The sequence below is a fragment of the Salvia hispanica genome, chromosome 1 (genome assembly GCF_029641045.1).
Source record: "Salvia hispanica isolate PSC_SH4W2 chromosome 1, Shi_PSC_v1, whole genome shotgun sequence".
Lineage (NCBI taxonomy): Eukaryota > Viridiplantae > Streptophyta > Magnoliopsida > Lamiales > Lamiaceae > Salvia > Salvia hispanica.
Window position 1 is genome coordinate 15,168,266 of NC_142692.1, and position 72,089 is coordinate 15,240,354.

Consider the following 72,089-nt stretch of genomic DNA (forward strand, 5'->3'; position numbering starts at 1 on the left):
TTGGGGACGGAGGGAGTATCTTTCGGCACATAATATTATGTCTACCTTCACAGATAGGTCAACGCACTTGGAACTAGCATGTCAAACTCATGAGCTTTATTAATTGCAATATATGACTATCACTCCAACACACTCCAAAAGGTCAAGTGCAACAATTGTAACTTATGGTGAACAGAGGAAACTTTAATATTCAGAACTTGAAAATGAAACATTTTCATAGTACAAAATATAGACCTCACCACTTGAATTAGCTGAAATAATCCCATCCCTAAGCTTACCAGAACTATACCAAATGAATACATAATCTCTGCAATAATTTGAATATAGTTTTGGCTTAGTCTTCTCAAGTATACACTACTTTTTTCTTTTCCCTTGAGTTGAGGATGGCAAACAGTGTATGAATGTCAATTATTCTAACACAAAATGTTTGAGTTATAGAATAGAATACACCTTCTATGAAGCTTGAATCCTTCAGACAAGTTATGTTTCAATTAATATAAAACAAAATCCAGAAAAAGAACTGGTGCAGAGGACACTAAGTAATGCAGCAAAAGAAACAGATCTACAGTTTTGTCCGCTTTTTTCATCATAAACTTCTTCCACCAGTTTTCTTCTCTTTATCCGCTTCTCTGACCAACTTTTTTATTATACGGAGTTTTATTTTTAAACAGTATCAAAGATTGAGACTACATCATTTATTGAGTAGTCAGCCAATCTTGTCTTCACACAAGCAACACATGTTAATATTTCGTGATCTATAATTCTATTAAATCCATCAAAACAGCATATGAGCAGATAATTTACCAAACACTGAAATGGAGATCTAGCTACCTAAATAGTATGATAAACCATATAAGTCACTTGAGTACTTATTATACAAACATTTCCTGAGACAATATGATCAAACCCGTATGTTGTTGTATTTGTTAAACTAAAATTTTCTTGCAGCATAATCTTATTCCTCGGGACAGAGCAATTAATGAAAACTAGCTAAACTTGAAGACGATTGAAACTGACGATGATAATTACCTTCTAACATGGTTAATTCAGTATCACAATTTCTTAAATTAAACCCCTATCAAATAATTTGAAACAGCGAGGGCTTATTACGGTTTTTCTCAAACAAATTAACGGGATATTTGCAAGCCAAAGCAGAACCATACCTGATTAACTTCTTTACTCAATTACACAATAGAACTACGAGCAATGAAGTTCCTGACTTTCAAAATACAAATTGTCAAAAGTTGTTCCAAAAGAAACAAACCTCAAGATCAACGCTCATGGTCTCTGCAACATGCCTCATGATTGAGTGCACGAGCTTACTCTTGTTGAACCTCTCCTCGCAGCCCTGGATGTCCTCCTCGGAGACGCGGCGCTTGCTGAGATCAATATAGCCCTTCTCCTTATCGACACGGAGCACCATGACAGGCTCGATGCGGCCAACCTTGATGAGGCTGCTGATACTCCGAATGCGGCGGCGGGAGAGCTCGGAGAAGAGAATCATTCCCTCGATGTTGTTGTACTCGAGGAGTGAAACGTAGGCGCCGCTGTCAGCCATGCTCTTGACCTGAATCATCACGGCCTGGTCCACCTCCGGGTATTTGGCCTCGTACATCCGGCACTCCAGATTCGGCCCGTTTGTCGCCATCGAAACGGGTCGGATCTTATCGCGGCCGAGATTGGAGAATTAGGGTTTCGTAGAAATGGGGGTTTTGTTACAGAGAGGAAAGTCGAGCAAGAGGAAAGGGAGATTCCAGAATTAAAGACAGTATATTTTTATAGCGCGATAAGATGGGGTTTAGCGAGAGAACTCAGTGACTCTCGAATCTTTCATTTCTATTAACGAAAATTAATTCTACCGCTGAAGTATGTTTTTTAAGGAGTGAACCTAATTAGACCTGCCTAAGGTTTACCGAACCAGCGGTTAAAATCGAAACCGTAATTGCTAGTTATGGTTCTGAATCGAAACCGTGAGAATTTACCTGAACTGAAACCGTCGATTTTTGAACCGTGGTTCGGTTCAAGTTCAAAAATTTTCAAACCGAAACCGTGCCAGAACCGCAAAAAACTGCCAGAAAACCGTGAAATCAAGCTTGAACCGCAAAAATCTGCAAAAAAAGCTAGTGGTTCGAAACCGTGAAAAACTGTAAAAAAAAACCGCCGGAAAACCCCCGACAGAACCGAAACCGAAACCGGCGGTTTTGGAATCGGAACCGTAACCGCGAAACACCCTCACGGTTCGGTTCCGATTCAACAATTTCCAAAACCGGAACCGGCGGTTCCGAACCGTAACCGCCGATTCCTGAACCGTGGGCACCTCTAAACCTAATCTTTAACTTTCGCACGTAAATGTACCTGATCTTTATTTTATATCATTTTCTTTTACCTATAAATCACATTTTTAGTAGCTAATGCGATTTCACCCAAAATGTCCTCTAAACGAATATATTTTCCCATTTATGCCATAGAAGATATTTTGGGCTTACACAAAACTAGTACCAAAAGTGATATTATAATATCTTATCTCATTCTTCTCACTCTTTATACTATTATTATTAATCAATATTAATATTATTATTTTGATGGTATAAATTTAATTTATTTTTTTAATATCATTCAAATATAATTAATTATAATACTCCCTCCGTTTTTAAAAAATAAAAACATTTGAAACGGCACGGGTTATAATGCACAATTGGTAAAGTAAGTGAGAAAAATTGGTAAAGTAAGAATGAGAAAAAGAAAAATGGGTAAAGTAAGAGAGAGAGGAAGAGAAAAAATAGTGAAAGTAGAGTTAGTGGATTGTAGGGTCCATGTCCTAAAATAGAAATATTGTTATTTTTAAAAAACAGCTCAAAATGGAAATAATTGCTATTTTTAAAAAACGGATGGAGTACTAAAAACTAGTAATAGTAAATAATTATATTATAATTATTTAAATTATGAATGATATAATATTATACAATAATAACTAATCAATATAGACTAAATAAAAATTTAAAATCGTGAATTGATTCATAATGATATAAAGAGTTGAATATTTTTAGTTAGGTGTTTCAACCCTAAAATGAGTATAAAAGAATTTAATAAAAATTATTCAATTGATTTAATTACTTTAAATAATTAGTTTAGTTAGGTGTTTTGTTCTTGATTTATATTATGAATGCAATTAGATGTTTGTATAAAACACTTAAAAGAAAGATCAAAAAGAGGAAACATAAACTAAGGAGAAAAAAGAAAGAAGAAAGGAAGATAAAGTATACTAAAAAGAAAGAAGAAAATAAAGAAAAAAGAAAGAAGGAGAAACTAAAAAAGAAAAAAAGACATAAGAAGGGAATATAAAAAAAATCACATGTTTTGTACTCCCTCCGTTTCGCCATAGTTGAGGCGAAACTTTTCGACACTGAGTTTTAGAAAAGAATATTGGGTGTGTTAAATAAATAGATAAAAAAGTAAGAGAGAGGAAAAAGTAGAGAGAATAAAGTAAGAGAGAGTAAAGTAAGAGAGAGAAAAAGGTTACCAAATATAGAAATGACTCAACTATGAAGAAACTTCCTGAAATTGAAAAATGACTCAACTATGAAGAAACGGAGGGAGTACTATTTAATTAAAATTTCCAAAAATTTCCTTCATAGCCAAAAAATCACATGTTTGGTACATAGGGTTATTTTTGTCACGGGGTACCAAAAATTATAGTATAAAATAAAGATCTGGTACTTAAGTGCGAAAGTGAAAGATCTGGTAGACTGGTACCATTTATGCAGTTCACTCTTTTTTAAAACGAGTGAACTAAAAAATTGGTATTTATGTTTGCTAACTCGTACGCAATATGTATTTACGTTAAAAAATATTTTTAAAAAGATCTATGTATGAATATAATAGTACTGTCTCCGTCTACGAAAAATAGACAAGTTTTGTCATTTTGGTCCGTCCGCAAAAAATAGGCTAACTACAAAAATGAAAGTTTTCAACCAATACTACTCCTACACGTCATTCTAAACGTGGACCACACAATCCACTAACACCCATTTAACTATCTTTTCCCTCTGTCTCTTACTTTCCTATCTCAGTCTTACTTTACTAATTATACATTAAAACTCGTGTCATTTACAATCTTGTCTATTTTTCGTCGACAGGGGAATATTTTTTTAGGTGATTTTTCACAATATAGAATTTTTTATGCTATTTTTTCCGTTTTTTAGGTGTCATTTAACTGGGCCTTATATGATGTTTTCATATGTTTGGTTTGAAAATAATCATTTCTAGTTGGCTCGTGTTTTTGCTCTAGGCCCGCAGAATTAATGCTGCTATCGGTAGTTACTCAATCTTCCCAAAATACAAAGATGTCTCTCTTTAATTTCTTTTGAATTTACATTATTAACCTTGCTTTTACATGTGGAAATTTCTTTCGCTTCAATTCGCAGAATACTCTTTTGAGTCTTTTCTTCTCTTCTTCCTCTTGTAATTCCACTGCTTCAGAGCTCCCCCGGTGCTTCAAGAAGAAGGGCTGGCTAAATTGGGCAAGGTCAGCCATACCCGACGACGAGGTCAAGTTTTCGACGGAGCTGCTCACAGCTTCGCATTTTGCCCTCTTTTGATGTATTTCCTCAAGAATTTGAGAGGTACTTCCATTCTTCCATAATTGACACCATATAAAACAAAAAAGGGAATTCATGCCATATGTTAATATGAATTTACACTATTGGCATTAATTGTATGGATCCGTTCGTTTCCAACTCCTTTATGTGTGAATGTGTTGATTTCCAATTTTTGTTGGTTTAATAGTTTATGCGGCCGGGTTGTATCATTCTTTGCATATTTAGTGTATGTTCATGTTGTATTTCATTTTTTTTTATCAAACACAGTGACAATATTTTCTATCATTTTCTTTCAATTTTTGTGGTGCATATGATGCAGGTGGACTCATAATATTGCTTGGGTTCATTGTGACAAAGTTGGAGGACAGATAGACCCCCTTGAATAACTTAAGGACTCGTTTGATAAAAAAAGATGGGATATGAGAAGATATGTAAAACAAGATAAGAAATACGGGCTCCATGTCAAGATATGCAAAGATGTGATTATTTTCCGTTGTTGTTTGATAGAAAAGAAATTATCTAAATTTGTATTGTATATTAAATAACATGACTTAACTTGATAAATTGGCGAGATACATAAACAAGGTTAATGTTATAATTTTGGTAAGATTAATATTGGGCTTTGAGTTAAACTTAACTATGATAACAAACAATTAGAAATGTCCATATATAATTCTCTATCTTAGTATTACTTGTTAGAAGTCGTTGGGAAAAAACTGTTGTTCTTATTCAATAATTATGAATACAAAGACTACACCATTATATAGGCTAGAGAGACTCTAAGTATGGTAAACCTAATTTACAATTATTGCTATGCTATATATGGTACAATATATTTTGCATATAATCCTCCAGATCTTATGCAATATTCTTCTGACACTCCCCCTCAAGCTAGGTAGTGGGGTTCCCGATACTTAGCTTGCATAGTACCTCTTGAAACGACTTCGAGTTCACTGCCTTTGTCAAAATATCCGCCAACTGATCTTCAGATTTGACATAAGGCATTTCTACTACCTTAGCTTCAATATTCTCCTTGATAAAGTGTCTGTCCACCTCTACATGTTTGGTTCTATCGTGTTGCACCGGGTTTTCGGAGATACTAATAGCCGCCTTGTTGTCACAAAAGAGTCTACAAGGAAGGGCCGGTCGGAGGTCCAATTCCGTCATCAGTTTTCGCAACCACAGTATCTCTGTCAGTCCACTTTTGATTCCTCTGAACTCTGCTTCTGCGCTGGAAAGCGCCACTACTTTCTGTTTCTTGCTTCTCCACGTCACAAGGTTCCCTCCTACAAAGGTGAAATACCCGGCAGTTGATTTCCTGTCATTTGGGTTCCCCGCCCAGTCAGCATCGGTGAAGCCATGTATTTCCATGTGTCCATGTTTTTCAAACATAAGTCCGTGTTCCGCCGTTCCCTTCAAGTAGCGGACAATCCTCAAGACTGCTTCCCAATGTTCTTCTTGAGGTGCATGCATGAATTGGCTCACTACTCCTACTGCGTATGCAATATCTGGTCTTGTGTGAGATAGATAAATAAGCTTTCCGACCAATCTCTGGTATCTCCCCCTGTCTGTCGGTCTTGCCCCTTCCTTTATCTGTAGTCCGTGATTTTGCACCATCGGGGTGTCCACGGGTTTGCAGTCGATCATCCCAACTTCTGCTAATAGATCAAGAACATACTTCTTCTGATTTATGAAAATCCCCTTTTTTGACCTTAGCACTTCAATTCCCAAGAAATATTTGAGAAGACCGAGATCCTTCATCTCAAATTCATGAAACAGATTCTTCCTTAATTCGGCTATCTCCGCCTCATCATCTCCGGTAATGATCATGTCATCCACGTATATAATTAAACACGTGATCTTGCCGCCCTTTTTTTTTTATGAATAAAGTGTGATCTGAGTTACTCTGCTTGTACTCGTACTTCTTCATCACTTCCGTGAACCTTCCAAACCATGCCCTTGGGGATTGTTTTAATCCATACAACGTCTTCTTGAGTTGGCATACTTCCCCATCTAAGAAATCTCCAGAGAATCCCGGTGGAGGTTCCATGTACACTGGCTTTGGCAACTCTCCATGTAGGAATGCATTGGTCACATCAAACTGATGAAGTGGCCACTCCTTATTGGCGGCAATTGAGAACAGCACTCTGACAGTGTTAATTTTCGCCACTGGTGAGAAAGTCTCGTCATAATCTACACCATAAGTCTGGGTGTATCATTTCGCCACGAGACGAGCCTTGTATCTCTCTATCGTACCATCAGGTCTCCTTTTTATTGTGAACACCCATCTGCAGCCAACTGTCTTCACCCCTTCGGGTAACTTGCCTCGTACCCACGTGTTGTTTTTCATCAATGCCTTCATCTCAACAAACATTGCTTCCCTCCATTTCTTATGCTTCATTGCTTCTTCGGCTGACTGTGGGATCTCCTCTTCTTCATACAACGCAGCTTCAAAAGCTCGAGCCACTTTTGTCAGGTTTCCTTGAACAAAGTTCGCCACCCCATATCGACTCTTCTTCCCAATCTTCTCGGGAGAGTATCTATTTGGCGGAATTCCCCTCGTACTCCGAAAAGGAAGTGCATATCTCCCTGTGTCTCCATCTATTGTATTGTCTTCCACAAGAGGTTCTGTTTCAATAGTGTCAGTGGTAACTGGAATCTCAACTGTACTTGGTTTAGAGATTACCTCGGATATCATTGGAGAATGATTACAAGGACTTGGGTGAGATGGCTCTTGTGGTGAGACCTGCCCGGCAGAAGTGACAACTGGATCTGTTGTTTCCTCAATCGAGGAGCTTGGAACTGGCACAACCCAACTTAGATAGTCCGTAGAACTACCTGGATCACTCTCCCCCTGACTACTAAGGTGGGTGTGATAGAAAAATTCGGTTTCCAAAAAATTACAGTTCATAGTGGTGGTGATTTTTTTGGTGTTGGGATCAAAGCATCTGTACCCTTTTTGGTTTACCCCATACCCCACAAAAACACATTTTGTTGCACACGGTGAGAGTTTTGTTCTTTCATGTTTAGGTATATGAGTGTAAACAGTACAACCGAAGACTTTCGGAGGAAGGTTAAGGTATTCGGGAATTTTGGTTTGTTTGGATAAAATATCGAGGGGAGTTTTCATGTTAAGGATTTTGGTTGGGAGGCGATTGATGAGAAAGATGGATGTAGCAACAGCTTCGGGCCAAAAATGTTTGGGAACTTTGGATTCAATCATAAGGGCTCGGGTCATTTCTAAAATAACTCTATTCTTTCTTTCAGCTACCCCATTTTGTTCAGGTGTATAGGTACAAGAAGTTTGATGAATCACTCCACTATTTTGACAAAACTGGGTCATAGCACTGTTAACGAATTCTCTCCCATTATCGGACCTAAGGGTTTGGATAGTGGTATGAAATTGTGTCTGGATTAGTTTAAAAAAGGATACAAATCTATCAAAGACTTCCGACTTGTGTTTCAAAAAATAAATCCATGTCATCCTAGTACAATCATCAACAAATATCACAAAATATCGAAAGCCATTTCCACCAATAAAAGGCGCAGGGCCCCAAACATCATAGTGTACTAAAGAAAACATAGATTGCATACGAGTATTTGTGGGTTTAAAAGTTTGTCTGTGGCTCTTGGCCAAAACACAAGTCTCACAAGAAAAATCAGAGGAAATAGAAAGGTTCGGATAAAGTAATTTAAAGTAACCAGGAGAGGGGTGTCCTAGTCTTCGGTGCCAGAGCCAAGTTTCCTGTTTTGTGGATCCGTGAGCCAGCATCGCACTTCCATGTTGGGCTATCTCATCCACGTAGTAGAGCCCTTGCTTCTCAATGCCACGCCCAAGAATCCTCCTCGTCTGAATATCCTGCAGAATACAAAAGTCGGGATGCATTAGAAGTGTGCAATTTAACTCCTTTGTCACATGACTTATGGACATCAATCTTTGAGACAATGTAGGCACATATAGACAGTTCATAAGCCGGAGTGTAGGTGAAATCTCAATAGTGCCAGACCCCACAACAGTAATCAATTCCCCATTTGCAGTTCGAATATAAGATCTAGTAACTTCACTAAAATCAAGAAAGTCATTTTTATCTGGAGTCATGGTATCAGTTGCCCCACAGTCAAATATCCAGCCCTTCGAATTTTTATCAGTAACATCATATACATGAAATGCAGCGGAAAAATTTTCTAGGGGTGCAAATTTATTTTCTGACTCAAAATTGGGGTAATTTTTGGATTTTTGGAGAGATAGGGGTCTTTTTCGGATTTCAGGTAAGTCTGGGGGGTCAGATATAAGGAGATGGGGTCATTTTTTATATTTCACATACTTCTGGGGGGGAAAATAAAACTCTTTGTAAGATAAATTAGGGTTTGGATTTAATCCAAACCCTTTACCTCCTTTAGACGCGCCGCCTCTTATCTCCTTCCATTCTGCCAAATTTCCGACGCCCCTCACGTTGCCGCCGGCCGGTGGAGGCTCCTGACGCGCCCCCGTTCCAACTCCGGTCGATTCCCCATGGTTTCCGGCTTCGATTCGCCGGGGAACCCCTTCTCCGTTTACACCGACCGCCATTTTCGCTTGGGCTTGAGAAGCTCTCGCCTTCTGCCGTTCTTCCCACCAATCGGGATATCCGACCCGTTTGAAGCAGGTCTCCCAAGTGTGTTTCTGTTTCCCACAATGGGAGCACCACAATTTCGACGTGTCGGGCTTGTTTCCCGGTCGGCTGGTGGCCGCGGGGCGCGGTGGTGGTGGTCCGTTCCGATTCAGAGGCCGTTGGGTCTGAGCGGCGAGGCCTTGTCCGATTTCTCCACCAAATGATGAGTCGGCACTGCCGTTGGCTTCGTCGGTGGGTGAGGACGACGCCGGTGGCATGATTCGACGTCGAGCCGCCTCCGTCTTCACCCATCCATACGCAGCCTCCACTGATGGTGTTGGATCTTCTTTCAGAATTTCCCATCGGATTGAGTCGTATTCCTGATTTAATCCGGTCAGGAACTTGATGAGCCTTTTGGAGTTTGAGAACGTCCGGAATTGATCGATTCCTTTGTCACAGCAGCTAATTGGTTGTTTCTGACTCCGATCTATATTGATCCATAGTCCATGAATCTTTCTGTAGTATGTTTCCAGATCCATATTGCCTTGTTTGATGTTAATTGCCTTCTCTTCCAGGTCATAGATGAGGTACTTGTCGGCTTTACTCTTGAATGTCACCGCGAGATTGTCCCAGAGCGCCTTCGACGTCTGATGATGGGCAAAGTCTGCAATGATCTCGTTATCGATGTTGTCGACAATCCATGAGAACACCACTAGGTCATTCTCCTCCCATTCGTCATATCCCTTGCTCCCCGGTTCTGGGGGATCATTTTTTATGTACGAGTAGGCGCCCCTGCCTCCGATCTTCACCTTGATTAATCTTGCCCACAAAGGGCAGTTCTTTCCATTCAACTTGAATGGTACCGTGATGCTTTTGCTGTTTCTCAGACTCGCCGTCTGCTCCATATGTTTCGTATCTTCTGTATCTGTATCTGACATATTCTGGGTGTAGGTTGATTTCTGGGTTGGTTTTTGGCTGGAAAAAAGGTCGAGAAATTGGTATTATTGGCTGTGATGAAATTTTTCTGAGCCAAGATCTTCCTGCTCTGAGGCCATGTTAGAAGTCGTTGGGAAAAAACTGTTGTTCTTATTCAATAATTATGAATACAAAGACTACACCATTATATAGGCTAGAGAGCTGAGGCCATGTTAGAAGTCGTTGGAAAAAACTGTTGTTCTTATTCAATAATTATGAATACAAAGACTACACCATTATATAGGCTAGAGAGACTCTAAGTATGGTAAACCTAATTTACCATTATTGCTATGCTATATATGGTACAATATATTTTGCATATAATCCTCCAGATCTTATGCAATATTCTTCTGACATTACTAACTTATCAAACGTGAGTACGGGGAGAATTTTGGTTACTTGAATGTACCAAACCAACCCAACCAAACAAATGAAATAAATTCTATTGTAACTAAAACACATAAACCAAACAACAGTTCCAAATATCTTAACTCAAGAAACAAGCTTTGTAAAACTATCTTCTCCCTTTTCTGTAACCTTTTACTCAGCATTGTTATGAAGTCTTCTAAGGTCAAAAATTGCAATTCATGCGCCGGAAAAGTGAGAGGACAGATAGACCCCCAAGATCGCCAAGCATGACAAGAAGAAGAAGCCAAATGCTCACGCTCGCAAGTGAATGCAATACAATGGCTAGTAACTCATTTTTCCTCGTACCTTTATGAAAAAATATTGTTGTTTTTAGTTTGAAAATGTCCGTCGAATGCTTTGCTAAATTTGCTTCAATTTCATCTTCTAATTTATTTAAGACTTTGGATTATAGATAGTTTTTTCGAGTTTGTAATCCTCTCTCGATGGATTTTTTGAGAAATGAAATCAATTTCTTTTAGTCTAGATTCCAAGGTGTATGGTGCTGAATCAAATTCTGCCTTTATAAATTGAGTTGTTGATGTCTTAGTAATAAGAGCAATTATGCTTAATGTCGTTATATTTTATTTTTTCAGTTGTTGGCTTTAGAATGAAGAAGGGGCATAATTCATCAGAGAAGTAATTTAGCAATTTCAGTTGTTTTTTAATTTATATTTTAGTATTGCTAGCTATGTATTGTTTTTAATACTATAGGATATCTTGAGCAGAATTATAGGAGTACAATTATAGGCTAGTGTAATTTGCAAGCTTTTAGTTTTAGCTTTAAACTAATCTTCAAATTCACTCTTCTATTCTAATTAATGGGTCTTTGAAATACTAACAATTCAGAGCCAATAAAAATATGGAGTTTCTGCATCTTACCAAAATGTTCAAAATTAAAGAATGTAATAGATCAATCACAAAAACAATGTCCATCTCCATCTTTATCTCTCACGGGGTTGCAATAATGACACAAATTAAATACAAAAACTAAAATGGCCCTTCAGTGACATTTTTGTTAAAAGAGATGAAAAAAAAGGACATAAAAGACTTGAAATAGTATAAAAAGGGTCTGAACTGATCTTGTGCTCGAATATTTTGTCAGGATATTTTAAACATTGTTATCTGTGGAATTCGAATGGACAAATATAGGTATCAATTTTTTAATTCATTCCTTTTAAATTTATAAAATGAATTTTTTCTACTTTTTAATAGTTACTAGTATTTTTTAAATTAGCTTTTTATGAATTATTTTTTAAATTATAAATAGATTTAATCATATTACTCACAACGAAGAAATGGTTTTATAAATAGTTATTAATTAATTATTAAATTTTAATTTAAAATATTTATTTTGATTTCTTATTAAGTGATTCACGTTGTTTCTTTTTAAGACTTTGGATTATAGATAGTTTTTTCGAGTTTGTAAACCTCAATCGATGGGTTTTTTTAGAACTGAAGTCAATTTCTTTTATGCCATGTTTGGTTGTCAGGATTCTGTCTGAAAAAGTAATATGATTCCTTAAATTTTAAATTGTAGTGTTTGTTTTGGTTTTTAGTCGTACAACTTTCTATGATTCTAAATCCTAACTATTCTTAGGTATTCTTTTTCCCAGTTTTAGTATTCTTACATATTTAATGCAATATAGTCTAGTTTTATTATTATTATTATTATTATTATTATTTATAAATTATGATGTTTTAAAAATAATTTAAACTTAGTACTTAATTTCAGTATAATAAATAAATACGTTTAAAATTATCATAATTATAACTATATTTTATAATATTCATAAAAGTAATTAATAATTTATTAAATAATTAACATATAATTATATAATATAAATTGTATAATAAATAAATATTATTATATTTTATAAATTAATAATTTATTAATAAATTTGTTTTGACAATTTAAATTTTAAAAATTTATTCAAGAATAAAAATAATAATAATAATAATAATAATAATAATAACAACAACAATAACAATAATATTATTATAATATATGAGTATAATATTCTACGTGACTATAATTACAATTATATTATTATAATTACAATTATTATATTATAATTACAATTATATTATTATATATTATGATGGGCAATCTATATTTAAACTATCCATCATAATAATAAATATAATAATATAATTATTTTATTCGTAATTAATAATTTATTAAAAATTTTATTTTATTATTTTTTTTATAAATTAAAAAGTAATAAGTATATTTTTAGTTTGGTGTTTAAATTAAAATTAAAATTTAAAATCTTGATATTTTCCAAACACGGGAAAGTAAAGTTACTAGGAATCATACTCCTGAGATTCATTTTCCCAGAAATCATTTTTCTTGTCAACTTTACTTACCCGTCAACCAAACATGGCCTTAGGGTTTATTCATTTTGTTTGATGTGGGAAGATAGAATTAAAACATGGATGAGAGGCCCACATAATTAAAATTCAAAACTTTTATTCACTTTGTTTGATTTGAGAAGATAGAATTAAACCAGGGGTGAGGGGCCCACATAATTAAAATTCAAAACTTTTACTTTGTTTCATGTGGGAAGATAGAATTAATCCAGGGGTGAGGGGCCCATATAATTAAAATTCAAAACTAATGTTGGGTTTGATTTCTGAAAAAATTAATGATTTTTATCTCCTTTATGAATAGACCACTAACAAAAATAATCGCCAATTAGTGATGGATATTTCCGTCACTAATAAGTGAAATTTCTTCACTTAACAGATTAGTGACAGATCAATTTTTTAAGAACTGAAGTCAATTTCTTTTAGGGATTATTCATTTTGTTTGATGTGGGAAGATAGAATTAAAACATGGGTGAGGGGCCCACATAATTAAAATTCAAAACTTTTATTCACTTTGTTTGATGTGGGAAGATAGAACTAAACCAGGGGTGAGGGGCCCACATAATTAAAATTCAAAACTTTTATTCACTTTGTTTTACATGGGAAGATAGAATTAAACCAGGGGTGAGGGGCCCACATAATTAAAATTCAAAACTTTCGCTTTGTTTGATGTGGGAAGATAGAATTAAACCAGGGGTGAGGGGCCCACATAATTAAAATTCAAAACTAATGTTGGGTTTTGACTTCTGAAAAAATTAATGATTTTTGTCTCCTTTATGGGTAGACCACTAAAAAATTTGCAAATTAGTGATTAATATTTCCGTCACTAATCAGTGAATTTCTTCACTTAACAGATTAGTGACAGATCAAGTTTCGGCAGATCCGTCATTAATATACTTGTTAGTAAGAAGTTTTAGTGACGGATTTTTCGTCACTAAAGTTACTACAACGAAACCGTAGGCGACTGCTTCGCATTAGTGACAGATCAATAATTCCGTCACTAGCCTATTGAACTACAATTGTCATTTGAAAGGAAGGCTTATTTCCTCCTCCTCCACCCAGGAACTCCTACGTCACCTTAACGCATTTAGAGCTTCAGCGAGTCGTAGGAAGAGGCCATCCCAGCACCGCCGAGGTTCCTCAATTGGTACATGCGGATGACAGTTTTTCATGTACGAGATGGGGCACTGTTTTTCAACGAGGAACTCTTATTCTTCTTGAAGCGATGGCGAAAGAGGGACGTTCGACTTTAGTGCGAAATATTATTGCGCAGAGTTTCGATTTGCCCTTCTCCTAGAGATCCAATCTTTATCTCCATTATCATCACCATAGTATATTTGTGGTTGAAATCGATTAAATTTTCAATTTAGGTATTTTTTAAAGTTGAATTTCGCTACTGAAAGGGACACAGAGAGAATGGGCTCTTTAAAAAAGAATTTTGGTGATTGAGGTTATTCACGACCGGTTCATGGATGACAATAATGGAGACCAGAGGCTTTCTCATAAAATTCACATGAATTTGTCCTTTAAACAATTGCGGAACTAGGAGCGTTGTACTTATACGGAGACTTATTGCTAACAAATATGAAACTGACCTAGAACTGAAGAAAAGTCATTAAGATCGTAGATTTCATATGGATTTTTATGAAGTTTTTCCCTAAAAGCAGTCAAATTACATGAGCGACGATCATTATATTGTGCGTGATCGTGATATAGCTTGAATGGTTATTCTTTCGGTTAAAATTATAATTCCATGTTAGCTTCCAAACACAAGAATTATAGTAATTTTCATGGTTTATATTCTTAGTAATCATATTCCCGGAAATCATAAATCCTAACAAACATGACTCTATATAAGAGGTGGAGCAGCAAATAGAAAATGAGTAGAGGAGCGCCAAATTGGGGTTTTACTTCGCCATAGACAAAATTCAAAAGTCCCTCTTTCTCTTTCCCTGAAAATGTACACTCGTCCAAACCCTAGATTCTCCATTCAGTGGGCTGATCTTCCACCGGAGCTTCTCGACATCATCGCCAAACGTCTCGAAGCCGCAATCGACGTCCGCCGCTTCCGCGGCGTCTGCCGTTCCTGGCGCTCCTCCACAACGCCCCACAAATTCCCCATCATCAAGCTCCCTTTCTTCAACAAGTACCAACGCTCCGGCCGCCAACACAGCGGCGGCCACTTCATTCTAACCCAAAGGATCGTCTACCGCATCCGATTGCCCAACAGCACAAACCCTGACTTCTGGCTGGTCAAGCTCGAGCACTCCGATGACGGCAAAGTCAGGATCATAAATCCGGTAACGCACCGGAAAATTAAGACTGAGGCGGTCGAGATGCCGAAGGTGCTGAATACTCTGGATTTCGACATTTCCGAGGTGAGCAAGGGTTACGCGCTCAGGTACGTCAATCCTTCAAATCGGAGTGACGATTATTACGATTTTAGGTATGTTAAGAAAGTAGCCGCTTCTGTCAACGCCGAGACTGGCGAGTATGTTGTGTTGATAATCGACCTGCGTAATAGATTGTTGCGTATAACTTCGGATCGGAAGAAGTGGACTCTGTTTCATGGCGGTGATGGTGGCTATAATTTCGCGGCTGCCAAATTTTATGATGTTGCAATGGTTAAGGGGAAGCTGTGTGCAACTGATGCCTCTGGAGATATTTGGTCGTTCGATTCCAAATTTGGGAGGACGATAGGTAGATACGAAGGCGATCGCTCTTTGAAAAGGCGGATGGTGGAGTTTAGCGATGGGGAGTTGGTTTTGGTTGAGGAAATGGGGAAAGTTGATGGACCTATTGATCAAATTTTCCATGTTAAGCAGCCGTTTGTAGACGTCTCCGTTTACGCTCTGTCCAAGCTGTTGAAGAAATGGACTGACATCAAAGAGACACACGGTTGCATTGTTGTTGTAGGCGACGATTGCTCCTATTCTATTCCGATGAAAGAATTCAATGCGGCTAGGGTTTTCTACACTGATCGCTACTCGTTTCTTCAAAGTGAGATTGTTGCTGGCGCTGAAGAATATACCTGTTTCGAGTGTGATTGCAGGGAGGGTGTCTGTAATTGCCTTCACGTGTTAGAAACTGTAGTAGCTGCTGATGAGGTTGCAAACGATAACGTTAAACGCGTGTTTGCAGGATTTTATGGTCAATATATTGGTGTTTATGAATCTGGGACTAGGGAAACGGGGACAGCACTGATGTTCCCTGAATATGCAAGCATATTTTGGCCTCCTCCTGCATGGCTCAGCCACCGGCCCACCGTTGGTGCTTCTGCTTGATGTTGGTAAGCCTTGGAACTTTTGATATCCATTGTCTATCTTAGTTCTTAAAAATCTTGATTCTAATTGTGGTGACAAGTGTGTATCTTGATTTATAGTTGTCAATATGTTTAACAAAAAATGGACATTTACTTTTGAGATTAGGCATAGGTGGATAAAAATATTATGGGCTAATCTGTTGTGTACTAAGATTGGAACTTTGGAATATCCTCAAACCCTTCAATAAATTCTACTACAATTGAAGACATGGGCTGAAATAGGTTTATTTCAACTCATTTGGTGTTGTTCAGTGACCCATTTTCAATTCTACCCAGACCTAGAAATATAAATTGGCCTGCACTGTTGACACTAGTATTGTGCTTAAAAGAAATCGTACGATTTTGGTGGTTTTTATATCTGACTCATTTTCCGCGTCAAGATATAGAGAATTAATTCCCCACTCTACCCTTGTGAAATTAGTTTCCCCCAACTACAACGCCCCCAAAAAGGGCAATTTGGTCAGTGCGTACGTCCCAGTTTATGACGTAGGTCACGTAGCATTGAAATCTTGTTTTATTTCTTTGTAACTGAACACCATGACTTTGTCACATATACATATGAGTTACACAGTACCAATTCTAATCAAGTTTTATTTCTAGAGTTTCCCATAACAAACTACCTGAATGCTTGAGTTTGCCTGGCATGATGAACTAATTTAAGCTTGTGATAAAGCATAAATTTTGTATTGGAGTTGAGTCATTGTGCTTTCATCTTTTATCTTAATGTTATTTCTGATTGATTGTAACTCGCATTTCAATTTTATTTCAGGTTTGAACTGGTGTATAATACCTGGATCTAGGGAGGGAAAAGTAGAATAAAGACATGTGAGGCTTTCATGGGTGGATATAGGCTCAGTTTTCCAGTGTTTCAGTTGATGGGGCTGAGAGTGTAACAAGACACTCTTGGGGTTAAGTTTATTAAATAAGGGTTTATGGTTTTGAAAATTATGAATTTTCTCCATAACATTGTTTTATGAATTTTTATTTGTTAAATTAATAGTAATATGAATTTTTCCTATACTTTCTTTTTTCATAATCGATGGCAAAACAGGTGGTTCACTGTGATGGATTTGCACCAACAAATGGGTGACATTGATGCTGTCACCATATTTGCTTACTTAATTTTGCATATACCATCGTCTACCACCATCATTTTTTGAGCAGCAAACGAAATTTTCCAATTTCATTTCCCTCTGAATTGCTCGTGAAAGTTGAAGCTTGATAGTATTGAATCATAAGTCAGCATAAGTGGGTTGTTTGCATTAGGATTTTGCGAGTGATTTTGTATTTTGTTAAAATGCAACGAAAGGAAATAGTAATTATGAGCTATTCTTGTTGTGTAAATTGTTGATTGCACGTCAAATTTGGGGACGGATTCAAGAGTTGGGTGAGTAGATTAGTCTTGGAAGTTCCATTTCTGAATCTACACATGCAAAATTTAAAAGAAACCGACAGCCGTTTAAGGAATTTAAAAATGAACCCAAGAAAATTGGAAAGGTTGTATCAGATTTGTGTAGGAGTTAGACAATAGTACGTCGAGCGCGATAGGAATGAACATTACCACATGTGGGCAAAGAATCGGCGGACGGTTTGAGCAGCAACGACGGATTCCTATATCAGTGCTGACGACGGGCGAGAACGTAGAAAGATGAAAATGATTTCTTTTTTTTGAGGGGATTTGAGTGTGAGTCCATTCACAGGGCAAAGAAGTCATTTTGCAAGCAATTCTGGGTGAGCTATGTGAACACAAAATTAAAAACCACGTTGGAGAAGAGAATTAAAACAGATCCATTTTCGAGGCCCTCCACACCGAACAACCATTAATGCCAAGTTTGAGGCTATTTCTACCCTTTTAAGTCACATGCATGTAAAACACTACCATCGCATTTACGTAAATGGAGTATAAGATTTTACTGGCATTACTTTACTAAATCTTTAAGAATTCACATTTTAGTTGAATTTTTGTTTTACAAGAAAATTGCACCAAACTTAAACTTATCAAAACAAAGAACAAAGATCAATTTGACAGAAATTCTCCAATAAATTAGCTCGCCTCGTTTACGATTCTCTACATGGAAGTTGCGTAGGACAGAGCAAAAATTTACAGCCAGCAGAGCAGGGAAGGAATTCAAAACTGAACATTAACATTTGGAAGATCTCAGACCTCAAATCATCAGCATGTTAGTAACTGGGACAACAACAACGACAACTGCATCTGTCTTATTCTGAGTTCTGAGCTTCACAGAAACTGTACCTATCACAAAAACTGGTACTACCAAAGCTGTGATGCCAACAACTGTTAAGAGCTGCTCCTCTATAACTCGTCTTTCTGAGTTCCATTCGTATTAGCTGGAAAAAACCAACTGAGTATTTGCCAGAGCTTGTTTGTTGGTGTCGTTGGCAATGATTCCGCACTACAAAGATCGTTGTAGTTATGCTTCAAGTGAGGAGCAGCTATTTTTTCCTGAGGAGATCAAAACATGTGCAGCAATTTAACAAACATTCTTTCTATTAAATACGAATGAACAAAAGGCAATCTATACCTTGAACACCTCGAAAGGGCAAAAGTCTGAATCTCCACACCCCTGTACGTGAAATGTAATTAACATAACTTGAGACAAGAAATAAAAGATCCTAACAATTTTTCAATAGAAGTTCTCAGATTCCACGGCATTCTCATAGTAAAGATGAAAATCTGATGGATTTTGAAGTTGAAGAGTAAAACTATGATACACTTACTGCCATTCGTGTAGGATGTTCGTTGTGCAATACTTGCACAAAGTACTTGCTTGTATTGTTGTTGGCTGGGCAGCTATATAGGACCAGCATGTTATTTCCAGCGAATGGGGCAACTGTGCTACCACGCCATATTCTCGATTGGGGGGGTTTAGGAGGTAGTTGCAAAGGTTCTTCTCGTAGTATTTTATCAAAGTCTGAAAACCCAAAACAGAATAAAGGTCAAACCTAAGCTACAAGCCACCAAAAGCTGATAGAAGGGATAAACAGTTATCATCTCACCACGTCCATCAAGAAATAGCCCGATCAAACAGGAAAATGGGAGCAGCGTTTCTGCATGAGCGAATCTTAGTTTGGCCATTTCATAGCTCCCAGGAACTAGTCCGTCTATAGATCACAAAAAAGGAAAAAAGATTATATAGAGCAGAGACAAAGAACTTTGAGGAGAGGAGGGGGTAGGCACCAATCCACACTAGTGTATTTTTCAGCTCTCCTTTATCCATTATGTTTCAGATTTCGAGTATTTACTATTTAGAAGAGAGGTAATAAGTCCGTATAGCATACTTTAAAGGAAATGAATAGAAGTTAAACTTAGTAGCATATTCAATGGATCTTTTTGCTAGAGTATATACTGAAAAAATGTTTCATGTTGCTTTGTTGTAATCTTTGTTTTCCCAAAACAATGAGAAAAATGAGAAGAAATATTTATGTGACATGATTTTTTCACATAAGAGATACTCCCTCCGTCCCATTCAAGATGTGCACCTTTCCTTTTTAGTTTGTCCCACTCAAGATGTCCACTTTCTATTTTTGGTAGTAAATTCATCTCTCCTCTCTCATAAAATATTCAATCTCCTTTTTCACTCTACTTTATCACATTCAACTACTCTGCCTAAAATCCAATGTTATTAAATATCTGCAATGGCACCGCCGTGGCGCCCTAAACCCTAAAGTAAAATCCCGTGCCATTCAAGAATGTGGACATCTTGAATTGGACAGAGGGAGTAATACGTATTGCTAGTATTCTTATTAATTAAATCAGAACAAATATATAATTGAACAAACAAGTCATTCTTCTACATTTTAAACTCATAACCTGGTCATGAAATATTTCAGTCAGTATCTTGTAGAAGTAAGATAAAATATTCTCAATCCAGATAGATGTGGACAATCTATCGTGAACGGAGGTAATAGTTACTTAGTTAGCTAAGAAATAATTAATGAATTGAGGAAAATGAAAGAAGAGAAGAAAATACCTTCCTTAGCCTTGATAGCTTGCTCCATTGACTGGATAACATCTCCAAGTAAGGGAACTCCCATCCTGTAGTTCAATGAATTACCGTAGCCTTTTACGATAAAAACCTCCAGATCGTCTGTCCATTCTAGTAAACCAACCTACCAAAATTAAGAGGGGCAACATGAGTGAGAGAAAAGGTCAATAGAATGTATGATGACAAAAATGGAATTCCTCACGCATTAAGGTAATCTAAATATGAAATACATATGGCACTTTTAGATCATACAAACACTCCATTTGGAAATAGACAATCATAGTAAAACCAAATTATTACTCATAACAGACTGGGAGACAAGGAAGAGTAAATACCTCAGATGGACTGAACAGTGAACATGCTTGATCAGTATTGTTTAATAAAGCAGCTTCCTGCGAGAAAATGCAGCAAACTACATATTTCAATGTTTAGAGATAGTGAGATGCTGGATAGAAAATGAGGAATAAATTACCTGTTTGCATAGAAACCACAGAGATGATACATCCTCTCTTGTGAAACTCAGACCCCAGCGTTTCACTAATTCTTTGGTTATTTCATCCAGTATGGGTTCCTTGAGTTTATCAACAGATGGTTCCTGACTTTTCCTGAAAGCCTTGTTCATGTATAAAAGAAAGTTGCCACTTTCAATAATTGCATTGAATGATCAATAACAAAGTTATTACAGGAAAATCAAAATTCATAACTACTTACCATATCATGATAATTTACCGGACTTATTGCTTAGTTTAACTTTTAATCATCAAATCAACCAGGAAAAGCTCATGATGCAAAACATGCTCTGAGATAAAGAACCATCCAGTACAGGCCACAGTGATATGTTGGACAAGATACAAAGTTCACTTCTAACATTAACATTTATATTATACTAGTTGACAACCACACAACTTGAGCCACCATAATATGCAAAATTGGGCGACATAATTATAAATAGCATTGGTCGCAGTAATGTAGGGTCTCCAGAAGATGACATCTTACCTTGTAGTTTTGACAGCAATCATGGAATCTCAACATTATATCACTTGCACGACTTTCACTAATAACTGCAAAAGCTCGATGGTGCCCAGGTCCCAGATTTCCTCGATCACTAAAGAGTCCCATGCCAAATGCCACTGCACTTGCTGAGGCTCGTGAAACCTGATATTAATCCATTGAAAAATATTTAGATATGGATAGTCTACCAGTTGTAATAGTCATCACTAATAATGTCTGCGCACAAATACACATCCCAAAAGTGAACAACAAAAAATAAAAATCTGCAAATGATATCATGAAGTTAGTTGCCAATATGACTTGATATGAATCTCACCAATCACAAGAGGTTAACATGTCCCTAAGAAAATGAAATTAATGCGCCATAAGATCTACAAGCAATTCTCATCTCATGCAAGAGGCAGACTAAAAGAAATGAAACGAATAGTAAACTGAAGTATGCCAAGCTTCTTTGAAGCATAAGTATATCATAATTGTCGAACATGATACCTGAGTGGCTCTAATAGGATATATGTCAGGATGATAATCCTCATGAAACAATTGCGGAAATTTTTCTCTGACTCTGATACCGAGCTCATACAGTTCACTTTCTCCTAAGCTAATCAACTCTCCACCTTTATGCTTTCCAGTCCAAGGAGATTTCCATCCCCGTAACCATGCAGGTAGTGCACCTGACTTATTTTCTTTAACATTTTCTAAAAGGACTTCCAAGCGAGTGCCCAATGCACCTAGTAGCTTCATTTTTTTCTTAGTAGGAGCCCGAGTCCCATGTCTTGCCTGCCACACAATAATTAAGCAAAGCTATATCAACTCTTAAGAAACCACGAGCACCAACAACTGTAGAGTGGAAATGAGCCATATTTGCATTATGGATATCTGAAACTAGTAAAACAGGCAACATGATAAAAATTGAAATCATTCAAACTAATTATAGTTATAATTATCTTGATCTTTATATTGCTCAGAATTTGCATCATATCTATTTCAATTTGTGCATTCTCCATTTTTAACAGCCCACATCTGATATCCAAGTTTTAGCACTTACAAAGTCTCACATCCTCCCTCCGCCCAGAGCATGATAAAGAAATTATATGCTCACATGTAGTATAAAACAAAACTTTCCCGTTCATCCGCACTCCAATTAGGCTAAAGTACCTCACATTGAATCACCAATTTAAGCACGACCACCGATCAGCTTATAAACTTAAACCAAAAGAAAAACATCTTGAATATCACAGTGACAGAAAAATCTTTCTAAAGCATGAGATCTGAGTACCACAAATAATGGAAACAGAAAATGAAATACGACGAAGCAGCTGTTACAAAATGTGAGTATTACCACAAGATTTAAGTGAATAGGTTTACACTGATCAGGAATAGTTGAAGGAACATATGAATTGTCAGATATTTCCTTGGCTACATGATATCTGCACAGAAGAGACGCCCGTCATTACCTAAGAAGAATGACCTAATAAGCTCCTAAATCGTAATACATAACAAGTTCCCTCTTCCCATGATCAATTCGATATCGGAAAACTTCACACGAACTCGATCAGTAAGCAAATTCAAAAAGAATAAAAGGGGAAATAAAACAAATAGAACCCTCCCCGCCTTCCGCATAACCGATACTTGAACACAATATGGTAGTATTTCTCACAATGGATTTGGTATTTCTCACAATCGATCGCCATACATCATTCTTCACGATTTAAAATTGAAACTAATTGAATGGAGAAAGGGAAGGAAAATTGAAGGACCTGGTGACAGTGGATAAATGGCGACGAACGTCGAAATCGGTATTGGCGGTGGCGTGAAAAAATGTAAGTAGGAGTAAAGCAACCTTGAGAGGCGCGGCCATGGCTTCTCCAAACAAAATTGGGTGTGTTGGAGAACGACGAGAAGCCGATTTTGTATATATACTCTCTACTTATACAATTTCCGGAATTTTCAATTGCTTCTACAAATCTCTACTTTCATATCTTATGAAATCTGAATTCACAGTTCAATATACTCTAAAATAACCGTTTTGTCATTTTTAATTGTTCATAATTTAAAATATTTTTTTTTTCCACTTTTGAAAGGGAGTACGGAGTATTTTTTAAATCTGAAAATTTGATCCAAATTTCAGTTTTGTCGACATGGCATTTCACAAGTGAATTAACAATCTACGTATAAATTTGATTAAAAACAATGTCGTATAATCATATTAATACGTGGGAACAAAGCAATTTCAAAATTTCAAAATTCAGTCATCGTCTTATAATTAACGATACTACCATGTCATTTTTAACTCAAATGCCAAAAAAGATTTAGTACTATTTGTAGGTGGTGTTCGATGTTCTAGAAAAAATAGTATTTAGATATAATTTATGATTGAGTCATGAGATTATTTTAGTTAGAAAAAGTTAGTTGTAACTAATTATCTTATGATTATCCATCTAGGATTGAGTTGTGAATTGAATTTCATAAACCAAACACGCTACATATTTAATCCCGAAATACAATTTTGGAAACCGAACACCCCTATTGAATTAATTTAACTAGCATGGGCAGGCAATATACTTATACTAATTTTTCTTCAAATTTGCATATTCATAAGAATTTACTCTTAAATGTTTCTTTCCAATACTTCAAAGTTTTTGGCTTAGGTATATTTTTACCTTCTTAGATCTAGACCGTAATCTAAAAAAAAGTCTGTAGGTATATTGTTAGGCATAGAAGTTATTATTAGTAGACTAGTTAGGCACCGTTACGCTTGTCGAAAGCTCATTGGCTGCATGAGAATAGAATACTTTGCTGTCAAGTTTTACCCCAAAATGAGTTTTGAATTTGAGGCTATGTTGGCAATTAGAGAAAGAAAAGAGGTTCGTAGTATTACTTTCTCTGTGTTCTAATATATTCCACTTTAATTCAGTTATGATTGAAAAAATTTAATACTAGAATATTAATCTATTTTATGTATTAATAATATGAACAAAATGAGTTAAGTGGAATATAATCCACTATTAAAAATACTAATAGTGAAATGAAATAATTAATAAGAGTTACCAAAATTAAAATTGGAACATATAATTTTTAGAATGGATATTGGTCCATAAATCACAAACTTTGACAAAAAATCATGAACTTAAGCTTTGTGGCGGATTTCGTATATAATAGTCTTTCCTCAATTCTTGGGAAATTCACTACAATTGATGAGTTAATGATTTTTACTACTAAATTCTAAATTTGTGAAAAATATCAAGTTTTTAAAATTTATTATTTATTATTTCCCACACAAAATCTCTTAAATCAATAGTATTACTTTAATTAGTTTTATACGGAGTACTATTTAATACTTTTATGAATAAGTATACAATGTGCTTACTGCGTTCGACTCTCCGTAAGACATATTTACACACTCCTATGTTTTTTTTCCCTTTGTCCTTCTGTTCATTAGATTTAGATCTATTCAATTCTTATTAGTTTTATGTTATTTTTCTTTGTATTTTGTTTATGTTTCAGTTCTTTCTTACACTTTTTCGTGTGTCTTCCTTATATTCTTACATTTCTTTTAGTTTTGTGGAGTATTTTTTTGTCTCTGCTTTCTTCTTTATTTTTTTGTAATTTTCTTATGTTTATTTTATATAATATGTATTTTAACTTTTACTTTTGTTTCGTACGTTATGTTTTACATTTTCTGTTATTATTATTTTACAAAATTATACTATTTCCTTCGGCCCATTGAAGATTTCTTTATCTTTTTGGTTTGTCCCAAGTCTCAACCAAGATAACTTGTTACTAAAAATGGAAACACCTTTCTATCTACTTTATTCCTTCTCTTTTACTTTACTCTCTCCACTTCACATACAAAAGAGTGAACTACAAAAATAGTCTCTGGACTATGCGTTTATCTCGTCAATGAACCCTGGACTTTAAAAATATCCCCAGACAACCCTGGACTAAACGTTTATCTCAAAAATGGTCTTTTTTCACTGTTTCATGATGAAAATACCCTTTTGGGGGGTTTTGGGGGGGTTTGGGCAATTTGGTCTTTTTACATTTTAAATCTGATATTATTTCATTGATGTACTAAATCTGATATTATTTCAAAATTATCATTCTTCTTCCCTTTTGTCATCCTTCACTTTGTTTCTTTATTTCAATATTAGATTTAATTTTATAAAATTAAATTTTAAATTTTAATTTTTAAATATCAATAAATTTTTTAATTATTAAAATTACTATTACATAAAAAATTAATAGTTTTAATCAATATTTGATAGTGTCTAATATTTAATCAACAAGGTACGACGACGCCTTAGTTTTAATCAATATTTAATAGTTTTAATCATAAATAAATCATATAACACGATTTATTCCGAAATAAATATGCATCTAATGTAAGACTAATATAATTTCATTTATTAATTTGAAAACAATCAAAACTAACTTGGAAAATTTCAAGAAAAATTCTCCTATATCAAATTTTTAGTAGTATCAAAATTTTTAGTCAACTTCATAATATTTAATCACAAGCAACTATAACAACTGAACGAAGACTAAATCTTATTTTCCCATCATAATTAATCTGTACTTCTTCAATTCAGCTGAATATTATACTCCATTAAATAAAAAAAATTAATAGTTTTAATCAATATTTATAGTGTCCATGAATTAATAGTTTTAATTAAAAAAATTTATTGATATTTAAAAATTGAAATTTAAAATTTAATTTTATAAAATTAAATTTAATATTGAAATAAAGAAACAAAGTGAAGGATGACAAAAGGGAAGAAGAATGATAATTTTGAAATAATATCAGATTTAGTACATCAATGAAATAATATCAGATTTAAAATGTAAAAAGACCAAATTGCCCAAACCCCCCCAAAAGGGTATTTTTCGTCACGAAACAGTGAAAAATGACCATTTTCGAGATAAACGTTTAGTCCAGGGTTGTCTGAGGATATTTTTAAAGTCCAGGGTTCATTGGCGAGATAAACGCATAGTCTAGGGACTATTTTTGTAGTTCACACCATACAAAATAACGTTGTATAAATTCTCATGTCACCCAAAAAAAGGATCATCTTTCTCTGAACGGAGGGAGTGCCATTTTATAGTTCAATAAAGAAGTATTAGGCTTTATATCGATTTTTTCCATGAACTTTAAAATTTGATTGCAAAAATAATGAACTTAAGTTTTATATTGAACTAGTATCACGCCTGTACTATGCACAGATTAATATATTTTTAAAATATTAATTTTTAATTTTAAATTAATTAAACAAAATTAGAATTAATATTAACAATGAATAATATGAGTAACAAATTTAGTTATTTGAGAATAAAAAATCTATACAATCAACATTGAAGCATAATAAATTATAACAATAAAGAATTAAACAAATGGATAATTACTACTATCATTTTTAAAACTTCTTTATACACTGAGTTAACTTTAAAATTAAAATCAATCTCATCATTATAAACTAAAACCTTCAATTCGTCACTATTCAATAGAACTCATAGGTAAAATAACTCGTTTATATCTTTAAAATTGTCCATCTCACCTAAAACTACAATAAAAAAAGGAACAAAATCAATTTGCAACGCACAAAATCAATAATTAATATGTATTAAAACGATATTCCGTGGAACAAAACATAAGATGAGACCATGAAAGTACACAAGCGAATAATTCACACCACATGCATTCGGTGAAAGGACAAAATATATTTTTATCTAAAGATGTGCTTTATCTGACTCACTGTATTGCTTCATGTGCTTTGCTGAACTATTTGATCACTTCCTCATCAGGAATTAGTTTTACCTAAGCATGTACTTGCTGGTTTATGAAAGGAAACTCCACCTTATCAGAGACACAGTCAAAAGACACAGTCATCCAAAGACACAGTCAAACTCCACCTTATCAGAGACACAGTCATCCAAAGTAGCCTCAAATTTACCCAAACGATCGTCTTGTCAAAAGAAGTCCATCTTCTAATTGCCATTCAATCCACATTCTATATCACAGAGTAATTAACAACCTAATAACAGAAAAATAGGCTACTCCTCTAATCAATCTTCAATGAGATATGAAACTCGTCACAGATCAACTCACTTCTCCATGATTAATAATTTAAAACATACCACACACCAGTGAGTATCCTAATGCATCAATAACATATCAAACTCACACATAATAAGTTCATGTTGCTGCAACATTTAGATCATCAAACTTAATTAAGCACCAACACAAACACACACACATGCGATTATTTATGTAAAAGTAATTTTTTTCTTTCAAACCCATTGTTCATCCGCAGATGACTGTATTTATCTCAACTTCCCTACTTATTCAATTTTAGATTTTTCTTCACTTTTACGTGCGACGCGGGGTCGGAATCGACAATACAGTAGTAGCAGCAGGCGAATTAATACACTTTTCTTCACCCCTCGCCACCACGCCGCCACGCCCACCGCTCCTCCATCGCCATCTCTCGCCGACACGACCACCTCTTTGCCTCGCCGGATCTGATCTAAGTTGACTGCTGAATGAGAGGCCATTCTAGGAGGCGTAGAAGTCATAGCCCTGCTCCTCAATGTCGCCGGAACCCAAGCTATGATCGATGGTTAGATTGGCATCAAAATATGGAAAAAGAGAGGTATACAACCTTATATTCAATCGTTCGTCTTCTTCTGCATTCTTCTCTGTTGTTTTGGTCGGATTTTTGGGTTCTTTAGTTTCTGTTTTTGTAAGTGGATCAGATTAGCTCCACTAATCTTGAATTGCTCCCATGATTCCGTGAAGTACCAATATATTCCTTATAAAATATTGAAATAACTTCCCTCATTCAATTTTTTTTTTCATTAATATTATAAAAATTTCATAATAATTTCATAATGGCAATGTTGTGAATATTCCCAAAACTCCCCTTTTATATATTGTATAGATTTTGCCGAAATCAGTTTCCCCCAATCCACGGGAAATCTGATAAGTTCTTCATTTTCGCAACCAAATTTAAAATATCAAATCCAAACACAATTTATAATATTAGGGACAATAACCCTTTTCAAAATTGTACATTGGTTGTTTGTAATAATAATACATTCCCAATAATAAATTAAAAGGGTATTGGCTAGGGATGTCAATCGGGTCGGCCCATCGGGTTTCGGGCCAACCCTATTCGGGTTGCGGGTTAATCGGGTGCGGGCTAGTCGGGTTATGATTTCTTTCGGGTTATAAAAGTTCAACCCTAACCCTAAAAGCTCGGGTTTCGGGCTAGCCCATCGGGTTAATCGGGTTGCTATCGATAGGATTAACATGCGATCAATCCCATAAATAATGATGAAAATTAGTTATATTCATTAAATGTAAAATATTTAATAATGATAAATTTGAGATATATGATTAAACTCAATTATAAACATAATCAAATACTAATATTTGAGATATTTCGTAAAATTTTAATGCATATTTTAGAAATTTAAATAATTTTTTAGTGAATTTAAAGTTTTTAGTTTATATATCAATTATTATATTAATAAAAATTCAATATATAATTTATATATTAATATAAAATTGAAAGTTACTTTTTTTAGTTATCTATAATTAAGTCGAATTAGGAGTAAAAATTAGAATAATAAAAATTTTATCGGGTTTTCGGACCAGCCCATTGGGTTTTCGGGTCTGGCCCTAACGGATTGCGGGTTAAGCGGGTGCGGGCTAGTCGGGTTGTGATGTCTTTCGGGTTATAAAAGTTCAACCCAAACCCTATAAATTTGGCGGGCTATTCGGGCCAGCCCACGGATTGCAGGCTACATTGACATCCCTAGTATTGGCACCAAATATCATGAAACTTTCAAAAAAAATTATTTTTTCTCACGAACTTTGAACTTGACCTATAATAGATCAATTATCTCCCTTTAAAACCCATACTACCATGGGATCTTTGTTGTTTCAAAGATCCGTATGAGAAGACATCACAATGCACTGGGGAAAAAAGATGTGCCTTTGGAAAGGATTTTGGTGGCAAGATCAAATCAAACAAGCAAGTAAAATATATCAAGAAACGCATTAGATAGAAATGTCGAATTGTAAAATCTACCCATCCTCGCATCGGATGCACCAGCTACTAAGAAATTCTGATACTGCTACTAGACAAGTCATATAAACTTCATGCATCAATACCATCTTATCAAACTAGCACACACAAGTTCACTATGCAAAATCGAATGGGGTAGTGAGCTGCGCAGGGTGGCAAGCCAGGTTAAAGATCGACTAATTTTCAAGCAACGGCCTCCTCAAGCAGCATCTGATCAAAGTGCCAAACACCTAACGTTCCAAGAAAAGATATTGTCATCAGGACCAGAAACGGATATGAAACCTCAATGGTATGAGAAATGCTTTGACATTATTGATACTCAACAAAGTAAAGATGAATCAGAAGCAATGCTAATAAAAAATTGAGTTTTGTTCTGAATTCTCCTTACCGTGGCCTTTACCCACTCTCCTCAACTGTGCAACATATTCAGATATTTTCTTGATAGATTCCACCTACAAAGCAAATATTAGTTACAGCCCTACCGAAAAATACAACGTGAAAGCATCTTGGTAAAGCACAAGATTTGGTCATAAAATCCAAACCTGCTCCCCCAAGTACTCGCTCTCAACAAAATCAGTCAGTTGCACATCATTGCATTTAGAGGCTACCTGTTATAGATCAAACCAACTTAATAAGAAAAACTCGAACTAAAGCTGGTGAGTGCACAACCACACACCGGAGTCCAAAATACCACACCCATAACTTTTTTTCAATTTTCTTGAAAGTCTTAAATTAAACACCTGCCTTCATTACACAGACACACAAAAGAAAGCACAAAAGGAGGACTTACAGCATGTAGATTTAGAAGCTTCTCATTAGTCAACTTTTCTAGAGACAGTGCCAACTCCATAGCTGTAATATAAATGAAGCAAAAAGAAAAGGGCAAACATGTCATATAAATAGACTTTGACGAATGTATAAATTGCTCAAATTTTAAGATGAACAACATCATTGGACATATTGAGGTGATGAAGCACAGTGCAATTTTCATGGAAGACTTCAAACATTTGCTCCAGTCACTTAACCAGTGTCCCTCACCCCTCCCCCTAGAGAAAGGAAAGAAAATTTCTTGATCTCTCTCTCCCATAAGAAAAAACCTATGCAACTTGTCCACACTTACATAACACTTAATCCAAATATGTTCCTCTAAGACTGCAATACACTGTACACATAAATACTATGCGCTCATGAAGACAAGATACGTAGAAAGAAGCAAATGCTTTTCTATCATAGCATTATTGTAGTATTTTATGATGTACATGTTGTCCTTTCACTTAAAACTGAAAATTTCTACTTGAAATCATAAGTTTTTAAGATAATACTTGTCAACTTTAGTAGACCTACTCCAAAAGGTAAATCAAAGAAAATTTATCCTAGAACATCTCTGGTTCCTACCATAAATATTACCACAGAATTATACTCCAGAACAACTATGAGCTATTTCACAACTTGAACAAAGCATTCTCCCATAACCATACCCAAAAATCCATCAAAGCCTACCATGATGACAGGAGTCCAAAAGTTGCACAAAGAAAATTACAAATCGAGGAGCCTAAATTTCAATATGCAACTTATATTCCAACCACCACACAAAAATCTATGATATATTGATATAAATACATTGTTGGAAAGTTAAAAGAGGCTTTGAACATCAGTCTCACATACATAAAAAAGACCTACTCCATAGCGAGCAACTTGAAGTTTTTGGCATGCAGTGAACTAGATCAAATATTCATCTCAACATGGGACATCAAATTTTCCATGTCTTGTTCTTTTCATAATTCAGAATGTATTCAGGCAAGAGATGGAGAAAAAAATCTAAATTTTGTTTTGGAGTAAACAAGGCTATAGAAGTATCAATTGAAAGAAAATAACATTAAAAACATGTCTTGAAATTATTAGAACTAGGGATAAAGTCTTAAAAATCAATATTTTGAAAAGAAATTTCATTATAATATTACTATAATATTGAAAAATAAATGGAGATGCATTATATGGTAATACTTCTTCGATTGATTATTATCTCTGTATTCGGGATATATTTAGCTATGGTGCTCAGTATTTTACGCCGCTGATCAAAATACTGTGAAGGTTGCATGGATTCATTTGATTCCTAGGGTGGCAAGAAACAGTGAAATGGAGGTAGTAATGTGAAGAAGGGAATAGACTCTAAGGGTGACATCAATAGAGAAGGAAAATAAATAAAAAGATGGACATGAAAAATCAAGGCAAATAACTCGAAGTCTAAGGCTGACAAGAGACCATACATAGAGACAACTAATCCTTTATCACTACTCAAGCTTAACTGTAAGGTGTGCAGTGGGCCACACAGGGAGCTAATCACACAAAAGCATGCCACTGAATAGGGATATTAGTTTGTGAATACCTCCAAATATAAAGCTGCGGGTATATAGAGACTGGAAACATTTCCCTAATTTATTAAACACAGCGAAAATAAATGGGTGATCAAGACAAAATTCGGTCCCCGTCTTTGAAGTAAACATTTGGATAGGCATGAGAAATAGGTTGATGTTTTCATTTGGACAAGTGCTCATCTACCAGCCATTCAATTATCGGATCCACAGCACCAGTCATTATACCCCATCCACCGATAATATCTTCACATTAGACTCAAAATATCGCAATATAATCAGGAAAGAAGTATTACCATACAATGCATCTCCTTTCTCCGCATGATCGAACTCCGAAAGCGGCATCACAATCGACTGCAGCTTCACTTTTCCGCCTCGCTTGTTCTGGATACAATCATACAATTCAAAATTTATTACGAAGATTACTTCACGACTGAGCTATGCTAAGACTACAATAGTGATTAAAATCATCACACCTGGTATTCCATCAATTTTTCAGCATGCTCTCTTTCTTCAACACTAGACTCCTTGAAAAACCTACAATAAATCAAATCAAAACCCCCAAATTTCACTCAAATCAACGGCAGATAATAGTTCTCAAAGCGAAGCAAGGTGTAAGCAGCTTACTTAGCAAGTCCTTTGAGAGCAACGTTGTCTCTATCAAAATAGGCGAACATCGCGTGGTACACATACGAAACATTGTACTCCACGCTGTAATTCACCAAAAACCACACAGATCAGAGAAAATACAATCTCAATTCGAATACGAGAATCGGAAAAACAAAATGAAAAATTAACCGAGGAAAACCTACTTGATTTGTTCGTTGATGGCGGCCTCACAGTCGTCGGAATACTTATGGCGAGCAAGAGAGGCTTGAGAGACGCTAGGCACAAGCATGAGCTCCTTCTTGACCTCTTCGAACGGCTCGAAAACGACGCCGGTTAGGGGCTTGCTGTTGGTGTGCTTGGCGGCGCACACCGCGAATCCATTTCCGTTTCTCCCGTCGAGATTCTTAACCGCGAGAGAAGAGGAAGTTGAGAGGAACAGAGCGCTCAAATTTTCAGCCTGCGAATTCAACAGATTAAACGCAGGCGCAGCTTTGAGAATCATTTTTCTTAGTGTGTTTTTTGGGAGAGAGGAAGTGATGGATGAGTGAGTGAGTGTTTGAGAGACAGCGAGAGGAAGATATGAATGATTTGTGGAAACGAAGGGAGGTTGGGAGATGGGAGCCGTTGGATGAGAGGACACGTGGATGGAGAGGATTGAGAGGTTGTGAATAGAGCGTGGCGGACTCACGGATAAATCTGGAGTGGGGGCCACTGATATTCCAATGCTCTAAAATTAGCTTTCCAGATTTAATTACTGCGTTTGCGTTTCAGGTTAAGATATGATTTATATATTCCAATTATAAATAATTGCGTTTCAGGTTAAGATATGATTTATTATATTCCTATTATAAATAATTATTGATTGTAAAATTTTAAATGTTTCAAGATAATTTCAATTTGCGGAAATTCGTCCATTCGTAGTTTTAACACGAGTCTCGACCTGAAACCTGAGCATTTTAAACATTTCATATATATATTATTATCCCATGTTGTCGATTTAATTGTTAAAAGTTCTGAATGCAATTTGGACTATTGAAAAGCTTTGATTTTTTCACATCAAGTTTCATTACATGAAATTGATAATAACGAAAAATAAATATACAAGTCAGAAAATAGCCTTCAAAAAATTTCAATCAATTTTGAATTGTATTGTTTGACTGGAGTGCCTAAACTATTTACTACTCCTACAAAGCAAAATATTTTTAAAGTAAGAATATAATTTTCAATATGACATAAATTTTGAGATTTTTATTAAAATTATTTCGTGTTATATGGGTGTAGTGGAAAGGTGTCTCTCGTAAAATTTGGAAAAGATAAGGGTCCACTAATTATTGCGATTCAATTAGTCCAAGTTTACAAAATATATATTTTGGTGAAATTAGCACCATGATCATAGCGAAAAGGCTCAAATGCCATCATTTAGAAGGTAAGGGCATTATGAGATTTTAATATGCAACAGTGAGGCATCAGTTATACTTTTCTTTTAATCATTTACTAAATCATAAGCAATGTTTATTGTTTTGTTTTACACGTTTTTCGTTTTATATATTTTCTGAAGTACCTAATCATCTTAATTCTTAAGCTCACCACTTTAATTAGATATGAACATTTACAGAAATTAAATGTTAATGAATAATTATTTAAAAGTAAAATTGCAAATTGTGTTCATCTAATATAATGAGTAGTACTTTAGATTAAAATTCCAATAATCGATATTGTAATAAGTAATTAAGATGCAGAATAAATATTGTCAAATTTAGAACAATTTTTTTGGTCAAAATTATTTCAAATTCCTCTGTTTCACCTTTATATTATTGCTTATCTAATAAAAATATAAACATTATATATTACAGTACAATTAGATAAATTAATAGTAATATTTGATTAAAAATATACTCCATATAATGTTTCATATTCAGATTTTATATAAATGACAATGTGATGCGGTCAATGAAATTGTTATTTTGAGGCATATTCACAAAAAAACTTTATTGTGTAATTTTCACGAGTGAGAAAATAAAAAAAGAGAGCTGCGGCTGTGGCTGAAGAAGATATAATGGCAGAAGCCCCCCACATTGCTGAAATACAATAATGCAGCGATTTTTGTTTCTGAATTCTGACATGGTTTATCAATATTGATTACTTCAAAATTCAAAATCAATATTTATCAAGTCAAAACTAAGTTTTTTTTTCATACGAAAGTACTCTTCCCGTTCCCGTTTGCCAAATGTTATCCACATTTGCCATGTCGATTTATCTACATAATATTGTTTATTTTGCCTTTTTTTTCTTTCTAATTTTGACACAGGACTTCACTCTCCACTAAGGCCATCTCCAACCATTTACGCCAAACTCAAACCTATTTTTGAGTATACGTCACACCAAAAAGTAGTTTTACTCCAACCATTTACACCATCTTTAAGTTTACACCATTTTTGAGTATTTGTCTAACAAAATTTTGGAGTAAACACCATATTTGGTGTTATTCCATTGAAAACCCCAAAAATGGGTTTGAGTTTGGTGTACGGTTGGAGAAATTATCTACACCAAAAATGAGTTTTGGTGTACGATTGGGGATGGTCTAACTCATGACATTCATATTCTATTATAGTAAAACTTAAAAATATGACTCATATGTCACTAACAAAAACCAAATCAAATGTGTACAACATTTGATGAACAAAGGGAGTAATCTCAAATGATCCATCACATATATGATCACAAATAAAAAAAAATTAAAAATCACACGAAAGGCAAGAATGCCGGTTCGTCTACGACTCTAACTTGATGGTTCTTTTACATTTTTCGTGTCAAAAGAAATATTATTCCTATAAAACCAATGCAATACATAATTTCCACGGTCAGGTCGAAAGGAAAATTTGCACGGTCCGAATGAGTTCATGTCATTATATGCTACACTTGAAGTTGTGGCAAAAATCGGAAAATAGCCAAAGTTTGTGAAAGCAAAAAGAATCACGATGACAAGAAACAATCAACCTTTCAAGACAAATACTACTCACTCCGTCCAAAAAGATGGCCTATCATTCTATTTATGTCTATCCTTTCTTACTAAAAATAGTCAATTTTTGCATTTGTGTCCATCCTTGTGGAGTACTAATTCCTTAGTACTAATCCTTGAATGATATACTTAAAGAGTTAAAGTTGTACAAATGATAAATAAAAAGTTGCTTGAATCCATTTAACCTGCTTTATCTTTTAATGTTACAATTGGATGTGTAACTGAATAGTGAAAACCATTCAGGTTAGAACATCAATAGCTATAACTTTAATATACTACAACAACAATAAAAGTTCAACCCTCAACTTATTGTAAAATGGAAATAAGCAACGTGAGAATAATTTAAATTTTATCAACCCTCAACTTTCAGTTGCAGAAATGGGGCATCTTCAAGCTTTTGAGAAGTGCCATCAAGTCCACGCACCTGAATTATGAACTTCAGAAAAGAAGTACCCGAAGGGACTTCGAGGTCAGATATGTAAAAGGATTTCACGGCCGCCTCCCCAAGATACTCGTGAGCTACTTCAGATAGTCGACTCTGGGTCCCAGATGATGGGCTATTGAGCTTCTCAACGAATATGTTGTAATTTAGGAAAAGATCAGCATAACCAGCTTTGAGTTGCCAAATGATTTTGACACTGAGGTTCTTGGACCCTTGTGAACCGGAAGTCCAACTCACGAATTCGCTAGAAACGTTCCACGAATCCGATGGGGGGAAATTTGTATTCTCACCATCTGCAGAGATCTTAAGGTCTCCGAGTACTGCGTAGTATTCTGATGGAGCACGAGAAAGTACGTAATCAGCAGCAGACCTTTCTGGCTTTGGTCTGTAGCATAGGGCCTGGATTTCTGTCAATATGTGTCCAGCCATGTTGATGCTGCTTTCTTGAATGATCCATCCGGGTTCTTGATCCAGCTTGGTCACTCGTCGTGGCATCACAACACTAGTGAAACGGCTTGAGAACTGGGTCATGGTTAGCAAGGTATTTCCTGATGCAGCAAGAAGTACTGTCTTTTTCTCGTTGCTGGCAGAAGAGAAACCAAGAGCGAGGCCTAGGAGAGAGTTCCCATTTGATTTAACCTTCATGAGTTATCTCATCAGATAATGAGTTCAAGTAGTCACAAAGATCATTATATCATCAAGAGCGTGAGGTTGTATCAGGTTCCGATTTTATAAAAGTGGCTAAGGTTCTTATGGATCCAAATTCATCTTTTGTTGGTCCATCACTTACTTTTGATGAAATTAAGAATGGGAGTGCATTGTAGCTGTGAAAAGAAAGCAATTAAGATTACACAGCATATTGAATTTCTGAGTTAGAGTCTTACAGAATATGTGAAGTGTACTGGTGAGTTCCGCAAAGGTAGCTCTCCGTGAAAGAGACGCGCTCTAAATTCAGCTTTATCATCGAGAGTTCCTACAAATGTGATACTTCCTCCCCCGCTGTAAGATGCTCCTTTGAAACTGTAATTAGTATATAAATGTCACATTTCCAAGTATTGGGTTCAGCAAGCATTGGTAGAAGTATCACGGATAAGCATTCACATTTTCAAGTTTACATTTCACGGGCTTGTTTAAATTTAATAAATTTCCAATTCAGCAGCTGGTATGAAAAATATTCAAAATTAAAAGATGATTTTCTTAGTTGACGACAAAAAAATTATTGAAAACTGATAAGAACTAGAAAGTAGAAACAGCTAAAGGGAACCCAAAAGTACTTGATAATAAAGTGAATCAACTTACTCAATTGAGACTTGGATCGGCTCAGTCTTAGTGTCTCCAGAGTACGCAAGGAAAGGCTGTAACAAAGTCCACGGGTCAGGATGATGGAAAAGATATGCTGAGTAGTTAGATCAACTATTGCACAATCAATCAGTAACTATCCCCTACATTTGATTAGTGCTTAAACACGTGATCAGATGACCGTGCTGACATTTTTTTGTAATCTATTTTGAAGTTAAATCAGTTATATCCTTTGTTGCACAGCCTAAGGTACTTGACTGAGCAACTGCTGCTTGGTAACTAACAGAAAACGAAAGGCTTATCGCTCTAGCATAACCATGGCGATATAACGACCTTTCTGTTTCAAAAGTCTAACAAATACATATACCCCAATCAATTTCTCAACCCTTGATCATTACTCTCCTTGAAACGTGAAAAATATGACTCAACATACGCAAATTAGTATTTATTTAATGATAGCTTAAGTCATATATCCAGTATTATAGTAGTTCCATCCTCTACTAGGGAAAGCACTATTTTCAGAAGTTGAGAAAACAGAAGTATTGATGCAAGTTCTTCCCTTCTGAATCAGATAGATTCATATCTGAAAGAGGTTGACAATAAGTTCTTCCGAAAAAGACTATTTGTCCCTTCGTTAGAGGTGTTCCAGAAATGTCTGTGATTTAGTAAATTGTTCTAGAGCAGAACACATTGGGAGGCATACCTGAAAGCTTTGGGACGAGAGGTCATTCCATTGATTGCTGGAAATTTGCTTCCCATCAGCATATATGTGGTAACCATGACCCTGAGACAATATTACACATTTTCTTATATAGCAATGAATTAGTTAATTTGTTGCCCTGCAGACTCTACGTGATGAAACTTCTGACAGATAAACTGATGTGTAAGATTTACAAAGAAGAAAAGTAAAATGAAATGAGGATGATAATCAGATATCATGAAACGTTAAGTACCTGATTGAAATTCGAGTAGAATGGAAGCACTTTTGGGTAGTTCTGGACAATTCCCCATGATTTTTCAACCAGTCCCCACCATCTGTTAATTTATTCCATGCAAATGAATGGCAAATAAGAAAGAACCTACAGAGTGAAGCTGACGAGCAATATTGAATTAAGCTAGAAAAAGTCAACCCCAAAGAAATTTTAAGTCTTGTAATGTTACATGAAGATCAACAGATGAGACATTACATGGCATGGAGAAGTTAGAAAACTTAGAGAAGTAGCCACTAGGTAAACAGTATCTTCCTTCACAGCATCCAACAGTTAAGCCATATTAAAGGATAGAAAGAATTACTGAACACAAAAGGGAACCAGCTTCGACTAGTGTGGTGCAGGTTACACTAAAAATCCACATGGTCTTAATTTTATCCAGAGAAATTAGTACTCCAGATAGAATTACCACATTCATTATGTCAAAACACTAATGTCTCCTCATGCACTCCGCTACGTTAGTAAGCAAGAAGTATCAATCATAACCATAACAAGATAAATATGGATCCATAGGCCAGATAAGTCAGTACCAGCCATTACCGATTTTGAGCAGTTTGAAAGTCAGGTGGTTGTTTCGTCTCATAGACCCATCCAGGTGCAAATATTGCTGCTGAAACGTCGGCCTTCTTTATCACATCAAGAGCAACATTTGTCTGCATAAAAGGATATAATAATATTTTTTAAATTCTCTGTGGTTATACTGCACTTCACTCACATAACTTCGAGTCAAGACAATTCTAATTCAGAAAGTGGCTTAAAGAAATTAATTATCAAGTATGTAAAAGCTCCAAACACTGAATATGAGTTTGTATAACTGAAAATTTCTATCCCATTTATAACAAAATTGCATAAAAGACTCACTAAATGAATTAAACCTCAACATGGGTGCATCCTATTATGTCCTACATGTGCCTTATTCATGTTTAGGACAAAGATCCCAGTCCAAACTTTCCTGATTAAACCCATAGACAAGTCTCTCGTATTTGATGTCATCTATTTTATAGTCTTTATAATTTGTGTAGCACAAGAAAATAATACTCCCTCTCTTAAGATGAGACATGCAATGATCACGGGACATAAATGGAGGTTAGATGAAACTTGAGAAGTAAGAAGTTAGTAGTATATCAGTAAAATATTTGGCTAAACCAAAAATGAATACATTTTTTATTCATCTAAGGAGAGACGGGTTAAAACCTACAGTCCACTGTCCGCCGCCATACGTGCCCCTTCCGAAGACATCAATGCCCATGTAAACATCAAAATTTCTGTCAGCTGCAACCTCAGCCGACTGCTTAGGAAAATCTTCCTGTATCACAGAAAAAAAAGTTCCAATATGTTCTTATCCATATACATACATATATATATACAAATACAGTAGGAAAGTAATACTACCTCCCATGAATAGTTCACAAAAATGCCATCACATAAATCAAAGAATGGCTTGTTTTTGTCATTTAGTTGATTCTGCCAGTTAAGATCACCATCAACAGTGACGCTATCATACCTGTAGCCTCACACAATTAGTATAATAGTAGTACTTCAATTGTGTTCTCTAGAAAGTTCCAAAACAGAAAGAAGTAAATGCTGTCATTACCATATAACCAAAGACCCAGGCAGCGAGGAGTGCATGGTCTGGCTTAAATAGCTGATGAATTCTTTCAGGTTCGGGATTTGTCCGAGATCCAAATTGACTTCCATATTGATCTGCCAATATGAACAGTTAACCAAATTTATTACTTTTTGACAACTTCTTTCCTAAATCAAAGAACTAAGTCCCAATAAATTCTGCCCCATGTTCGCTTAATGTTTAGCATCCCAATGATTCACAGTCAATCAAAACTCCTTTTTTAAAACTTGAGCTATGTTGAATGACCTTGTGGATCAGATAAACTGGCTGTTAGTATATATGGAAGCAGACATGCTGATCTCAGAAACAGCTCAGTACAAATTATGCAAAGCAAGTATGGTAAAGCCTTTACACTACACTACACTACACTACACTACAGACATCAAAACTCAATAATTGCAAGAAAGGAAAAAAACCACTGAAATAATGTGACAACGATACCAAAATGAAGCGTGAAAAAGCAAGTTGAGATAAGACATAGGAAATATGCAAGCTCACCAGCCAACCATCAAAGCCTAGAGCAACAGCAAGCTCTGTCAGTCGGTCAGCATACATTCGAACAGAATCCTTTGAAGCTAACAGTTTATCAGCACGTATTTTCCCTTCATCCCATTCCATGATAAAAGTCCCTAATACCTTCAGAGTTGCATCAATACAATTTATACAATAAGTAACCTAAAATGTGAACATAATCAACATATCCAAATATACTAATACAAAATATATACGTGACTGAGAACTGTGATCACAATTTGTCCAAAATTCCATTGAGAAACTCTATAGTGCAAATTTTACTATTTGAAAACCACAACTTCAAGGCATCACCAGCTAACTAAATAGTAACAGTTAGAATACTAGTACTTTTTTTCTTTATAGAGAGGACAATTAATATCATTTCCCTTTATCAAAAACCCAATCACAGCAAAATGAACGCCAACACATGATGGACCACACATCATAAAGCAAGCTTTAATTGAAACAACAAAAAAAGCATCCGAAATTGAGTGAAAGTAAACTTTATGACTCTGATCAAAATGAACTTTTCCCCAAAATAGAACACAACAAGCGATTAACCAACCAATCAATCAATCACACCTTAACGCCGTGCCTATGAGCAGTATTAGTCCAGCACGGCGGCGGCAGAGTCACCAGATTATGCGAGAAGTAAACAAAAACATCGATCAAATACCAATGCCATATCGCAAACGCATCGGCGTTGGCCCCTCCCTGCACGAGCCTGTCATCCGTGTAGCCTCCCGCCATGTCATGGCAGACCAGAGTCCGCGGCCGGCTCGGCAAGGCGGCGGCGGCAGGGAGCTTGACGGAGGCCTTGTTGAAGGGGAAATGGAAGGAACTGAAGTAGGCTCGGGACTCCAATTCCTCGAGCGTCTGCAGCGGGTAGGAGAGAGGAGTGGCCGGGATGAGAGGATCAAAAGGCGGCGGAGGATCGGCGGAGGAGGAGGAATCATCAGCCATTGCAAGTGAAGAGAGGAAGGAGCGGAGATCCTTGAGGGCAGCGTAGGCTTTGGGGTGATTGGATTTTAAATAGGGGATCATATGATAATGAAGGAGACCTCATGCCACTGAGTTGACTCACTATTCTTCTTCTGCACTGAAAATATCGTTTCTTGTTGCGTTGGCGCTACAATGAATTAAGCAAATTTCGTTCTGGGTTTTCCGATTTTGTGGAAAATTCATTTATCAATTCCTAATCTCAAATTCCCTTTTTTTTTAACTCAAAATATAAATAAATAAATACTCCATATATGTGTCCTTAAATTTATATTAATTTGTCTAAAAAAATATGTATATACATGAAGAGTTATGATAAAAAAAAAAATTGAACTTGAGTTTATGGTATAGAAAAGATCAAATATCAATCTTAGGATTTTTTAATATAAAATGCTAGTGTTGATGGCACATGATAATCAAATTTAATTAATTAAAACGTCTAATCTAATGGTAAATATCAATCCGTACAACACAAAACCATTATAATATTGCTTTGATTTTTTGCATTATATTCAATTTAAAAAGCTTTCAATTTAAATAATTTTTTTTTGCGTATACCGCGTATTAATATTAAATTAAATGTAATTTTATAAGGATTTCGACAAAATCATGGGATGTTTTCACATGACATAAATTTGTTGATTATTGGAGTTTACTTTTGAATTTGTAAAATGACTAGGCTGAAAAATGAGCAGTTTTGGAGAAATATTTCTAAATATTAATTTTTTACTAATTTTCATGAAAAAAGAAACACCTCTTGTCTTGGAATGAAGCGAATAATTCTTATGTTCAAAATAATTAATTAAAGAATACATCATTTTTTTCATAAAAGAAAATCAAATCTTATTATTATCTTCAACTTCAAATAATTAGAGAATTAAATGATATGGATTTAATGAGATTAGAGCAAAATAAAAAAAAATAAAAGACAAGTGATGGTATTTTTAAAATTTTTCTAAAAAACTATGATAATATCATATACTGTATATTCTAAGGACTTAAAGGCCCAAATCACATATCAAAGAACAATATGAAGTTATCTCTATTATAAACTATGAATATCCTCATTAGCGGAGCACATGCACAATGGAGTAGTAATTAATCTGCACTCGTGAGTCGTGATCATAAAGTTAAAGATTCTCATTGATTGTCGTAAATATTTATTTTTCGACTTGTTGGTTATATTAATAACATTACTTGTCCCCTAGAAATGGAGTATAGTTAACATTATTATTAATTGAGAGGTAAATGGAGAGATAAACACTTATAATTATCATACTTATCGTTTTTTTATGAAAAATTATTTTTTAATTATATAATTTTTTTTTGGAGAGGTATCTTTTCCTTTCCATTGAAATAGAGTATAGTTTAAGCATTAATTTCCAAAAGGAAAGCTAAATAGAGAGATAAACTCTTATAACTACCATATTTATCTTTTTTGTTTCATGAAAAATCATTCTTCAAGGGAAATTATATTTAAGAATGTACTATACCTTTTTCTCATTTTGAAGAGGTATTTGATGGAGAGGTAAAATCTTATAACTATCATATTTGTCTTCTTTTCATAAAAATCATTTCCAATGGAGAAGGTATTTGAGATGATATTATACTTTTATGTTTTAAGAAGCATTTTGTACTATTATTTTATTTAGAAAATAATTTACCTTTTATATATTTTTTCCTTGAAAATGTGTTAATTTTTGCATTTCACTTTTTGAGAAGGTAAATATGGGATATACATTTTTTATTTATCTTTAATTGGAGATGCTATAAGAGATGCTAGCTATTACATTAAAGAGAAAAATGAGATTTACTTTATTAAAGAATAAAAAGACATCTCAATATAGTTAAATTAAAATGGAAATATGAATATCTTAAATTGGACGGACATAAAACTTTAAAGGGACATAAATAGTCATTTTCCTAAATTGAATGATTATTAAATCGAATATCAATCATACCCCATTATGGTCGATTGTTCTAAAATTAAAATTGTAATACTACCACTTTTATAGAGCAAATTATGTTACGTTGTTACTATAAATTATTATATTATGCAAATAGTATCATATAACTGTTACTACATTAAGTTCAACAAAATTACCGTATAATTCTTAACCTTTTAATTTAATTAATGAAACATTAGTTTAAAGACGTAACAAAACCACTTATCTAAAATTGTTCGAATAAAGTAAAATATGTAAGTATTTAACAAGTTCGTTTTCGATTTGTAGTTTGTGTAACATGTAGGAGCAGATTTTATTGTTGGGTGTCTCTGTCAAGTTATACAAGTTATTGCACGCGAAACGTGTTTGCAACTGATTTTGATTTCTTTCGACAAGAAAACAAAATCAGTTTGGGATATCCTTTTATGCCGTGAAGATATAAATACGGAATTTTCAAACGCAATTATATATGCTCTCTAATCTCTCAGTTCAAGTATTTGCATAGAGAGTTTGGAGAATCTTGCAATTCAGATTAAGATATTGTTGACTAGACTGAAATTATTATTTGATAAGAAATTAAGCATTTGAATTGGATTGAAAAAAAATATAAAGATTTATAGTAATAAATGATAAAGTTAAATAATTTTAAAAAAAATTGTACTATCATTTTAGAAAATACTAACAAATAGGAGTATATAAAGTTCATGTACATAAATATTAATATAATCTGATTTCTAGATGCAAGTGCACATGTGATAAAATTTCTCGACTTAAATATTTCCTCTCTTCAATCTAATCGAAGAGCATTGGTACTATTTTAAGTTATGTATAACTTATTGTTGAATTGTATAATTCCCATTCAACTTATTTTTATTTCATTGCATACATCGGCGGTAGACTATACAAAATAAGGTAAAGATTTACCCTAATTCTAATAGTCTATTATGCGATAATTATCAATCACAATATCAATCTCATATCTCCTTAAATTATTCCATTGTGATTTGATCTCTTTTTAATTTCTATCCAACACTCCCTCTCAAGTTAATTAAGGGGATCGCCCATACTTAACTTGCCCAATACTTCATGGAAATTTCTTGAGTCCACAGTCTTGGTAAGAATATCAGCTAGTTGGTCTTCAGATCTGACAAATGGTAGTTCCACGACCTTTGCTTCTATGTTATCTTTGATGAAGTGTCGATCCACTTCGACATGTTTTGTCCGATCATGCTGCACTGAGTTCTCAGATATACTGATGGCTGCTTTGTTGTCGCAGAATAGTTTGCAGGGTCCGGGGGACTCCAACTCCAACTCGGTCATTAGCCCTCTTAGCCACAGGATCTCAGTTAATCCACTTTTGATCCCTCGAAATTCTGTCTCAGCACTTGACAAAGCTACCACCTTTTGTTTTTTACTTCGCTAGGTGACCAGATTGCCGCCAACAAATGTGAAGTACCCTGCAGTTGACTTTCGATCATTTGGATTTCTCGCCCAATCAGCATCTGTGTATCTTTATATGTCCATATGTCCATGTTTCTCGAACATCACTCCATGGCCTGATCTTCCCTTCAAATATCGGACGATGCGTAGTACCGCTTCCCAATGGGCTGCTTGGGGCTTGTGCATAAACTGACTTACAACTCCAACTGCATAGGCTATGTCAGGTCTGGTATGGGACAAGTAGATCAGCTTCCCAACTAAACGTTGGTATCTTGCACAATGAGTGGGCTCCGCTCCTTCTACTATCTGTAAACCATGGTTTTGAACCATAGGGGTATCGGCTGGCTTGCAGTCCAACATCCCAGTCTCTGCCAACAAGTCAAGAACATACTTCCTTTGATTAATGAAAATTCCCTTTTGGGACTTTAATACTTCTATCCCCAGAAAATACTTTAGTAGTCCAAGGTCCTTCATCTCAAATTCTGAAAATAAGTTCTGTCTTAGCTGCCTGATCTTCTTCGTCGTCGCCAGTAAGAATCATGTCATCTACATAGATGATAAGACAAGTGATTTTCCTTCCCTTTTCTTCGGAAATAGAGTGTGGTCAGAATTACTCTGTTTATACCCATACTTCTTCATTACCTCAGTAAACCTTCCAAACCAAGCTCGAGGCGACTGCTTCAACCCATACAACGTCTTTTTGAGCTTGCATACTTTCCCACCTTCAAAGTCTTCAGAGAAACCTGGTGGAACCTCCATATAGATTGGTTTTGAAAGTTCACCATGTAGGAAGGCATTAGTGACATCAAACTGGTGAAATGGTCACTCCTTGTTGGCCGCAATAGAGAAGAGAACCCTGATTATGCTCATCTTGGCAACTGGGGAGAATGTCTCGGCATAATCGACTCCATATGTCCGAGTGTACCCTTTTGCTACCAACCTCGCCTTATATCGCTCAATCGACCCATCTGGTCTCCTCGTGATGGTGAAGACCCACCTGCACCCCACGGCTCGCACACCTTCTGGTTTCACACATACTTCCCATATCTTGCTTTTCATTAGTGCATTCATTTCTACCATCATCGCCTCTCTCCAATGAGCTATTTTCATAGCCTCTTCAGCAGTTTGGGGGATCTCTTCTTCTTCATACAGAGCGGTTGTGAATGCTCTAGCCATCTCTGTGAGATTGGCTTTAGCAAGATTCGCCACTGAGTATCTGCTTTTAGCCCCTATCCTCTCCGGACTGTACCTCTTGGGTGGAATCCCCCGAGTGTTTCGTTGGGGAATAATGTATCGGCCAGTATCACCATCAATAGCGGTGATTTCATCTACACCAGAATTGTCAGAAGTAATAATTGTACTTTCAGGGCCAGGTTCTGGATTTACCTCAAATATCACTGGAGGAGAATTCAACTGAGGCGTGGTTGACTGAGGAGGGTCTACAGTAGATCTGACCTGCTCGGCAGTAGCACTAGCTTGTTCTGTTAGTTCCGCTTCTGAGTTGCTTGGTTGAGGCACCGACCAACTTTGGGGTCCACTAATACTCATATCCCTTAGGCTATTCCTACTCTCCCCCTGACCTCAAAGTTGGGTTTGATAGAAATATTCACATTCAAGGAAATTACAATTCATAGTAGTGATTATTTTCCTAGATGATGGATCATAGCATCGATATCCCTTCTGGTTAATTCCATATCCGAGAAAGACATATTTCACGGCACATGCAGAAAATTTTGTTCGCTCGTGTTTCGGAATATGCACATAGACAGAACATCCAAAAATTTTAAGCGGAAGAGTGAGAGGTTCAGGAATTTTTGCCAATTTTGAAAGGACCTGAAGGGGTGTTTTCATGTCAAGTATTTTTGTAGGAAGATGATTAACAAGATAAACCGAGGTAGCAACAGCTTCGGGCCAAAGAAATTTTGGGACGTTTGAGTAAAAAAACAAGGCTCTAGTTATTTCAAGAAGAATTCAGTTTTTCCTCTCAGCTACCCCATTTTGTTCCGGTGTATAAGGGCAATTGTTTTGGTGAATTAACCCTTGTGTTTTAAAAAAGTCTTCCATGTCCTTATTGACAAATTCCCTACCATTATCTGACCTAAGAATTGAGATAGTTTTGTGAAATTGTGTCTGAATCATTTATATAAGGTGACAAATTTTTCAAAAACTTCAGATTTATTTCGCAAAAAATATACCCAAGTCATTCTAGTGCAATCATCAACAAAGAGGAGAAAATATTTAAAACCATGATCACCAGTAATAGGCGCAGGGCCCCACACATCAGCATGAACGAGGGAAAAAATATCTTTAACACGCGTATCACTAGATTTAAAAGACTGTCTATGATTCTGAGCCAAAACACATGACTCACAAGAAATATCTTTAAACTGGGAAAATTTTAGAAAAAACAATTTAAAATAACCTGCAGAAGGATGACTCACTCTTCGGTGCCACAACCAAGCTTCTCTATCAGCAGATCCGTGAGCAAGCATTGCGGTGCCACCTTGGTGAGCTATCTCATCCACATATTAGAGGCCTTGACGCTCAGTGCCACGCCCAATTATCCTCCTCGTCCTGATATCCTGTAAAACACAGAAGTTCAAATGCATCAATAGAGTACAATTTAGCTCCTTAGTCACTTGACTAATAGACATGAGCTTGTGAGACAGTTTAGGCACATAAAGACAATTTGTGAGTTTCAGACTTGGAGATATTTCAATAGTTCTACACCCATTCACAGACGTCAATTCCCATCAGTAGTCTGAATTTGACTCTTAATTGCTTTATTAAAAGTAGAGAAATCTCCCCTACCATAAGTCATGGTATCTGTAGCCCCACAATCAAAGATCCACCCACTTTCAGTATTACCATGTATTTTTTGGGCCATGCACGCAATATGGACGTTTTCGAGGGGTGCAAAGTAATTAGGACTAACAAATGATTTTTCTGACACCGTGGGGTCTTTTTTTATATTTTTCACTCCTATAGGTCTTAACTGCATACTAGTTTCATCATGGGGTGCATTGTATAATAAATCAGAACTTGTAGGCATGTCATGGGGTAAAATTTGAGAATTCGCAAACTTGGAGGGCTTAATTGCAAAAACAGAAATAGGGTTAGGATTAAAAAATCCTAACATGTTACCTCCAAATGTTCCGCCGCTTCTCCTAAATTCGGCGACTGCCACCTCCCCAATCCCTCTGCCTCTGTTATCCTGCCGTCCGTGAGCGTCGGCGACCTCCTGGTTGCCCACTCCGGTCGCCGGAAATAAGCCCCCTCCACCTTCGGTCACATCAATTGCCATTTTCTCCTTGGCCTTTTGATTTTCATCCCACCATTCCGGAAATCCGACGAGGAGGAAACACGATTCCTTGGTGTGTTTGTGTTTTCCACAGTGAGAGCACCAAAGTTTCGATTTATCTTGCTTGAATAGCCGGCGATTTGGGGCGGCTGGTGTCCCGGTGCGTTGCGGTGGTGGTCCACTCCGCTGCTGATTTCGGCTGTAAATCCAAGCCCGATACTGCCTGATGATGAAACTGCTTCGTTGGTTGCGCCAGTTGGTTCGACGGTGGTTGCCGGCATGATTTTCAGTAGTGTGGCTTCTCTCTTTATCCAGCCGTACGCGACCTCCGCTGAGGGCCATGGTCGGTCTTTGATGACTTCACGCTTAAGCTGGTCGTATCTTAGGTTGAGGCCGGTCAAAAATTTGAACAATCGTCGTGTTTCAATGTAGCGCCGGAATTGTCCCACCCCTTTGTCACAACACGTGACCGGTTGTTCTTGTTAAGTTTGGTATACTGAAAAGCATGTTTCGAGCAAGTTTCGCTCGAATAGAATCTTGCTTGTATACGTAAAACTCTATAATCCACTTTTAACCCGATTCAGTATTATTCGAGCAGTTTCGCACGAATAGAATCAATATATTATTACATTGTGTTTGCTTATGCATTTATAAGATGTTTTATAAACATTTAAATGTATAAAAAGCAAACAAAGTCTAAGTCTTTTGCTTAGTAGACTGGTTGTGGGCGTCGTCCACTTTAAGGTAACACAGTCGGTTCTATGCAATGCTTTGCAAAAGAAAAAGAAGAATTTCACAACCCAGATAGGCTTAGACTACCTATCGTGAAAGGTTGCAATGTCAGTCCGATTATTTCTAAGCCTTACTGAAATAAGATGACGTTGGTGTGGTATAACACTGAATGGATCTAACAGCAAGACGTGTCTTTATGCTATCTACTGAAAGACTAGGTCTTGATAAAATACTATTTCTTAATCTACATACGTTAGCATTGAGCATACGGTATTGATTATGCACTACTTTGACTTATCAAATGGTGCGGGTTTTTCGCAACCCAATAATCCTGATATATTGGGTAGTGGTGATTAATATCTAGCGGTGCTAGGATTGCTATTATGTTGAATCGTGCGCGAGGTGAGTCTCGTTTGATAATGTCCTCAAGAGGAGCTTGAACAAGGTTTTATTATTCGGAAACTGGCTAGTTGGAGTTTTATTACTCTATGAATAATAAATAAGTGTTTCTTGCTAAGTCCACTCTTGGAATTAATAAGATGTTAATTAATTAAGTCCATAGCAGACATTAATTAATTAATGGACATTTATATCTTAAGCGCGGGAAATAAATAATATATATAATGGAAACCCGGATTACTTGTAATTTCGGATTTGGATGGGGAGTGCAATATTACTTCTGTAGTGGCTGCTCGTAATATTCCAATACAAGCTTGTATTAAATTGTGGGTTCAATTTAATTAGTAAAAAGCTAATTGGGCGAGCCCATTTCAAAAACCTTCCATAGATCCCTGTCTGGGCCCAAAAGGAACTTAATATAAATAGGAGAATAAAGGAGACAGAATGATCACAATTTCATTATTTGTAATTTTCGAAAATTTCAGCTTCCCCAGCTGTAGGAATTTTCGAATTCTACTCCTTTTCCCAAAAGGATTTCTTCTGTCTTCTTTATTCGAGTCCTAGTATTTTGATGAGATCAACCCACCCTGATATCGAGATATAGTTTGGGAACCAGTCAGAAGATCCGTGGTCTAGTATTGAAGATCATCACGTGGAGAAGGCGCAAGCAATCGTCGATTCTTTGGAGAATCAAATCGGTAACTTTAAACCGTAGTATTCATGTTTAGGATTTACTTTCTATGAGCATGAATTATTTGCGTTCTAGCATGCAATTATCTGTTTAACATGTGAATTGATTAATCGCATAATCGGTCAAATAGATCCGTATCTGATTTATTTATTTTGTACAAGTCTTCCGCTGTACAAGGGGCACCAAACCCCAGCAATTGGTATCAGAGCCAATTTTTGGCTCTGATTATGTGGATTAATTTCATGTTATGTGTTATGTTTGAATGCAACATATCAATTATGCGATGTTTTTATTAAATTCGCGTGGATGTTGATATACGAGATTGCTATATGTAATCAAAGCGCTGCAGTATGGGAGAATCTTTGGTTTGTGTGATGATAATTGCTTAATTAACCTTTGCCCATATTTGTGTAATCATTCCGTTGACCATCTTGTTTTGATTCACAAAGTATTGTGATATGTTTTATCAATATTTCTTTGGAATATCATAATACTTGTTCGTGAATTGGCGGATATTCTTGGCAACGTGAGAATTACGCCAACGGAGTTGCTTGCGATGAATTGTGACGCAAACTCCAGCAGCACCGCGACTTGGAGGAGAACAAGAACGGCTGCGATCTGTTCCAGAATCGAGCAGCACCCCAGCGGCCGAGGACGGCGGTCTGCCATGTGCAGCGCCGGCGGCCACGGAGAGCAGCGGGTTGTTGTGACAGCAGCTGCGGTGAACATGCAGCGCCTGCGGAGCAGTGGGAGCTCCGCGCGCAGCAAGTTGCAGCGCTGCGTAGGCGACGTCGCAGTAGCGACGACGACGCAGCAACAGCAGCGACGGTAAGGGAAATCCGGCAGTGCAAGTGGGAGCCTCCGAAGGCGGCTGCCCGGACTCGTGCGGTGTTGCCGAGCATGGTTCGGCTAAGATTATTTCCAAATTTGATTAGGGTTTCCAAATCCTTGGACTCAATTTTGGTAAGAAATCAAGATTAATTTGGAAATAAGATTTGAATATATCTTGTGGATTTTATATATTATATAAGATTTGATTTGGTATTAAATCATGGATTAATTATAGATTTTATCCTTATTTTATGGATTTGTAGGGATTTAATTCCTAGATGAATCCTAGTTAAATTTGGATAATGACAATCTAATTTTTTATTTATATCCTATGGATTAATGTGGATTTATCCCTAGAAAAATCCTAGTTGGATTTAGATAATGATAATATTATTTTATTCATATCCTATGAATTTATATGAATTTATTCATAGATAGATTCTAGATGGATTTGGATAGTGATAATATAATATTTTATTCTTATCTTATAGATTTATATGGATTTATTCCTAGATAAATCTTGGATAGATTTGAATATTATAATATAATATTATCGTATTCTATGGATTTATATGGATTTAATCCAAGATAAATCCTAGATGAATTAGGATAAATATTTATATTAATTTATTTTATCCTATGTACTTGAATAGATTTAATTCTATTGGGACAAATCTTAGATGGATTAAAATAAGTATTAATCCAAGTTATCCTTATCTTTTGGATTTATGTCCTAGATAGACTAGGATGTTAATGATATATAAGAAATCCTTATTTAATTGGATTTAGATAAATTTATTTATCTAAGAAATCCTAAGTAATGTTTGATATATTCTGGATGTCTATTCTAAATAGAATTAAGATTTGTATAAATCTTGATTGATTGGATTTTATTTTTATCTTAGGGATTATGATGGAAGTGTTTCAATCTAGTAATATCCTAGTACGATTTAAATAATGATAATCCTAGATCAACATTATCTTGAATTGTAGGATTTGATTTTATCGAAATAAAATCTAGAATAATCCTAAATGGATTTAGATAGTTAACTCTATCTTGATAAATCCTAAATAAATTTGGATAATTATTATCCAATATAAAACTTAATTATTTAATTGATTCTCCCTTGACTAGATTAAATAATTTTCGATAATTATCCTGTGTGTTTAAATGCCATGCATTAAATGGATTTATCTGTTTATTTGGTGTTTATCTATTTTAAGTGGATTATCTGCTTTATCTGCTTATGTGATAATTATGCAAAAACCATATAAAAATATCTAAGTGATGATTACAACAAGTGCGTTGTATACGGTCTCCATCGGTTGGTTTGCAAATTTATGAAGCTGGTTTCTAATATTATCGCCACCCATGCTGTGGGGACAATAATCCTAAGAAATAGCAAGTTCATAAGGGCAGACTTCTCAAATATAAATAGTATGAACTAGAAAGTAGTTTCTAATATTATCGTCACCCATGCTGTGGGGACTATAATCCTAAGAAATTACAAGTTTCAGAAGTTCAAACAAAATTTATGAGATAGCTTGGTTTTGTTATCAGCACATGAGCATTGTTATGGGAGTGTGTTGTAGAAACAAGATTCTGTAATGCTAAATCCGATGGTCGTGCTTAGGCAACATTTGGCGGCCATGCCGTGCTGCGGTCTCTGGACTATTCGTCGGTGTTGTGACCAGTAAAATTGCTAAAATTTTAATGCGTATTGACCTCTGCTTGAGGGTACAAAATTTTAATTTTACAGTTGCAAGATACATAATTGTTTTGTGGTTATTTACGATTATGTATTGAACATGAGTATGTGATAATAAGTTTATTTGCCAAATCTTCATTATGTCATTTAATATTTGTCTGCGATCCTTAAAGAAAGTAAACTCGAATGCCTAAATTATGTAGACCGGAAATGAAAATGGATAAGATTCTCATCGCTGAAAGCTTGGAGTTTATACTCAATGATTCATGTCCTCCATTTCCTCGACATAATTCCACGAAGAATGTTCGAGAATGCATTATGCATGTACTTGACAAGCTCTTTGAGGAATAAGGTCAAGCTATTTTCCTTTTAAGTAGCTCGACGAGTCTTGGTTAATGACGATGAAAGATGGATATAAATAGAATCTGTCAAGATGATTCGATTGGAATATCCTAGAGTGACAGAATGTTTTGAGGATCTTTTGATCACTCAAATAGTTTCTGACACACAAGTCATCGCCTAAAGTAATAAGAAATGACTACAAGAAGGCTTGACTGAAAAGTAGAAAATCTTCAGAAAAATAGTCGTTATATTACTGTTAGAGGAAAGTAACATGATAGATGACGAATTCATAAAGGCTGCATTTTTCTTAAGCCCTAGTTCATATGAACAAAAGACTAGATATGGAAATGGGACAACCTGAATTGTCATTAAAGTTTGTTTAAAGCAAGAAAAGATGCTTTGTGAGTTGGATTGACCTATTTTATAGAAGGACAATGACTTACATGACAATGCAACTTCTAAGTAAGAGATCTTGATCCAGTTAGGTTTTTGTTGCAGTGGGAGCTATTAATGCTCAACTACTGTTTTATGGTTGATGCTTAAGGCATCATAGTATTAAAATAATATAAGTGCGACAAGGTTGAGTATTCAATAACACATCAACTTCTTAGTCATTGAATGATAAAGTATTTATGGCTCTTAGTCTTAAGGCCAAGAAAATACTTAGCAATTGTTCGAACTGATCTAGACTATCAAGATTTTAACATTTCGTTAAATAGCTTGAGAGTTGAGAAAGTCTGTTTGATGCACTATGAGTTAGAATCATTTGATATTTCAAGAGATTCAGAATACTTATAGAAGTTCAACAAAGAAAGACTAGCAAGTCTCAATAGTTTACGCCATAAGGAGACGAGCAAAGGGTTATGATCAGTAGTTGGAGTCTAATCTCCATTAACGAATCCAAGCATTCATCTAATGAATGGGATAGTTATGTAAGAAGGAATCGAAGTCTTTCTAAGATAAGTTTGATTAAGTGATGAGTTGTACTCATTAAAATCTTATCATTGATGGGATAAACATTAAAGAAACTACCAACATCAGTACCTTCTACAAAACACGAGTTGTCGACTAGAGTGTCTCTAGTCCAGCACATCTCAAGGTGTAATGTTGTTCCAACACGTGTTGGAAAAGTGTCCAAGAAATTGGAGTTGTGTACTGAGGCATGTTTTAAGGTTTGTCCCAAATGATGTAAGGTTATTAGTTCTGTAATCTTCAAAGATAGAATTCTTGTATGAAGATCAAGAGAGGAACTACAAGCCTAACAACATGATAACTCTCAAAGATAAAGAGAGAGATATCGGATTTTCCATTACCAAGAAGTCATATCATTAGAAACTTTTGCACTAATAAAATCAACTTCAGTACCTAAGATTGTAAGAACCATATCGTAGTGGGAGCGTTCCACTGGAACACAACAAGTTCATGGGTCTAAGAGTGTCGTAAGACTCAATCTTAGATTAACTTGAACATAATCCCTTTAACTACAATGTAGTATTGGTTAATTTGGATAATCATCTTTGAAAAGGTGATAGATTCCATATTACAATCTAAGATAGACAACATATTTTACAAGACTTGCAATACTACCTACAGGCTGTGTCAGTCAGTGGGAGCGAGTATCTTTGCAAGTGTAAATGTGGATCTCAAATGGCAAGACAATGACAATGGGTTATGCCCAAGGAGAATTATCTTCTCGCTATCGTTGTGCCAGAATTTATTCGATCATATTGTCTATTAGAACTTACATAAATTAGAATGTATGTATTATGATTGTCAAGACAGCCTTCTATAAATAGAAGTCTTGAGGAAATCATCTACTAGAACATTCTAATGGATATGTAATTAAGGGCAAGAAACGCATATTTGGAAGCTAACATAGACCTTCATGGTCTTAGGCAAGCATCTAAATCAGAGTATATGTGTTTAATCAAATTGTTAAATATTTGGAATTTGACTTGTGTCCTTAACAGTGCTGTAAGCACAAGGAAGTTGAAAGTGCATTACATATGGTATTTTTGATACTCTACGATGATGAAATCTACAAAAGTTGCAAACAACTAAGATTGGCATCTGGCGTAGGAAACTGGTTGTCTGCCCAGTTTAAGATAAAGGATTTAAGAGAAACTAATTACATTCTGAGCATCTAAGTCCTTTTAAGATTGCTAGAAAGAATGTTGAGATTCTCTTAGGAATCCTATATCTACACATTGCTTGGAACATTTTAGCAGTAGATATTCCATGAAAAGGTTTATACCTTTCAAGATGGAATTGTCTTGTCTCTAGTCAAGTGTCGTTGACGCTTAGTGAGATCAAGAATTATGAGACTAGTTTCGGAGATAGTTGTCTCAAGTATGCTATAATGTGTACTAAGTTTGATATTAGTTGTGCTTATGCATGACAAGCGTATATCATATTAACCATGGCAAAGGACTTTGATTGAGGTAAAGAGTATACATAGTGCTTGAGAAAGACTAATTGCTATATTCTAGTTTACCAGTCATTCATGTAATTTCCTTGGGGTTACACTGACTTAGTTTTATGACTAATCAGTGATCGAGTAAGTCATCCTCTGAAAATGTGTTCACCTTAGGAGTATCTTCCTAATAGCTTTAATCGTAAGTTTGAGTATGCCTATGAGTATTACATTTGGAGTATGACTCTAGTGAAGGCTAACTCAAGGGACACACGAGCTAATAAAGCTAAGCAATCACATAGAGAGATGAAATTAATTAAAGATCAAGTACGCAGCAAAGACATTATGGTGGAAAAGATATGATCAGAGAACAACCAAGCAGATTTTTCACATAAAACGCCTTTGTGGCAACATGTTCAAACATGATGTGAAATGAATGGTGGTTCGATATATCTAGTACCAATACCTGCTTTGTGTATAAGTGGGAGAGTTTTTGGCAGTGGGTATACTCGAAAGCATGTTTTGAGTATAAGTGGGAGATTGTTAAGTTTGGTATACTGAAAAGCATGTTTCGAGCAAGTTTCGCTCGAATAGAATCTTGCTTGTATACGTAAAACTCTATAATCCACTTTTAACCCGATTCAGTATTATTCGAGCAGTTTCGCACGAATAGAATCAATATATTATTACATTGTGTTTGCTTATGCATTTATAAGATGTTTTATAAACATTTAAATGTATAAAAAGCAAACAAAGTCTAAGTCTTTTGCTTAGTAGACTGGTTGTGGGCGTCGTCCACTTTAAGGTAACACAGTCGGTTCTATGCAATGCTTTGCAAAAGAAAAAGAAGAATTTCACAACCCAGATAGGCTTAGACTACCTATCGTGAAAGGTTGCAATGTCAGTCCGATTATTTCTAAGCCTTACTGAAATAAGATGACGTTGGTGTGGTATAACACTGAATGGATCTAACAGCAAGACGTGTCTTTATGCTATCTACTGAAAGACTAGGTCTTGATAAAATACTATTTCTTAATCTACATACGTTAGCATTGAGCATACGGTATTGATTATGCACTACTTTGACTTATCAAATGGTGCGGGTTTTTCGCAACCCAATAATCCTGATATATTGGGTAGTGGTGATTAATATCTAGCGGTGCTAGGATTGCTATTATGTTGAATCGTGCGCGAGGTGAGTCTCGTTTGATAATGTCCTCAAGAGGAGCTTGAACAAGGTTTTATTATTCGGAAACTGGCCAGTTGGAGTTTTATTACTCTATGAATAATAAATAAGTGTTTCTTGCTAAGTCCACTCTTGAAATTAATAAGATGTTAATTAATTAAGTCCATAGCAGACATTAATTAATTAATGGACATTTATATCTTAAGCGCGGGAAATAAATAATATATATAATGGAAACCCGGATTACTTGTAATTTCGGATTTGGATGGGGAGTGCAATATTACTTATGTAGTGGCTGCTCGTAATATTCTAATACAAGCTTGTATTAAATTGTGGGTTCAATTTAATTAGTAAAAAGCTAATTGGGCGAGCCCATATCCAAAACCTTCCATAGATCCCTGTCTGGGCCCAAAAGGAACTTAATATAAATAGGAAAATAAAGGAGACAGAATGATCACAATTTCATTATTTGTAATTTTCGAAAATTTCAGCTTCCCCAGCTGTAGGAATTTTCGAATTCTATTCCTTTTCCCAAAAAGATTTCTTCTGTCTTCTTTATTCGAGTCCTAGTATTTTGATGAGATCAGCCCACCCTTATATCGAGATATAGTTCGGGAACCAGTCAGAAGATCCGTGGTCTAGTATTGAAGACATCACGTGGAGAAGGTGCAAGCAATCGTCGATTCTTTGGAGAATCAAATCGGTAACTTTAAACCGTAGTATTCATGTCTAGGATTTACTTTCTATGAGCATGACTTATTTGCGTTCTAGCATGCAAATATCTGTTTAACATGTGAATTGATTAATCGCATAATCGGTCAAATAGATCCGTATCTGATTTATTTATTTTGTACAAGTCTTCCGCTGTGCAAAGGGCACCAAACCCCATCAGTTCTTGGCATCGATCTACATCAATCCATGTTCCATGTAAGTGACGCCAATATGTCTCAAGGCTTTGTTCCCCTTGTATAATGTTCCTTACTTTTTCTTCTAGATCAAAGAGCAGGAAGGGATCGGACGTGCTTTCGAACGTCACGGCTAAGCTCTCCCATAGTGCTTGCGCAGTTTGATGGTGGGAAAAATCGATAACAATATCAGTTTCCATATTGTCCAGAATCCATGAGAAGACGATTAAGTCTATCTCCTCCCACTCCGTGTAATCGACCGCCTCTGGTTTGGGTGGTGGTGGATTGTCGTTGATGTGTCGGAGTACCCTCCTACTTCCAATCTGGATCTTCATTAGCCACGCCCATATCGAATAATTTGTTCCGTGGAGCTTTACAGCGACAGTAACATTCTTGCTTACTCTCAGTTTTTGGTCGTCTGAGAGTTTGGGTTTGGTTTCGGTTTCTTCTTCTGCCATGTTTTGACTCTGCTCTAGGTCGAAAGATAATTGTTTGGGCTATGATGAGTTTTTTGCTGAGAGGCCCCCGAGTGCTTATTTTTATCATGCAGAAAACATTGTGGAAAGGAAGAGGGGAAGAAACAATTGTGTAGAATATGATGATAATTTCATTGTATAAAGCACCATTTAGATAGGGATTACAAACAAGTAAATAGGGTGTAACTTTTGCTTCAAGTATTCTTGGGCACCAAGCTAATGTGTTTCTTGTCCTCTAAGCTTTCTTGATCTCCAAGCTAATATCTTTTCCTTTTTCTAACACTCCCCCTCAAATTGAGTAGTGGGGTCTCCAATACTCAATTTTGCAAAGAACATCTTCAAAAACCCTCTTGTTGACTGCCTTTGTCAATATGTCAGCAAGCTGATCCTCTGAGCGAACAAATGGCAGCTCTACAATGCCTCCTTCAATGTTTTCCTTGATAAAGTGTCTATCTACCTCAACATGTTTGGTTCGATTATGTTGAACTGGATTCTCTAAGATGTTTATTGCGGACTTGTTGTCACAGTATAGTCGACACTTTCTGCTAGGAGCTAAGCTGAGTTCCTTCATCAGTCTTCTTAGCCACATTATCTCAGTCAGTCCACTTTTGATTCCACGAAACTCTGCCTCAGCACTGGAGAGGGCGACCACTTTCTGCTTTTTACTTCTCCAAGTCACCAAGTTACCTCCAACAGAGGTAAAGTACCCGACGGTTGACCTTCTATCATTAGGATTCCCCGCCCAATCAGCATCGGTGTATCCATGAATGTCAAGATTATCACTCTTAGAGAAAATCACTTCATGTCCTGTTGTCCCTTTCAGATATCGGCAAATCCTGAGCGCTGCTTCCATATGGTCCGTCTGTGGTTTATGCATGAACTGACTCACGACCCCTACGGCATAGGCAATGTCTGGCCTAGTATGCGATAAGTAGATAAGCTTTCCAACTAGTCGCTGATATCGACTTCGATCGGTCAACTCGGCTTTATCATTAATCTGCAATCCATGATTAACCGCTATAGGCGTATTTGCCGGTTTACACTCTAGGAGACCCGTTTCTGCAAGGATGTCCAGGATGTATTTTCTCTATCTCAAAAAAATCCCTTTTTGTGATCTTAACACCTCGATCCCAAGAAAATACTTGAGATCCCCTAAGTCCTTCATCTCAAACTCCCAAAACAGATTCCTCTTCAAGCTCTCAATCTCTTCCAAGTCGTCACCTGTGATATTTATGTCATCGACATATATGATTAAGCAAGTGATTTTATCTCCTTTCTTCTTCAAAATGTGAGTATGATCGGAGTTGCTCTGTTTATATCCATAACTAATCATTGCCCCGACGAACTTTCCAAACCATACTCTTGGGGACTGCTTCAACCTATATAAAGTTTTCCTCAGCCTACATCCTTCTCCTATCTTGAAGTCTGCTGCGAATCCTGGAGAGGCCTCCATATACACCTCTTCTTCTTTTTTTTAGCTCACCATGAAGAAAGGCATTCGTCACATCGAATTGATGCAGTGACCAATCTTTATTTTCCGCCACAGACAATAAGACTCGAATTGTGTTCATCTTGGCCACTGGGGAGAAAGTTTCTGAATAATCTACCCCATATGTCTGAGTATATCCCTTCGCGACTAGCCGTGCTTTGTACCTCTCAACTGAACCGCCTGGTCTCCTCTTGATAGTGAAGACCCATCGGCATCCTACAGGTCGCTTCCCATTAGGTAAGATGCACGTTTCCCAAGTGCTCTTCCGGATCAGTGCATCTATTTCTTTTTGCATTGCCTCTCTCCAGTGCTTATGTCGCATAGCCTTTTCCCATGATTGTGGGATCTCTTTCTCCTCATACAGTGCCTTCTCATATGCTTGAGCCATTTCTGACAGATGGCTCGTAACTAGGCAAGCAACAGAGTAGCGAGCCTTCCTGTTAATCCTCTCAGGTGTATATCTTTTTGGTGGAACTCCCCTGTTCTCCCGATGTGGAAGAATGTACCCCCTGTGTCGGGGTCAATCCCTTTGACTTCTTCACTAGTGTTTCCATCTGTGTTTTCCACAATAGGGCCTTCTTCTTCCGCTACACTTACATCATCAGTAGTAAAGGAAATTGGAGGAACAGGGTTATCAATACTTACATTGGATAGCCTCAACGGGAAAGTAGTTGGTTGAGTGTCACCTTCAGGAACAGACTGTCTTACTTCAGAGACTTGCTCAGCGGAATCGCTTATTGCCGCCTCTGTTAGGCCCACTTCGGGATTACTTGGCGTTGGCATCGGCGCTGATATCCAACTTAGCGGGTCCTTACTACTATTCTTCCCCTGACTGCTAAGGTGGGTATAAAAGTATTCGGTTTCAAGGAAATTGCAATTCATCGTGACAAACATTCGATTGGTTTTAGGATAAAAGCACCTATACCCCTTTTGGTTTACCCCATATCCCACGAAGACACACTTAATTGCACAAGGAGAAAGTTTGGTTCGTTCATGTTTTGGGGTATGAACAAAAACGGAGCACTCAAAGACTCGCGGTTCAAGATTTAAAGATGGTGAAATTTTGGTGAAGGAGGATAGGGCTTGGAGTGGTGTTTGGTGTTTGAGGATACTTGTGGGTAATCTGTTCAAGAGATAGGCTGAGGTGGCAATGGCTTCGGGCCAGAAGTGTTTTGGGGCTTTTGATTCAATGAGCATAGAGCGGGTCATTTCTAGGAGGGAACAGTTTTTTCTTTCGGCTACACCATTCTGTTCGGGAGTGTAGGCACAACTGGTTTGATGAATCAGACCATTTTCTTGAAAAAATTGTTTCATGGCTGAATTAACGAATTCTCTCCCATTATCTGATCTCAAGATTTTTATAGAAGACTGGCTAATAGACAACAATTTTTGAGACATCCAAGAAATGTAAAGACAGTTTGATAATTGAAGGGTAGGTGATATTTTCACAGTTCCCGCCCCCTCAACTTTTGTAAACTCCCCATTAGCTGTCTGAATATGGGATTTCTGAGGTTTTTGAATCCCTGTAAGATCTGAAGCATCATAAGTTATTGTATCAGTTGCCCCACAATCAAATATCCATCTATCGTTTTTCTCATATCCACTAGACACCTGACATGCAATTTGAAGGGGTTGGCAGCAGAATCGCTCATATAAATCGATTACATAATAATCTTGATCTATTTAGCAGATTATTTAGACAAAATCTATTCGCGTAATTATCACATGTATCATGCTCATAACTCAAATAAATCATGCTTTAAATTAATCAAAACCTAAAACATGTTTTTCTACGGTTTAGCTATTATACCTTGATGATTCTCCAAAGAATCGAAGTTAGCTAGCGCCTTCTCCACGTGAAGATCTTCTTGTACTAAACCACGGATCTTCTGTCTGGTTCCCGGACTGTAAACTGATATCAGGGTGAGTTGATCTCACCAGTATACTAGGACTTAAATAAAGCAGACGGAAAACCTTTCCCACAGAGGAGAAAAATCGTCCCTCACAGTATAGGAGAGGGGGACAAAATTTTTTATGAAAAACAAGTGTATTTTCTGTCTCCTTTATTCTCCTATTTATATAAAGTCACAAATTGGGCCCAGACAAGGATCTATGGAAGGTTTTGGATATGGGTTCCTCCAATTAGCTTTTTACTAATTAAATTAAACTCAATTTAATATAAGCTTATAATTGGAATATTACGAGCAACCACTACAGAAGTAATATTGCACTCCCCATCCAAATCCGAAATTATAAGTACTCCAGGTTCCATTACTTGGTATTTATTTCTCGCGCTTAAGATAGAAACATCTATTAATTAATTATTGTTTGCTATGGACTTAATTAATTAATATCTTATTTATTCCAAGAGTGGACTCAACAAGAAATTCTTATTTATTATTCATAGAGTAATCAAACTCCAACTAGCTAGGTTCTGAATAATAAAACCTTATTTCAAGCTCCTCTTGAGGATGTTATCAAACGAGACTCACCTCGGGCACGATTCAACATAATAGCAATCCTAGCACCGCTAGATATTAATCACCACTACCCAATATACCAGGCTTATTGGGTTGCGTAAACCCCGCACCATTTGGTAAGTCAAAGTGCATAATCAATACCGTATACTCAATGCTAACGTACATTCACTAAGAAACAATAATTTACAAGACCTCGTCTTTCAGTAGATAGCATAAAGACTGTCTCGCTGTTAGATCCGTTCAGTGCTATACCACACCAACTTCATCTTACTTCAGTAAGGCTTAGAAATAATCGGACTGACATTGCAACCTTTCACGATAGGTAGTCTAAGCCTATCTAGGTTGTGAAATTCTTCTTTTTCTTTGTTCAGAACTGACCGTGTTACCTTAAAGTGAACGACGCCCACAACCGGTCTACTAAAATAAAGACTTATACATTTAAACATGTAATAAACATCCATTAAATGAAAAACATAACAACATTATGACAAAAATAATCTATTTATTCCTTTGAAAAATAAAATAAGAGTTTTAACAGTATTCAATCACTCGAAAGGTGATTTCTAGTATACAAACTCTAACACAATTCCAGTGTTTTCTAGGGGCTAAAACCTATTTTTACACACGATCGGGGTACTAATAGAGAATTACTTAGTTCGGGGTCAGATTCGCACAACACAAGAGAATAGGGGTCATTAGCCAATAAATGAGGTACACTAAGTAATTTATTGTATTGCTGGGGTGAAAAATAGGATTTATGTAAAGTTTGGGGTTCTTTAACCAAAGAACCCACAAACCCTATGTTACCTGCCGCCGCTGTTTCTTCATCTTCCCCAAATTCCTCCTCTGACCAATTCGACACCACCGTTCCTCCGGCGAAGTTGGCGGATCCCATCTGACCCGTCGGCTGAGCAGCACCGATTGCTCCCCTTCCGCCACCCCGAGTCTGAGCAGCTTCCCTGTTGCCCTCGGCGGTGGCGATAGGTTAATTTCCTCCGTCTCTCGGTTGCCTTCTGATAACTGCAGCAGCGTGGCTGTCGTGGCCGCCGCGGTTCCAGGGAGCGCGCGGTGGCGCGGATGGCGGTGGTGCGGATGAGCTCTTGCCGTGTTTCTCCTCCCACCAATCGGGAAATCCGTGTGCTTCTTCTTCTTGCATTAAGAACAGACAAGCTTCGATTTGTCTTCATCATTGTTCTGCCGGTTCCAGCCGCCTCCTCCACCGCGATTGCCGCCACCCCTGGAGCCGCTGCCGTGCTGGTGCGATCCTCCTCGGATGACAAGTCCTGCTCCGATGCCTTATGTTGTGGCTCCGACTCCTGACTGTAACACTTGAGACCGTGTCTCTTCTTGTTTGATCAGATTGTAGGCAAGGTCAACCGAGGGAAGTGGCTCCATTTTAACTATCTCCCTTTTGGTTGTTTCATATTTTCCGTCTATTGCAGTCAGAAACGTATAGAGTCTCTGTTCTTGGATCCAATTATCATGTATTTCCATGTCCTCCGGGTACTTCATAGGATTTGTTCGTTTCTGATCTATTGACATCCATATCTTGTAGGGTACTCCATGTCTCCTCTAACGATTGGCTTCTTTATTTCACCATGCTGGCTTTGATATGCAGATCGTATATTTGGAGTTTATCTCCTCGGCTTCCGTACGTGATAGCCAACGCATCCCATATGTGTTTGGCTGTCGGTTGTTTCAACACTCGGCTGACCAACCGAGGTTCGATATTCTGTGTGAGCCATGTGAACACGCAGTGATTAGCTTGTTGCCATTGCGGAAAGGCCGGATCGGTTCGTGGCGGGGGAGGTGGCACTCCGGTTACGTGAGAAACCATTCCCCTGCCGCTTATAGTCGTCTTCATCAGGAAGGCCCATTCAGAGTAATTTTCTCTATTCAATTTGTTTCCTCCGATGCGGAGGGGTTGTGTATCGATTTTGTACACAATGGGTTTTTCTGGTGGATTTTCTGCGTTCTCTGGTTTGGGTGTTGATGGTATCATCATGGCAAGACTTTTGCTCATGATTTCGGCAATTTGCCGAGCAATTTCATCCGACTAGGATGGGTTTTTTTCGTCTGACATGGTTTGTTTTGAATGGTTTTCTGCAGATTTGGCTTAAGGTCGAGAAAGGTTAGGGACAGTGATGAAATTTTTCTAAGTCTTGCTCTGGGATCTCCTTTTGATTTCTTTCCAACACTTATGACCTAAACTCTGCAAATTTCTAGACGCTTCTAATTTTATTCTTCATGAGAAACACAACTCCACATATAGATTAAATCATCTATAATGTAATGGAAGTACGAAAAATTAATCCGTTGTCTGAGTTGGAAACTATCTGTACTCATTAGTGTGAATCCACTTGAGACATCCTTGGCCTGCATTACTTGTTATTTTCTCTTTGAGATAAAATTTGCAAGCACCATACAATTTGAAATCAAATGGTGTGAGAAAATCTAATTTTTCAAATTTGCTACTATTATTTTCTCTATTCATATGACCAAGTCTATAATGTCAAAAATATTATTATTAGTTTTTTCCATTGAAAATATGTCACTCACATCATATCATATCAATTATCTGGGATTATGATTATTTTTATCTCAACAACAAACATATCCGAGCTCCCAATCAATGCACCTTGTGTCTTGAATTCAGATGATCTCTCTTTAAGTGCTCATTTTCATGACAAAAAATGCACTAATCATATGGTAGTATCTGCTTCTTTTCAACCCCGATATTTTTAAGCTTTAAGGTCATATCCTAGATGTTTTCTCATTCTACTACATACTCTTCCTCATAGAAGACTTTGCAGAAATGTTCACAGATAACACAAGTTTGTCAAAGTTCATGAACATAAATTTTCTTTTGAAAGCAGAAGACTAACAGGATTTTAGCATATTGTGAAGTTCTAACATATTCATATGCTTGTTGTTCATATTGAAGTTCACATAATTTTTCAAACAATAAAAGGATACCACATATAAGATTTGTTGAGACATTTGCGGAAAATGTCGTTCCAAACGATGTTATTCTCCCAATTAAACTAATTATGTTTTGCACATGCTAAGAAACTTGGACCTATCATGTAACTTATACTTGAAGAGATATAGTAGTGTTTCATACTCTACTATTTTAGCTTCCAAACTACACAAACTCTTCAAATATCTAAACTTCTCATATGAGAACATGTGTTCATGTTATCTATTCCGCTCAAAACTCATAGTTAATGACATGATTCACCAGGGGCGGAGCTAGGAAATCGTATAAGAGGGGGCAAAGAACTTTGTATATTTTCCCAACAACCCGTATAACTTTTCTTTTGCTTTTCTCTACAAGTTCCAGAACTAAGACTCACATTTGAGTTTTTAACACTCAATGACTTTTGATTTTCTATTTCAAAAAATAACTAGGTTTTATTAAATATTACTCTTAATTACATGTCTGACTTTTCATTTTTTTTCCAAATAGGACAACAAAGGTTTTTCTATTAAAATACTAAGGGGGCAAAGGTAATACAAAATACATATATTATAATGATAGTATCTATATATTTTTGTATAAATGGATAGTTCAGGTGGGGCAATTGCCCCTTTATATATACACAAGATCCGCCCTTGTGATTCACTAAGTTGATGTGACATCCCAAATATGCTTCTTGTGAGTTTATTTGCCATGATCACTCCCACTATGGATAGCGAGCGCCGCGTGGGGAACTATGAGTAGGGCGGTTAAGAAGCGGAAAAGAAATGAGGGATAATAAATGATAGCATTAAACTCAAACTCAAAAGGAGTATTTAATAATAATAAAAGGTAAAACAACAGAATATCAGTAAACAGAGAATAAATCATTAACTTGGTACTCTAAAGTAATGCGGATGGCTTTAAAAACAAAACGAAGGATAATAGTGGAATAAGGTTATATTGAGAGTCAAAGAATGATGACCATGTATGAAGACATGACGCGTTCGGGAAACATCTAAGCTCAACTCAACATCCGCTACGTCATCACTCTTAAGAAAAACATATACTTGGCTGAGTACTTGGATATTCAGTTGGTAACTTGCCAAAACATTTGAATAACAGTTATGTCACCCGTACCATAGTGAACTTGAGTTTAACTTTAAAAACAAACAAGAATCACCAAAACATTTCGTAGAATGACCGGTCAAATTAATATCTTCCTTTTCATAAACTATCAATCAATTACATACTCTTTCCATAGTGCGATAAAAACATGACCACGCTTTTCATCCACGAGACCGGCTGACTAGGAAGGACGACTGTTTAATCACTCTCCATGAGGGTTGATGCTACTATAGTTACTGTTTTTGTATTATGTGGAAGGCTCGACCCTAATACTCCACTGGGTTTATGAATGGAAGTAGTCTAATAGGGATCGTACGAAAATGGCAAATAGGACTTCTAAGATCATCTCCAAGAGTAGGGATGAATGGATAGGTAAAGAGAAATAACTATCATGTTTACCTTTTCTTCAAAACAATTCACTCTAAGGTGAAGGATATTTGAGAATATATTGTACCCTTCTTTAAAATTTTGAAAATATATATTTACCTCTTTTTCACACAAACAGTTAATTACTTTAGTCTATCTTTTTGAATTCACCTTCTATCTTTGGAGTTCACCACTTTTTCGAGAAGGTAAACGAGAAATATACCTTCTCCCTTTAAAAAATTTCTAATGGGGACTAGATGGAGCATTAAAGTACTACTCCACTGGGTTTATGAATGGAAGAAATCTAATAGAGATCGTACGAAAATGGCAAATAGGACTTCTAAGATCATCTCCAAGAGTATGGATGAATGGATAGGTAAAGAGAAATAACTATCATGTTTACCTTTTCTTCAAAACAATTCACTCTAAGGTGAAGGATATTTGAGAATATATTGTACCCTTCTTTAAAATTTTGAAAATATATATTTACCTCTTTTTCACACAAACAGTTAATTACTTTAGTCTATCTTTTTGAATTCACCTTCTACCTTTGGAGTTCACCACTTTTTCGAGAAGGTAAACGAGAAATATACCTTCTCCCTTTAAAAAATTTCTAATGGGGACTAGATGGAGCATTAAAGTACTACTCCACTGGGTTTATGAATGGAAGTAGTCTAATAGGGATCGTACGAAAATGGCAAATAGGACTTCTAAGATCATCTCCAAGAGTAGGGATGAATGGATAGGTAAAGAGAAATAACTATCATGTTTACCTTTTCTTCAAAACAATTCACTCTAAGGTGAAGGATATTTGAGAATATATTGTACCCTTCTTTAAAATTTTGAAAATATATATTTACCTCTTTTTCACACAAACAGTTAATTACTTTAGTCTATCTTTTTGAATTCACCTTCTACCTTTGGAGTTCACTACTTTTTCGAGAAGGTAAACAAGAAATATACCTTCTCCCTTTAAAAAATTTCTAATGGGGACTAGATGGAGCATTAAAGTACTACTCCCTCCGTTCCATTGAATATAACTCACTTTCCTTTTTAGTTTGTCCCAATCAAGATGACCCATTGCTTAAAATGGAAACCCCTTTATCTCTACTTTATTCCCTCTGTCTTACTTTACTCTCTCCACTTAATACACAAAATAAATTTGCATAAAATCCCTGCCGTCCAAGAAAGGGGTCATCTTCCTTGGGACGGAGGGAGTATATAATTGTATGTTTAACATTTCTTCCAAATTAACAGAAAGCATACATATATTATTATTGTTTCAAAAATAATTATCATAGTTCACGCTGATTACATATGTATATTAATTATAATATATAATATAGTTGTAAATCTGATATTAATTTCAAATTAATACTCCCTCCGTTCCCTAGTAATGGAGTCAAAACTTTTCGGCACGGAGATTAAGAAAAATTGTGTTAGGTGAGTTAAATAAAAAGAGAATAAAGTGAAAAAATGAAAAAAGGTAGAGAGATGAAGATAGAAAAAAGTAAGAGAGAGTAAAGTAGGTGTGAAAAAATGTGTTGACTTTTACTAAAAAGGGAAATGACTCTATTACTATGGAACGGACGGAAATGGAAAAACGCTCCTATTACTATGGAACGGAGGGAGTATGAAATATTTCACATTATTATCTAAAGTAGTGACATTTCATAAATTAATAATCTAATTAATAAAATAATTGTATAATTGGGATTTATTTAATTAATAGACTAAAACACCAACGTTTTAAAACCTAACTTAAATGCTGTACATAATTAGCTATGCCTTATAGCCCAGCTGACCTTTTTTATCATAAAACCCTGACTGTTGGGTTCTGATGTTGCTGCTAATGAAGTTGGGCTGATCATTATTTTTAAGTTGGCCAAGTTTAAATTTGAATGGCTGGGCCATTATTTTTTTATAGGTTGGGACGTGTATGCTTTTGTGTTCCATAGTTTGTTTTTAACTACTTAATTCAGTATCCACCTGCATTGATAAACCTTAGGTTCATGGAGTTGCATTCTTTTATGGATACTAATTAGGAAGAAAGTGGAGCATTCTCCCTTTCCGCCGTTAAATGTCTAATTTTTTTTTATTCATATGCCAATAAATATCTCATTTCATTTTTATTATATTTGGTAAGTGAAATTACATTTCACTTACATTTTATTACTCCCTCCACCCAATAAAGATTGTCCCATTTTTTCATTTCCGTTCGTCCCATAAAATCTGTCTCATTTCACTTTTTACTATTTTTAGTAGTAGACCTCATATTCCACTAACTTATTCATACTCACATTTTATTATAAAACTAATATATAAAAATAGGACTCACATTTCATTAACTTTTTCAACTCACTTTTCATTACATTTCTTAAAATTGTGTCCGATCAAAGTGAGACAATCTTTGTGGGATTGAGGGAGTATAAAATTAATATACGTATAAAAGTTGATCTCACGTTCCACTAACTTTTTTTATCTACTTTATTTTATAAAGTTAAATAATTTTTTAAAATCCGTGCTAGTCAAATATGAGACATTTAATCATGAACGAAGAGAGTAACACAGTGCAAGAGGTAAGAGAAAGGGTTATAACATGAACTATATAAGTGACGCAGCTAACTAACAATCCATGTCAGCGGAAATTAGGAATCAAATCAACTAACATAAAAACAAAAAGTATTTAGACTATTCCTATTTTATTAAGATGAGTTAATTTTTGTTCGTTTCATATCTCATTTATTTAAAAAAAATATTGTGACAATACAAATAATGCGGTTTGAAATAGAATATTAGAGTCTCAAGAATATTGAAAAGAGTCACTTTAGAGTTTCAAAGAATATAATATAAAGGACTTATCTGGTAGGTGAAAAATAATTAACATGGTTTATGGTGAATGGGCGTTCTTGAGTTCATGGACAGAATTGTAGGCTGTTTGGTTGAGTTCAAGTAAAATGTTTAGCCCATTTCCGTCGTTTGGTTCAAATGGGGAAGGGCTGAAACCAAAAAGGCCCATGCCTAAACTATCCATCTTTTTAATGATTTCCAATTTAACGTTCTTCACTCCCAATCACTCCTCACTCCCAGATCCTCCGCTATCCGCCGCCAGAGAATGCCAGGAAGTTTGAAGCCCTCACGCACCGTGGAAAGAGCGGGAGGAGCTGTTGCCCCGCTGCCTCTCTGCACTCGCCCTCCTCGTAATTGCTGCCGCCATATCCGCCGGAGTGCTCTACCTCGTCTTCAGTTCATCATCTTCGATTTGAGGTGCGTGATTTCAGCTCTAATTTTAATTGTGATTGGATTTCGAATGCAAGCTGGGAATTTTATTCATATCATGTTCGATTCCCCTAATTCTTGGTCTATGATGATTGGAGAATTCTAAAAGGTAAAATGGGCTTTCACAGCGGTTTCAGCACAATCGGGAAACTGATACCTGCTCAAGATCGTGAAACGGTTTACAGGAGTTTGCTGATAGTAGTATGTGTGGGGTGGAAACCTAGAAGATTGTACTGGGTCGGCGGATTCATTTTGGAGCTACCAAACGCTGGTTACCAACTGTGAACAATGCATTTTCAAGGCTTTTCATTCTAAGTGCATTTAATTCTCTAGTCCTATAAATATGATGGCTCCATGATATGAGCAAAAATTGTGTAAGATGGCTCCTAGATACGAGCTAAAACTGTCTAAGATGGCTTCTGGATACGAGCAATAAAGGTTTAAGATGGCTCCCAGATATGAGCTAAAACTATCTCACTGGCTCCGGACATGAGTAAAGCCTGTCTAGATTGACTCATTGACAAGAGTTAAAACTATCAATCAAAAATTGAAGAACTCATTGAAATGAGTCTAAACTTTCAACAGAAAATTGAAGAGCTCCTTGATAAGAGGATAAACTATCAATGAAAAGATCGTGCAAATTAAGTGTAGAAAAAACTCGATACTTAACTTGAGGGGGAGTGTTGAAAATAGAATATTAGAGTCTTAAGAATATTTGAAAGAGTTCAAAGAATATAACATTAATAGTGTTATAGTTCCACTTATATAGCTTCTAGGAGCATTTACTTCTCTAGTCCTATAAATAAAGATTTACAATGTCCTTTTAGTGTCTTTTATTTTTCAGATTTTATTTTTCAACTATGCACATGCTCAACTTTATATCTTAATAATCTCTAAAAGCAAATGCCCCATGGTTTGATACTTTGATATTGAAATCGAGAAAAGTTACATAGATATTTTAACAAGGAATTTGTAGGTTTTATTATGTGATTCCTGATTAGTACTCCCTCCGTCCTAACAAAGCTCTATAGTACTGTTTTTTCATAATGTTTCAATTAAATGGAGTTAATGTTTTCTTATAAAAAAATAAAATATTCAATTATTCTTACTTTATTCTATCATCTATTTTATTTTATCTTTATTTTTTTATTTTATTTCTCTCAATTACTTTTTAAAGTATAATTTCTTAATCTCTAGATTTAAAGTTTTACCCTAATTTAATCGGGACGGATGAAGAATATTCTTTTAGGTGAGGAAGGCCCAAGGAGCCAAACTAGTCATTCATCAGTTTTTATTGTTCTCGCGAATGATATAATTTGACTCTGTTATGTAACTAAAATGGGTCAAACACATGAACATACTCTATGGGAAACTGATTTTCTATAACACAAATTCCTTAAAAGATGTTGAATAATTGTCATATTCAAAAAGTAAAATTCTTACTACTACTATTTTTATTAACTAATTATGTCATTTCAGATTTATATATCCAAAAGAGACGTCAAAGTACCAAATTAACCTTTACTTCTTTTCTCATTAGAATCGTGCATCTTCGTATTCTTCATAGGAGTCTCGTTTTATCATTTTGGTCAATCTGTGAATAGAAGTCCTAGTTCATAATTGTTAGAGCATCAATAACGCCGACGGGCCGGGCCGCAACTCGCGAGTCCCGGCCCGGGACGGTCCCGAGGACGCAGTTGCGTCCCGGGGCCACTCCCGAGTCCCGTCCAGGCCGGCGTTATGCGTGCCCGTGCCGCACCCCATGCGGCCCGTCCCGGCGTTAATTGCGTTCGGGCCGGGCCGCAAGTCACCACGCATTTTCAATTTTTTTTTTGTTTTTGTTTTTCTATTTATATACTATATTTGCTCCATTGTTAATACTCTTCCACACAAACTCTCACTCTCAATCCTCTAGCATTTCAAGACTTTTTGAGTTTTATGGATTGGTTTAACAGTGACCAACGCCAGATGGACGATTTCGTGAACTCCCAGAACTGGCAAGTGCCGCCGACACCCGATCCAGATGCAACATCTAGTCCCGGGCTGCCTACCAATATGGACATGGAATCGCCAGTTAGCACTGATGAGTATGATATCAGCGATATGGAGCCCGCTCAACGGAGGGGCAAGGGCAAGGGCAAGGTTGCCGATGAGGATGAGCCGAAGAAGTATAGTCCGCAGGAGACAATGTGGTTGGCCAAGAACTATGTCGACGTCTCCGAGGACGCTGTGGTCGGCAACCAACAAAGCGGCAAAGTGTTCTGGCAGCGGATTGCAGATAAGTACAACACTGGTCGACCCGAAGGCTCATTCGAGCATACCTACGTGAAGCTACGCAAGCATTGGGGTCGGGTGCAGAAGGAGATTAACAAGTGGAATGGCAAGTGGACTAACGTAGTCCGGATGTGGCCGAGCGGGCACAGCGAGATGGACCTTGTGGACAAGGCCAAGGCAGATTACTTCGCTGACGGGAAGAAGCACTTCAAGTACTTCGACGTTTGGAAGCTTGTTGAGAAGAGCCCGAAGTACACTGGTGGGGCTGAAGCGGCGGCGAAGAGAACCAAAGTCGCCGCCGAACACTACACTTCGAGCGAAGGAGGTCCGCCAATCGACCTCAACGTGACAGACGATGACTTCTTCCTCTCATCTCCTGGTACTGAAAGCCGTTCGATGGGCACAAAGGCGGCAAAGAGGAAAACAAAGGGGAAGGCAACTGCGAGCTACTCCGCTATGCCGCCGCCGCCACCCAATCCTTCCTTGGACAAGATATCAGACTCTATG

The 72,089-nt window shown here is 36.2% G+C and overlaps 5 protein-coding genes and 1 long non-coding RNA gene across 7 annotated transcripts in view; 2 read left to right on the plus strand and 4 right to left on the minus strand.

The window, feature by feature from the left end:
* LOC125222995 (eukaryotic translation initiation factor 2 subunit alpha homolog) overlaps window positions 1-1,788 on the minus strand; it is a 3,671-nt gene extending 1,883 nt beyond the window's left edge. Inside the window, exon 1 of the mRNA XM_048125936.2 lies at window positions 1,265-1,788. Coding sequence (XP_047981893.1) covers window positions 1,265-1,648 — 384 coding nt within the window. The 5' untranslated portion in view covers window positions 1,649-1,788. The remainder of the gene's footprint in view (window positions 1-1,264) is intronic.
* A 2,439-nt stretch (window positions 1,789-4,227) lies between these two features.
* LOC148933320 (uncharacterized) lies at window positions 4,228-5,162 on the plus strand. 2 transcript variants are annotated; one of them, XR_016134450.1, is made up of 3 exons: window positions 4,228-4,313; window positions 4,425-4,622; window positions 4,918-5,162. It is a non-coding gene; the product is annotated as an uncharacterized LOC148933320 (long non-coding RNA). The 2 variants fall into 2 exon arrangements; XR_016134449.1 differs by lacking the exon at window positions 4,228-4,313 and having other exon boundaries at window positions 4,339-4,622.
* A 9,643-nt stretch (window positions 5,163-14,805) lies between these two features.
* LOC125217836 (F-box protein At2g26160-like) lies at window positions 14,806-17,280 on the plus strand. The gene is made up of 2 exons (XM_048119387.2): window positions 14,806-16,229; window positions 17,032-17,280. The coding sequence occupies exon 1, from the start codon at window positions 14,899-14,901 to the stop codon at window positions 16,222-16,224; it is 1,326 nt and encodes a 441-aa protein (XP_047975344.1). The 5' UTR covers window positions 14,806-14,898; the 3' UTR covers window positions 16,225-16,229; window positions 17,032-17,280.
* Window positions 17,281-18,283: 1,003 nt separating this feature from the next.
* LOC125185236 (histidine acid phosphatase family protein) lies at window positions 18,284-23,260 on the minus strand. The gene is made up of 11 exons (XM_048081738.2): window positions 23,038-23,260; window positions 22,620-22,707; window positions 21,770-22,057; window positions 21,266-21,424; window positions 20,742-20,882; window positions 20,605-20,661; window positions 20,255-20,393; window positions 19,281-19,385; window positions 19,002-19,195; window positions 18,806-18,847; window positions 18,284-18,726 (listed from the first exon to the last, which is right to left on the minus strand). Exons 1-11 carry the CDS (start codon window positions 23,136-23,138, stop codon window positions 18,577-18,579), a joined length of 1,464 nt encoding a protein of 487 aa, XP_047937695.1. The 5' UTR covers window positions 23,139-23,260; the 3' UTR covers window positions 18,284-18,576.
* A 6,042-nt stretch (window positions 23,261-29,302) lies between these two features.
* On the minus strand, window positions 29,303-32,903 carry LOC125222727 (ferritin-2, chloroplastic-like). Its single transcript, XM_048125494.2, has 8 exons — window positions 32,552-32,903; window positions 32,367-32,450; window positions 32,216-32,276; window positions 32,036-32,123; window positions 30,158-30,219; window positions 29,910-29,975; window positions 29,756-29,819; window positions 29,303-29,597 (listed from the first exon to the last, which is right to left on the minus strand). The coding sequence occupies exons 1-8, from the start codon at window positions 32,848-32,850 to the stop codon at window positions 29,551-29,553; spliced, it is 771 nt and encodes a 256-aa protein (XP_047981451.1). The 5' UTR covers window positions 32,851-32,903; the 3' UTR covers window positions 29,303-29,550.
* A 2,619-nt stretch (window positions 32,904-35,522) lies between these two features.
* On the minus strand, window positions 35,523-41,379 carry LOC125224356 (cytosolic endo-beta-N-acetylglucosaminidase 1-like). Its single transcript, XM_048127743.2, has 11 exons — window positions 40,820-41,379; window positions 40,223-40,360; window positions 39,692-39,801; window positions 39,490-39,601; window positions 39,296-39,403; window positions 38,638-38,750; window positions 38,062-38,143; window positions 37,812-37,892; window positions 37,109-37,164; window positions 36,694-36,829; window positions 35,523-36,448 (listed from the first exon to the last, which is right to left on the minus strand). The coding sequence occupies exons 1-11, from the start codon at window positions 41,279-41,281 to the stop codon at window positions 35,720-35,722; spliced, it is 2,127 nt and encodes a 708-aa protein (XP_047983700.2). The 5' UTR covers window positions 41,282-41,379; the 3' UTR covers window positions 35,523-35,719.
* Between the last annotated feature and the right edge of the window lie 30,710 nt (window positions 41,380-72,089).

Excerpts from the sequence above, each read along its gene's own strand:
- LOC125217836 (XM_048119387.2), top strand. The coding sequence starts at position 14,899 with ATGTACACTCGTCCAAACCCTAGATTCTCCATTCAGTGGGCTGATCTT.
- LOC125185236 (XM_048081738.2), bottom strand. The coding sequence starts at position 23,138 with ATGGCCGCGCCTCTCAAGGTTGCTTTACTCCTACTTACATTTTTTCAC. Across the intron at positions 21,425-21,769 it reads ATCCTATTAGAGCCACTCAG|GTTTCACGAGCCTCAGCAAG; the intron begins GTATCATGTTCG and ends GATTAATATCAG. Across the intron at positions 20,662-20,741 it reads TGTGGTTTCTATGCAAACAG|GAAGCTGCTTTATTAAACAA; the intron begins GTAATTTATTCC and ends ATTTTCTCGCAG.
- LOC125222727 (XM_048125494.2), bottom strand. The coding sequence starts at position 32,850 with ATGATTCTCAAAGCTGCGCCTGCGTTTAATCTGTTGAATTCGCAGGCT. Across the intron at positions 32,124-32,215 it reads AAAAATTGATGGAATACCAG|AACAAGCGAGGCGGAAAAGT; the intron begins GTGTGATGATTT and ends GATTGTATCCAG. Across the intron at positions 29,598-29,755 it reads GAGAGTGGGTAAAGGCCACG|GTGTTTGGCACTTTGATCAG; the intron begins GTAAGGAGAATT and ends TTGGAACGTTAG.
- LOC125224356 (XM_048127743.2), bottom strand. The coding sequence starts at position 41,281 with ATGATCCCCTATTTAAAATCCAATCACCCCAAAGCCTACGCTGCCCTC. Across the intron at positions 38,751-39,295 it reads ATGGCGGCGGACAGTGGACT|ACAAATGTTGCTCTTGATGT; the intron begins GTAGGTTTTAAC and ends CCTTTTATGCAG. Across the intron at positions 37,893-38,061 it reads TCTACTCGAATTTCAATCAG|GGTCATGGTTACCACATATA; the intron begins GTACTTAACGTT and ends ATATTGTCTCAG.